The 72,089-nt window shown below is 35.3% G+C and overlaps 3 protein-coding genes across 4 annotated transcripts in view; 2 read left to right on the top strand and 1 right to left on the bottom strand.

Moving 5' to 3' along the window:
* Window positions 1-10,350: 10,350 nt before the first annotated feature.
* On the bottom strand, window positions 10,351-45,857 carry LOC117339430 (aryl hydrocarbon receptor-like). Of its 2 annotated transcripts, none has more exons than XM_033901003.1 (12): window positions 45,410-45,857; window positions 44,162-44,230; window positions 43,528-43,600; window positions 32,296-32,453; window positions 30,576-30,682; window positions 26,639-26,728; window positions 23,815-23,907; window positions 21,307-21,411; window positions 20,369-20,562; window positions 19,837-19,943; window positions 18,129-18,270; window positions 10,351-13,554 (listed from the first exon to the last, which is right to left on the bottom strand). In XM_033901003.1, the coding sequence occupies exons 2-12, from the start codon at window positions 44,178-44,180 to the stop codon at window positions 12,219-12,221; spliced, it is 2,424 nt and encodes an 807-aa protein (XP_033756894.1). In that variant the 5' UTR covers window positions 44,181-44,230; window positions 45,410-45,857; the 3' UTR covers window positions 10,351-12,218. The 2 variants fall into 2 exon arrangements, with proteins under 2 accessions (XP_033756894.1, XP_033756893.1); XM_033901002.1 differs by having other exon boundaries at window positions 45,414-45,856.
* On the top strand, window positions 27,838-29,851 carry LOC117339431 (AP-5 complex subunit sigma-1-like). Its single transcript, XM_033901004.1, has 2 exons — window positions 27,838-28,084; window positions 28,513-29,851. The coding sequence occupies exons 1-2, from the start codon at window positions 27,923-27,925 to the stop codon at window positions 28,918-28,920; spliced, it is 570 nt and encodes a 189-aa protein (XP_033756895.1). The 5' UTR covers window positions 27,838-27,922; the 3' UTR covers window positions 28,921-29,851.
* A 21,406-nt stretch (window positions 45,858-67,263) lies between the features above and the next one.
* The window catches only part of LOC117339492 (retinol dehydrogenase 12-like), a 6,423-nt gene continuing 1,597 nt past the window's right edge, over window positions 67,264-72,089 (top strand). The window contains exons 1-7 of the mRNA XM_033901110.1: window positions 67,264-67,725; window positions 68,979-69,119; window positions 69,381-69,572; window positions 69,875-70,033; window positions 70,394-70,513; window positions 71,001-71,205; window positions 71,772-72,089. The exon at window positions 71,772-72,089 is cut by the window's right edge and continues 1,597 nt beyond it. Coding sequence (XP_033757001.1) covers window positions 67,647-67,725; window positions 68,979-69,119; window positions 69,381-69,572; window positions 69,875-70,033; window positions 70,394-70,513; window positions 71,001-71,205; window positions 71,772-71,874 — 999 coding nt within the window. The 5' untranslated portion in view covers window positions 67,264-67,646 and the 3' untranslated portion in view covers window positions 71,875-72,089. The remainder of the gene's footprint in view (window positions 67,726-68,978; window positions 69,120-69,380; window positions 69,573-69,874; window positions 70,034-70,393; window positions 70,514-71,000; window positions 71,206-71,771) is intronic.

The following is a 72,089-nucleotide window of genomic DNA, read 5'->3' on the forward strand; positions in this document are numbered from 1 at the left end:
GGTCACGGTATATCTACTGGAACTCTAGCAAAAATGATCTGATCTACACCCTACTCAAAAAATCTGCGCCTACATTCTCACTACCCCTAATTGCTTGGATACGGAATCTGTGAGGTTGCAGCTGCAGGGCCCAGCGCATAAGTCGAGCATTGGTGCCCTTCGACTTGTTCAAGTAGAGTAAGGGCTGGTGATCTGTCTCCAGGACAAACTGTCTTCCATAGAGAGATCTCTCGAACTTGGAAATTCCCCAGACAACGGCGAGACACTCCTTCTCAATGACAGAGTACGACGTTTCTCCTCCCTTGAGCTTCCGGCTCGCGTAGGCTACCGGATGTGGGACACCATCCTCCTTCTGCAGAAGGATTGCCCCGATTCCGTAATCGGACGCATCTGTGCGTAGGATGAAAGGAGCATCTAAGTCAGGAAGCTTTAGAATTGGTTCCAAAGAAAGGAGTTTCTTCAACGTATTGAAGGCAATGTCCTGAGCGTCGTTCCAGATGACTCTGTTTGGCTGCCCTTTCCGGGTAAGATCAGTCAATGGTGCCGCGATTGTAGCAAAATCTGGTACAAACTTCCGGTAATAACCTGCCAACCCGATGAAAGATCACACTTGTTTCTTCGTTTCTGGGACTTCTGCTTCCAGAATTGCTTTGATTTTGCCAGGATGTGGTTGAAGACGCTGATCACCGACCATGTGACCGAAACACTCCAAACTGTAATAGCCAATGGCACATTTCGTTGGTCTTGCAGTAATTCCTGCGTTCCTCAGTTTGTCAAACAGCTCCCTCAGTATCTCTACATGACTCTCCCAGGTATCTGTGTAGATAAGTATGTCGTCGATGAAGCTCTCGATATTGCGCATTCCTTTGAGAAGTATCCTCATCAGACGACAGAATGTCGCAGGAGCGTTCACGAGACCGAAAGGCATGACAACGAATTGAAATAACCCAACCGGAGTTGTGAATGCAGTCTTCTGTTTAGACGACTCGGCTACAGGGACCTGCCAGTATCCCTTGCTTAGATCCAGTCTTGAAAAGTACCGACTGCCAGCTAACCGCGCAAATATTTCTTCAGCGTTGGGCATTGGCTCCGAGTCAAAAACTGTCACTCGATTCAGCTGTCTGTAGTCAATACAGAAGCGGTTGGTACCATCTTTTTACGAACTATCACCACTGGAGCTGAGTATGGCGAATCAGATGGTTCTATGACCCTCATCTACAACATTTTGTCGACTTCTTTCTGAATAGTTTCCTTCATATGATAGGGTAGAGGGTGGTTCTTTGCTTTGACCGGTTCGTTGGTCGTAGTCTTGATCTCATGCTGCACAAGATGTGTGGTTCCAGGAACATCAGATAGTACGTCGTCATATTGGTCCAAGAGGCATTTCACTTCATCTCGCTGCTCCGATGTAAGATCTTCAGAAACCATTACATCCTCAACAGTTTCAGACCTAATCGGACTCGGCAATTGGACGAGATCCTGTGGCGTTGTTTCGTCATCCACATCATCAGTATCATCCTCGACGATTCCAGCACAGGCGATCGTAAGTACACCCGTGTTTCCTGGCAAATGTTTCCTTTCGATGTATTGCCGTAGAAGATTAGCGTGAAGAACCTTGGACTTCCCATCGATACAAACGCTGTAATCCATGGGCCCTTTACGCTCAAGGACCTCATACGATCCTTTCCATTGCATGAGAAGCTTGTTCCGTTTGGTAGGTAACAGAACAAGAACCTTTTCTCCAGGCTTCATCTTCCTTTCCTTTGCCTTTTTGTTGTACCAGTGAGCCTGTTGAACTTTAGCTGTCTCCAGGTGCTCCCGTGCCAATTTGCAGGTCTCTTTAAGCCGTTCTCTAAGATCAACCACATACTGGTAGGTTGTTTTCACTTCTGGATCAGGAACATCCTTGGCACATAATTCGCGAAGAATTCTCATTGGCCCTCTAATCACTCTTCCATAGAGTAGCTCGAACGGGGAGAAACCTAGGCTTTCTTGTGGAACCTCTCGGTAAGAGAACAACAGCGCGTTGAGGTATTTGTCCCAGTCCTTCGGACGTTCACTGCATGTCCTCCTGAGCATCTGTTTAAGTGTCCCGTTATATCTTTCCACCAGGCCATTACACATCGGGTGGTAAGGGGTGGTTGTGAGCTGACGAATTGACAACAACCTGCTGACCTCCTTTATGACTTTCGACGTGAATTGGGACCCTTGGTCAGTCAATACTTCTCTCGGGACTCCTACCCTGCTATAGATGTCTACCAAAGCCTCAGCGACTCTCTCTGCTTCGATACCTTTTAAAGCGACCGCCTCCGGGTATCGTGTAGCGTAATCCACTAACGTAAGTATATATCGATTCCCACGGTCAGTGGCTGGCTGAAGTGGGCCAACTAAATCGATGGCGACGCGTTGGAAGGGTATATCAATAAGTGGCATCCTCCCAAGGGGAACTTTGGTTACTCTACCCTTAGGGAAAGTACGTTGACATACATCGCACGAACGGCAATAACGCGACACATCCGCGATGATCCCTGGCCAGTAAAATTCTAACAAAATCCGATCTGCGGTTCGCTTGGCCCCCAAATGTCCCGCCATGACTGAGTCATGAGCCAACCGAAGAACAATGTCTCTGTACTGTGATGGAACCACTAGTTGCTTGGATGTACGCCCTTGAAGCTTTGCAGAACCCTTGTATTCTCTGTATATCAGACCCTGTCGAACAGTAAATTTAGACGAACTCCCGTCTTGCCTCTCCTTTACTTGCCCGCTTTTTACAAATTCACGAATCTTTGCCAAAGTACCATCAGTCAGTTGTGCATCCTTAAACTTGCCCGGATCAATATCCCCCAGATCCTTCGGGACCTTCAGGGGACGATAAGTTGTATCCTGACGTGCTTGTGCTCTCGTCTGAACCGCGCTTGCCTCTTGAGTATGTTCCCATGCGCTATCGGGTTCCTCTGCTGGCCTGACATTAACCATGTTGCCCAACATAAGGTCATATATAGGCGTTTCCATAACCCAGGCTTCGACTCGGCCCGTATAATAAGGGGTGTTGACCATGATTCTAGCCGTAGGTAGATATAATACGGTACCATCAGCAAGTTTACACGCCTCAACCTTCCCAGTCATTTCCTCTGGAGACACTAAACTCTTCCTCACTACTGCCTTTCCACATCCTGAATCCCTTAACACAGAGATACGGTGATTGCCAACATACCCCATGACCACCGGCATCTTAACACCCGCCGCTCCACAGGAAACGGGTGCATGACCTGTCGAAGTCTCAACATCTACCACACCAACTTTGTTTGAATCCCTCTTTGGTCATCTGTTAGCCAAATGATCAGTCTTCTTGCAAATATAACAATGTCTGATATTGCTCCCAGAAACTTTGACATCTTTCTTGTCTGACGATTTACCATCTGCCACCTGCGCGCGATTTCCGCCACTGCTGTGCTTAGAACCAGTGAACTTGGGCTTAGCTAAATTCGTCGGATTTCCTCGGGCCTCTGCATACTGATCAGCCATCTCTGTCATCTCTGCCAGTGTCTTGGGAGCCCGTTCCTTGATGAAGAGTGTCAAATCATGCCCACAGGTTTGAAGAACCTGATCCTTGACAACGAAATCCTTCAATGCGTCAAAGGTTGATGCAGTACCTGACATTTCCAGCCAACGGGTGAAATAACTCTCCATCCGCACTCCAAACTGAGAAAATGTTTCTTCTGTCTCTGGTCTTCCTGTCCTAAAGCGCTTTCGAAATCCTTCTTCTGTCATTTCAAAACGTTTAAGAAGTGTGGCTTTCAAAACATCGTAGTCAAGGGACTTCTCGACGGGTAGACGTGAGAAAACATCTAAGGCGCGTCCCTTCAACAGCACACTTAGATTTGTCGCCCAATGCAGCTTCTTGTCCCATCTCTGCGTAGTAGCGTATCTCTCAAACCGCCTAAGATACGAGTCCATATTATCTCTATCTTCGTCGAACGAATTGAGTTTCAGTCCTTTAGCTACTGCACTAGACAAGGATGTATTCACTGCAGTTGGTTTTGGCTCATGCTTCGCCTCTTCCTGTAAAAGCTCCATTTTCCGCTTATGCTCCTGAGCGCTCCTTTCCTCTCTCTCCTTCTCCAACAGTAATTGAAGAGTAATCTTTCCGTGTTCATGGCCTTTCTCCTGTTTAAGCAATTCCAACTGATGAAGTCGTTCAGCCTCTTTCTCCCTTGTCTCTCGCTCCTTCTGTCGTTCATCCCTTTCCCTTGCTTGTTTATCTTTGACAAACGCCATCAGATCCGCCCCATCCAGACCCATATCCTTGCCTGAGTCTACTAAATCTTTTACTGAAGTCATGGCTTATTCTTACAAAAATGAAAATGTTGTTATAAAAATTGCTTTGGTAACAGCAAAAATACTTGACACACTTCAAAAATACAATAAAATCTCCCAACGATATCTGACAGTGATTTCTAAAAATTATAAGTATATATCAATATTCATTCCTCACCAAGCTTGCAAAGTCTCTCCATCCCACCGCTGCCACCAAAAATTGTAACTATGGACGAGCTTGACAGTGCGAGCATAGTGAAGAATGACGCAAAGCTGATATACAATATATACACTATTTTTTTTTTTTACAAAATATACATGTCATTTTGTTATTTTATCTAAATAAAACTAAATACACAATGTCACGCTAATTATTATATACAGCGTACTAGTATACTATACGATAAATCTAACTACAATCACAAGACACAAGACCCTAATAAAGTTTCTGATCACAGCCGCAAATAGTCACAAGTATGTATGTACATCGAACACTCGGTGAAGTTATGGGATCCGTGGTCTGTAGTCCGCGGTCACGCCGTCGCCGTCTGTTCCACCATGTCGATGTCTGCCACAGACACAATCTGTCCACAATCCGAAGTAAAGTACAGGCAGCAGGATAGCTCACACAGAAACCATCATCCAACTGCGTGCAACAAATAAGGCGTACGAAACCATAAGGTATGTTCACAAAGAACAGTTACAAATGTAAATGAGGCTCACACAGAACCCAGCATAATGCTCACAAAGAGCAGTTACAATACAAATTGGTTCACTCAGAACCCAGGACGCTGCCCACACAGGAACGTCAAGGAAGCCTCAAAGCCTTTACAACGATTGTTTGGCAGTGTCATCAGATAGTTCGCTCCACCGTCTGAATTTTGAGCTACAATATACGTATGTGAAATTTACTATTTGTATAAATGATTAATATTGTGATCTGAAACATATCTATCTGAACATTATATACACTACTGAACAATATCCATTAATTGAAGTAAAATACAAAAGTCGGCACAAGACGCCTTAATAGTTAGCGCGCATTCCAACAGGTGCGGCCTACTCAACCGTGACGAATACACTGATATAACACGTGACACAGTTAACTACTAAATAATGCCTATTTCATAACTGAGTTATCTAAAAGTACCCCGTTTTTATAAAACACTATATTACATATATTAATTAACAATTGACTTAAATATCACCATGTATTAATTATAGCAATAAACCTTTCTAAACCTCACACGTGTACGCGTATGTAAACAACACTCAGTCGTAACAATGCACAGGTGAGTAAATACATCAATTATATAAAAATAAGTAGCGATAATGTACCGTGGATAGCACCTATGAAGTATGTACATATAATAAAGATGTTAATGAAATAGTTTAATTAAAAACTCACCACAATCTGTCGTTTGTGCTCTGAAGTTTATCGAACATGGTCATCTACCTGTCGCTGATTGTAATCATAGTGGTTATACTAATGTCTAAAATCGAACCCGGACAACCGAATTCCGTATTTAAAATACTCAGATGATGAAAATATAAAAATATAGAAAAATACATACGTGACCGTAACTTTAATTCAATCAAAACTATTTGTGATTTTTGACCGTTACCTTATCATTGTAGTTACATTGTTAACGTCCCATTAACACGGAAAAAAGGTCATAATGGTAAAACAATAAAGAGGAAAAGTGGATATTGAACGAAACAACAGCAAACAAAAGAAATATATGTGAAAAATGTAAAAATGTATAGGCATACTCCGTATATACTTTAAAAAGATAAATGTGGCTAATACGAACCCTCAACTAGAAGCAAGAAAAACCATTAGCTATTTTAAAACTTCCATATGATACAGTGAAAAAAAATCAATACAAAATACACAACACATACTCGTATACACTCCTATTGTTTAATCAATTATAAAATAAAACAATTGTAGATGTTGGATATTTGTTAACACCAAGATTTATCAACTGAAGAATCTGATATTCAGACTTCTTGGGTTGAAAAATATTGGACAAAGATGGACAAACTACAGATGCGCTTAAGATTACAGATTAAAGAAAACTCTTTAAAGGAAAGTAATTCCAATGAATGCTACTGATAGATTTATTTATTGTATCTCGAATAGCTTATGGTGAACGTGGAATCGTATATGCAAAATACATAAGATATTGACTTCTCATCCACCTACACAGTCGTGTTATGTCCAGAGAGCAGGTGTTGCAACGTGACTAATTATATAAAGTCACAAACAAGGTGTAGGTCGTTCATAGTTTATTAACATTGACCTTCGTTTTTTCTTACCGAAATATCATCAATAATGATCAGTTAGTGTCATGGAAACCAATTTACGATAGAAACATGATAGAAGCTCTGCCATTGTAATTTAATGTTTTAGAGGTTTGATAATCAGAAATTGGTACTGAAATAAAGCAGCTGTATGATACAGATTTATTCATTGTTTGGCATGGATTATATAACGAATTCCATAAGTTTTTGTAATAAGATGTCTTATTCTCTCATATCTCGCCATGTTGGATAGAGTTTGCCCATGTAAGATAGCTATGTAAGATAAATCTATCTTACATAGCATTTCACGCGCGCGGATTAATCTGCGTTCAAGGGGGACAGCTCTCACAACGTCGTCTGCTTGTGTTCACATCCGACAGTCCTTATTAGACTATATCGTCGGTGTCGGTTTTGAAACGTTGGACTTAACTATAAAAATACATACATTCTTAGATAAATATATTTCTCTCATATCTCGCCATGTTGGATAGAGTTTGCCCATGTAAGATAGCTATGTAAGATAAATCTATCTTACATAGCATTTCACGCGCGCGGATTAATCTGCGTTCAAGGGGGACAACTCTCACAACGTCGTCTGCTTGTGTTCACATCCGACAGTCCTTATCGTCGGTGTCGGTTTTGAAACGTTGGACTTAACTATAAAAATACATACATTCTTAGATAAATATATATCATATCAGCAGTAAATCAATAGGGCTACACGGTTAAACGATTAGACATTTCATCTGAGCGAACATATAACTCCGTTACTGTAACAAACAGTTAGACTACGCCTAACGTTACAGGCCTGTTGTAACAGTTACAGTACAATACAGACTTGCCTACCCGACAGATTTGTCATTTGTCATTAAAAACATGTAAACACACACAATCACCTGGCAATGACAGGAAGTAAAATAAAAGCCATACATAAAAAAATATAAAAAAGAAAATGTCAATCGTCACAACCTATGAAATGGTTCCGTTTGCGTCAGCAGGGGGCCCTGGAATTTGTTTACTCTACGGTACTGTCAGTAACTGTTAGGCCTACTCAGTAACCTGTGTATTTGGAAGTTGGGAATTGGCTCTTAAATGAAAGAACATTCGGTAAAAATGACACCCCTCGATGTTCATATAAAAAATATTTATTTCAATTGTAACTCAGAGTCTATATTTGTGTAGAGTAACCATGAAAACTAACTGCCATCCTAACCTTTCAATATGATCATCGTTAGCCTATCGACTGACCTACCTTCGTCATTCCATCAAGACAACCGGTTAAACACATATAATCCTATGTCACAGAAAAGATCGAATACTCGTATAGAGTCACTGTTCGCTGGTTCACACACGAAGTTGCCAAAATCACAGTGAATTTAAAATTACCAGCCACGAAACATCGCCGCGTCATGGCGATCGAGATCGACATCACTCTCATTGAACTATGAATGGAATTCCAATGACAGTCGTGACGTCATGCAGTGACGTAGTATTTTATAAAAAAAAAATTGACTTGACATTTAAAAGTACAGTGTGTTCTGTGAAATGATTAAATATGTCGAGGTGCAAATCAAATTATATGTGAAGTTGGGAAACTCATTTCAGCGTTGGCTTTCAGTATTGTTGATAGAACTTCTTTTTCTCGGATGTTGACAATTTGATCACGGCCACGTAAAAGTCGGTCGAGTTACGGTAATTTTTATCGGCGAATTGTTCATTCGTTCATCACTTAACCACAAAATGAATGAAATTTGTGTGCAAACATTGTTTGCTAAAAATAGGGTATGATCTTTCAGAATATCACAAGTATATTTAGTAAAAACGTCAAATAAAGAAATTAAAAAATTGAAGAAAATGGATGGCTGAGGGACACTTTCGATAGAAATTCGGTAATGATATGAGAGAAAAAGACTCTTTCATTATGTGTGTATGTAGGATAGGGATATTCCACCCTCGGGATCACAAAATGTGGTAAAACCCTCGGCAAGCCTCGGGTTTCACCACATTTTGTGACCCCTCGGGTGGAATGTCCCTATCCTACATATACACATATGAAAGAGTCTTATAATCATATCAGCAGTAAATCAATAGGGCTACACGGTTAAACGATTAGATATTTCATCTGAGCGAACATATAACTCCGTTACTGTAAAAAACAGACTACGCCTACAGGCCTGTTGTAACAGTTACAGTACAATACAGACTTGCCTACCCGACAGATTTGTCATTTGTCATTAAAAACATGTAAACACACACAATCACCGGGCAATGACAGGAAGTAAAATAAAAGCCATACATAAAAAAAAATAAAAAATAAAATGTCAAACGTCAGAACCTATGAAACGGTTCCGTTTGCGTCAGCAGGGGGCCCTGGAATTTGTTTACTCTCCTACTCAGGCTACGGTACTGTCAGTAACTGTTAGGCCTACTCAGTAACCTGTGTATTTGGAAGTTGGGAATTGGCTCTTAAATGAACGAACATTCGATAAAAATGACACCCCTCGATGTTCATATCAACATATTTATTTTAATTGTAACTCAGAGTCTATATTTGTGTAGACTGTAGAGTAACCATGAAAACTAACTGCCATCCTAGCCTTTCAATATGATCATCGTTAGCCTATCGACTGACCTACCTTCGTCATTCCATCAAGACAACCGGTTAAACACATATAATCCTATGTCACAGAAAAGATCGAATACTCGTATAGAGTCACTGTTCGCTGGTTCACACACGAAGTTGCCAAAATCACAGTGAATTTAAAATTACCAGCCACGAAACATCGCCGCGTCATGGCGATCGAGATCGACATCACTCTAAATATCCTTGAACTATGAATGGAATTCCAATGACAGTCGTGACGTCATGCCGTGACGTAGTATTTTATAAAAAAAAAATTGACTTGACATTTAAAAGTACAGTGTGTTCTGTGAAATGATTGAATATGTCGAGGTGCAAATCAAATTATATGTGAAGTTGGGAAACTCATTTCAGCGTTGGCTTTCAGTATTGTTGATAGAACTTCTTTTTCTCGGATGTTGACAATTTGATCACGGCCACGTAAAAGTCGGTCAAGTTACGGTAATTTTTATCGGCGAATTGTTCATTCGTTCATCACTTAACCACAAAATGAATGAAATTTGTGTACAAACATTGTTTGTCAAAATAGGGTATGATCTTTCCGAATATCACAAGTATATTTAGTAAAAACGTCAAATAAAGAAATTAAAAAATTGAAGAAAATGGATGGCTGAGGGACACTTTCGCCAGAAATTCGGTAATGATATGAGAGAAAAAGACTCTTTCATTATGTGTGTATGTAGGATAGGGATATTCCACCCTCGGGATCACAAAATGTGGTAAAACCCTCGGCAAGCCTCGGGTTTCACCACATTTTGTGACCCCTCGGGTGGAATATCCCTATCCTACATATACACATATGAAAGAGTCTTATATTCTCTTGTTTATCTTTAAGTATTTCAGTTAAAAAAAATCCCACACCTACCAACTCGAACGAATAAACAAATGAAGAGTGACAAAGCTCCTGACCTGTGTCTTATCTAAAACATTCGAATGATGATTGGTTTGGTTTGTTTTTGCTTAACGTCATATTAACAGCCAGGGTCATTTAAGGACGTGCCTGGTTTTGAAGGTGGAGGATAGCCGGAGTACCCGGGGAGAAACCACCGGCCTACGGTCAGTACCTGGCGACTGCCCCACGTAGGTTTCGAACTCACAACCCAGATGTGGAGGGCTAGTGTTAAAGTGTCGGGACACCTTAACCACTCGGCCACCGCGGCCCCTCGAATGATGATATCATTACACAATGATATCATTACACATAAAGAAAGATTAAGAATGTGAGGGAAAAACCTTTTAGCACTAAACGATAATTTTTGCAAGAGAGAAATCTTAACAGTCAAAGTAAGAACATCTTCCTTTAGCTATTATGATATTAGCACATGAGTTTCCATTGCATCAATTCGTTGTACAAAATACATACAAGGTATTAATATAAAAAGCATAATGTAGCTTAATCCCAAATTGATTTTTTTTATAATTGAAAACTATTATTCCTATAGGAATGAAGGCCCTGTTATGACCAATTTATTTATTATTTGTGCAATATGATATTAAAATGCCAAAACCAGAACTTACACGGTCCGTGAAGTATGAATTGCTTATATACGGAATGTTGATAAACGTGGTATCCACATTAGTTTGTGCAATAGAGCAGTGACAGAGGTATAGAACTGACAATGGGCTTACGTCATCATTTCGAATAAGACCTTCTGGACATTATCGGACACTATATAAACTGAACATTATATCTTTTTTCAGAAAGGACTTATTTTCAAACAAGGACTATTTTCAAGTAAAGTTTGTTCCTAGGAAAATGTAGGCTTATTTTCAGGATAGGCTTCCTTTTTTAGGTAGACTCGTTTTGGAGATTTTAAGGTATATTAAGATGTCACTAGATAGGTTCTTCTTTTTTTTTTTAGGTCGGCTGGTTTCGGAGTTGTTAGGCTATCATCTATTTTCTTTTCTTATTATCATAAAGATATATGAATTTCTTATCGTGAGTCAATATCATTCGTACTGTCCACAAATGTTGATTCTATCAGGAAGATATATCGCTTTAACTACAAGAAATAATCGTGTTTTTCTCAAATACATAATGACTATTGACACCCAGCGAATGATAAAACTGAAAACAAAGTTTGTATTCCGTAGAATAAATATCAATTATTTTTTAATTGACAAAACATTCCGGCATATTGCACTTCTACTTTTTTTTTACAACGCGCATTGTTTCTAACAAAAGACCAAATGTTCACTATAACGACTTCATAAAGATATATGTATACGTTAGATTGTTATCGAGGGAAAGCAAATTGAAAATAGAAGCACTTTATTTCATCAAAATGTACTGAAATACACCATGTAAAACACACAATAACCAACAAAAAATATTATATATGTTACTGGCAGAATTTTAATATACATTTCCTGTAAACGGACAGCTGTATATGTTCAGGTGTAGCTTAAGGCACTGATCGAAATTAAAGGCACGACGCAATACAATGGATATTCCACAGTTACAAGTACTTCATGCAGCATACTGATAAGACGAGACATAATTAATTGACCATCAGAACACACAAGATCCCCTGGGTTCGTTGATGTTATTCCGAATACCCGATATGAATTATTCTTGAAATCTACATGGCAAAATACATGTATCAGTACCTTTCTTGAAGCATACATGGCAAAATACACGTATCACTTTCTTTCTTGACATCTACATGGCAACATACATTAATCACTTTCTTTCTTGACATCTTCATGGCAAAATAAATGTATCACTATCTGGTACCATTATACATGTTGATTTACAGCAAGAATCTATGCTTGAAAATGAAAAACAAACATGTCCGAAAGATGCTGATTTTACCACGGTTCACTTTTACGCGGTTTTACCCAAAATTTTAACGCAATAAAAGAAAATTGAAACCTAAACAGTGAAACTCCAGTTTTCAGCTGATCCAGGCTCACACAGTTCACAGACTCAAGCTTAAAAGGCAAAATGTCACTATCCGTCATTAAGATAATCTAGAAAACTGCCAATCGACGGTAAGTCAACCTCTGGTTTGGTGTCGGTACATTTTGGTACTGAATTGTCCACTATCTTCATATGTATAGATGCCTCGATATCGTATTCTATGCTCTCCCCTTCAACTTGGTTGATATACCCACAAGCTCCTTGCGGCTGGAGATGAGATTGCAGTCGTTGCCTTTTTGATGGCACGGAATGTAGATGGTGTTTAGACGAGGACGGACTGAATTTGATGTCGTTTGATTCCAATGTACCTTGTAATTTAGGCGTGGAGTAATCACAGTGCATGGAAAGTCTGATATTAGCGTGTGGTTTTGTATGAATGCGAGTAGTAGCACTATTATGATTTTGAACTGATTCGGAACTCTTTCCGACACTAGCAACGGCGCCAGCACCAGCCACGAACGACGAAATCGGCTGGCTATTGGTAGCACTAATCACATTGTGGTAAGCTGGTGGAAAGTGATATGAGCTATGGTCGATGCTGTACATGAAACGTTGGGAGGGAGGAGGAAACCGAGGGGGATAGTAAGCTGGTTGATGAGGTGAAAACATAGCATATCTATCTGGTAAGAACCTCCTTGGCGATACAGGTGGAGACGGTGGGAAATTAAATACTAAGTGGTCAGATGAAGGAAGTGAGCAAACAGGGGGCTCGTATGCCACACAAGGTCCGCAGTTTACAGGGCTTGTTCCAGGATACTGAAAAACAGGATATGAGTTGTAAGAACATGGTTGATATGGTGCATTGTATCCCGGCTCGGATTTTATCTTTTTTGCTTCACAAGTGTTCACTTCGGCACGAGGACGAATAGAGTACTGCTGATGGTGGGGATTTTCTTCTGATTGTTGTTGCTGTTGTTGTTGCTGGTGAGCGAAACTGGCGGGTTGTTGCATTTGCCAGAGATATGGGATAAATTCTGCCGGTTGATTGCCTGCGACCATGCGGTCTTGGTCAAACTCTTGCCGTCTTCTGAATTCCTGAAACTGGAGTTGTTTCTCCCGTTGAGTGATTTTATGTGCTACATGAGTGGACGGCAGGACAGGAGAATGTCGGTCGTTCATGGCATGCAGAGTGGACGGACAACTGACCAGCGCACTATAGAAGGACAAAGATGCATCCTCGGTGAAGCCTATGTGAGGTGTACATATTTGGCCATTAGTCTTTTGATTCCCGAGGCTGTCACTACGCCCAGTATTTGCTCGGGTAGTATTTGTGTAGTAGCCATATTGGATCAATTGTAGCAGATCGTTTATAGCGTATCGCTGCCGGAGTGTCGACTCTTGTTGCAAGAACGTGCTGTCTTCCTCTCTGAAATATGGAGAAAATGTAAATTAAAAAAAAAAACAAAAAAAAAAACAACAATTTATTAAGTAAGATAAAATGCCTGCACTTTTTTGGGGGGGGCTTATTTATTGTTGTTTTCAAACCGAATAACCTATTTGGCTAGAACACGGACATTTTGGTTAAGCTGTTTTTGCTTTCTTACACTTGCCACTCACTCGCACTCACATTTTTTGTTATTTTATAAAGACTAAGTTTCTTCAACAAGAGTAAGCAACGGATTTTATTTGCTTACACTTGCAACTGATTTACGAAGTCCAATAAAAACCGGTGACTTTATATTTGTTCATTGAATATGAGCTGAAGCTGCATTCGTTACGAAGTGCGGACGTAATTATACATATAATTATACAGTATGAAGTGCTGCCAGCTTATGATAAAAACCGAATACGTAAAACATTATATATGTATTAAATATTATATATTGTTTCGTAATTATCTAATCACTAAAAGGATTATCAAAGGAATTACGATCTAATGAATAAATGTGTATAACGGCCCAATGAGTTTCAATATTGACATGTACATGTACATGCTCGTGTTCCGTAAATCGCTCCATTGAACCTTATGACCCTAAATCAATCATTGCACGGTGGAAGCTGTATGAATTTTATAAAAGATGCAGAAAATTGAACGACACTTTTCATCTATAGCAAACGAAAATATTTATTTCAAAGTTATTGTGCAACGGGGAAAGATATTCAATTTGCCACAAAAGTCTGTATTACAGTCATGTTATTTGCTACAGAAATTGTATTCTTACACTCCGCCCCCGGACCTATAAACCAGATTTAATATTTACGCAGACACTTTTTGATCAAATATCAGCTATATTGAAGTGCAACAATTCCTTTGCTTGCATGACGGATATTGAATAATGTTCTTTTCTGCTTGCCTGTTTTAGTTATTAGAGCGGAATTTTACTTCCATTGTGTGTATCTGAAAGATTACTGCTTCAACTCTCCTTCCATCGAGACATAGGTCAGGTGACCAGACATCAAACGAAAACCAGATATATTTACACACGTAAACAATAGCAAGTTCGTCAGATTTGAGATTAATCCTTTGTACAAATACATATCGCTTTATGGAATTAGTCAGCCTCGTAGGAATCAATAAATTTTATATATTGCCTTGTTAAATTATTCCTTTCATTTCCTTTTAACGAGAACATATTTTAAGTCAGCTATTGTATATGAATACTTTCAAAAAAGAAATTATAAGCGCTGCATCATTGCGTCCGAACATTTCCATGGATGTGATTAGACTGATCTGCCTCTTCCATTCAAAATCTAATTCTAACTTACGTCATTTCAGCTGATACTAATCGCTAGCTTAAAGTTTACCCTGCATGGTTTTGGATATTTTAGTTTCAAATTTATTAGCTTTATTACTAAAAATTATCGAATCTAAACAATCCTTTCTGTCCCGAGGTGTCAGCCGTCAAAACTAACTATTTTTACCTGTCCGTCAATAGCCAATCAGCACTGAGAGTTGTCGTCGCTATAGGTCTTGCAAAACGTATTAATTTACTATAAGTTATAACCAGTGACTCCATTTCCTAAATTGCTCATTTGAAGATCAAATAATGCGGGTTTATTTTTTAAATATCATTTCAGATACACATAGGAAGTGTATTCTTCTTCTTCTTTTATATCTTAAATATTGATATTTACATTCAATAATAACAATTATTCGAAAGATGTAACGATGTTTATTTTGACGTTTTTGTGACCTGCTGCCCCGGCTCTGAAAGGCCTCAATACACCCCATAATGACAGGAACAGAAGAACCAGTGGATTTGTGGAATGGAAATTGAAAATGAAAAGTGTTTTTGACTTTGGATAGGTCTTGATTTCCGGATGACCGGGATATGTAGTCTTGTCCCATAACAATTTTGTATAAATGAATTGATTGGTATTTGTCTTTGTTTTTGTATACACAAATTTTCTCCAAAGTCTACGCAATGAAGTCTTGCTCGCAGTACAACCTGACGTACATACAATTGTCCAGTAATTCCCCGATCATCAACCCATTGGTTCGTATAAAGATATTTGACCCTACAACCCAGCTCTACGGTATTACCTATAGTTAAATGTCATAGCCTATATCAGAATATAGTGATATGGTATCATTATGTATAATATGGCAGATAGTACACACTTGTGACGTCACTGCTAGATAAGTCAATATGTAGGGTGAATGACATCTGCGTACAGGTGTACATTTCGCAAAATTGCGCACATTTCGAAAACGATACAATTTTCCCCATAATTTCTTCAGTTTTTTTTTGTTTTTTTTTTTTGCAACTTTATCTAGCAATAAGTAACCATGCTGCAAAATCATTCAGGGTACATTTAACCTAAGACGCTCGAGATTAATTGGAGTGTCTGAGATGTTAATACGACAAAATCTAATAATTTAATTTTGCTTGTAACAAGCATTTTCATTGGCTCAAAAAATTATGTTATCATCTCATAACATAAAAAAAAAAAACTGTGACGTCAGCGGAGTAATCGTTGTTCACGGGATTTTGTATTTATCGATGTGTTTTTAAATATCTGGAGCAAAATAAACATGTTAAACTTAATGAAATTTTTTCTTATCGTTGTTGATTAAATTCGCGGTTTATTCAGAGTACACCCCAGTTTTTTGTGTTATTGCTCAATAACGTAAAAAAAATATTACAGTTAACCCTTAAATAATATTTTAACAGCAATATAATAATGTGAAATATTACATCAGATACAGTAAAGTGTTAAATATGATAATGACAAGTGCTATTGTAAACCGGAAAACTTTTGCTATTTTTCCTCCAATCAGAAGAGAATGAATTTCAGAATGTAACGAAAGTGTCATTACTCCCTGCTACAACATGCATCCTATGATCTTCAGGCCGAATACCAATGGGGTGAGTAAACATAATAGTGAGAAGTGTATTATATAGATATAAATTATTGTTGATTATTACAGTGATACCTTTAAACCGGTAACTATAACAAAGCAAAATGTTAATCACGCAAGCCACTAGCTTCATTTACAATTCTATGAACAGTTAACCATCAGATAACTGAACACTTCTTTAATATACACAATATTGTGTAATAGTGTTATCTTCAAATGACTAAGAAGTACAAATGCATGAGTACAGCATGAGTAAAACAAAATTCTACGACAGCTTATCAACAAATGCAGTGTACAATTCCCTTGCAATGTGACAGCCGATCGATACAAACATTTTAATCAATAGCCATACGCCTACACATTATGCTTAAAGAACTAACTCAGCAGCAAGCATCGTTTCTGATTAAAATTTCAAAACTCAACAACAGCAAGATATTTGGGCACCCATGACAACTATATAGATATTGATTACAAATCGTGTCATTTCAGGATATTTCCTCGATAATTCTCAATCCAATGCTACTTTTGGATTTTGTCGTGACACGAAAATAGTGATAATAGGAAAACGTCCTTAATTTGTTTTGACAACAGGATCAAGAAAAACAGACTCTCTGGTAGTGATTATTCATTCTTCACCTAAATCTCCTTAGTATCGATGTGTCTGAGGTATTAAGATATTTAGGGAATGATCCAAGTCTGCTTGGAATTAATGGCGTTATATCCTAGTCGGATTACCATTGACAAAAGGTAGTGACATGGGAAGGGCTGTCTGAACGAGCGTAGAATATTTGTAAACAAATTTGTAGTAAGGATTTTCCATTCAGTTTTGTTACCTACTTTTTCCGCGACTAAACTTATTTCCTTAGTCTCCTAAATAAAATAACTTAATTGAATAGTACATATTCGTTATTTGTTCATTTTAAGTCCTGTGAACTAAAATCACATCATACCTGTGCGAGTCTCTTGTATTAAACGTCTTGTTCAATTTATACCGAACCCTTTATGAAGTAATCATGTCTAAAACATTTCGATAGAACAATTGGTTTTGGTTTTCTGTTGTTTAAAGTCCTATCAACAGCTATGGTCATTTAAAGACGGCCTTCCCTGTGTGACAAATGGAGGGTGTGTAATGTTTGTATCCTTGTGATAAAGCGAGACTGATTTCGACTTTATAGTGCTACCTCACTGAAGCATACTCACTGCCGATGACACCCAACGGGAAAACTCACCCGGTCACACTAGTATACTGACAACGAGCGAACCAGTCGTCTCAAAATCTCAAGCGTTCAGCAAAAGCAGCAACTACCATTTTATAGATTTTAGCATACAGCGGTCAGAGTCAAGGGAGACAATAGAAAGAAGAAAATTGTTGTGAAAAGAAGAAAGAAATTATAAGATCTCAAAATAAATTAGCCGATACGATTTTAATTCCTGCCTGCAAATGGGACGATCTTTTAAAAAATTACAATATTTCCTTAAACGTGAAGTCGAGTTACAAGAAACAGCTTAATTGGCAAATTTTGTTCATATAGATAACTATTTCATTTCTAACATTTTACTCACAAAGTAACACTCCCCCATATTTAATTTGGATTTTAATAATTCATTAAAATGACTGAATAGTGTATGTCCCTTACCTGACGGGACAATGGGTAAAGACTACAGAGAACTTCTTGGAATTCTTACTGATGACCTTTCCTCGTGAGTGCAGCCAGATCAAGTCATTGTCTTTTGTTATAAACCGGAAGTAGGAGGTTTGAACTTCTGTGCTCTCCACAACTGTAAAGAAAAATAAAGTATATGTAAACCAATTTTACTCACATTTTACAGCACGCGTGCGACATAGCGATGGCTTTTAAAAACACTACACGTTGATCTACTACGAACTATCGTACGTAAGGCGTTCTTCTCTGATTCCGTACTATATTACTACATCCCCTGTAATTACCTCCTCCCAGCGTTTATCTTGAGACAGAAGACAATGTTAACCGCCTCACATACATTCACTAATGTGATGACAGATTACACTTTTTTACAAAATGTGTAAATTGTTTTCTAATGAACTGTTACTGACAGACATACCATTTCACTAAAAGGAGCTAGTTGTCGGACGCCATCGATTGTTAGGGACTATTTTGTCCCGTGATGACGTTTTAGTTTTATGACACATCAACGAGACCCTTAAAGTTCAACTGTTGAAACCACCTTTATATCATCGCGGATGTAGCGAGGACATATATCCTCAAACAATTATAAAATCATTTAACGTTCTACCTGCGCGCATGTGTGTGGTGAGTGAGTATGTGTTTTGGAAGGCTATGGTGTGTTCCTGTTTGTCCCCTTGTGATAATGCTGAACAAAAGAAAGTATACTTTAATATATTGTATCTTTACTGGCAGTATTCATTCTTGTTGTCAGCTCCCCCATTTTATATCTCGATACATATATGAGCAACTTCTGAATATAACAAAGTTGGCAGCATTATCGATTACCAGGATAAAAGACATTTTTACCAATCATCTTTACACCAGGCGGTTGTTGTGACTTATGCAGGAAAATTAATGCTGAAATGACAATATATGTTTTTTTATCAATGACTTTGTCTGACTCCTGTCAAACAGAATTCTTTCATTCAATATCGATCGAGCCTAGTAAACATTGTATTCATAAACTTATTTAGGTTCATCTTGACAGCTATATTGTAGATAGGCGTACAGTCAATACATCTTATTTATTGTAAGGACCTTATTTTGAGGACCTATTTGTTGTTGATGTCAGGAAGTATCTGTTTCAAGTAAAAAGCAGAAACATTAACCACTGGCAATACCAGGGCTCAAGGTATCACCGTTAACACATCGTGAAAACTCGAGTTCCCTACTAAGGTTTTGTACAGCTTTCAAGTTCGCTTATTAGTTAATTGTATAACATGTCCATTTAAAGGTTTCCACATAAAAGAAAATCTGATGTCAAGTTTACTTGAAACATCATTATAACAAGTTGCACAGAAAAGTTGGATAGGTTTCCGATCCAATTAAAAGCATATATTTAAGTAAAAGTCTTAGACTTAATATGACGTTAACAACAGTGAGTTAAGACGTTCTTTTAAAGTGCGCCACGCCTGAACTTCCTGGGGTACTGTGATCAGGGTCGTGTTCAGATGAACCTACCCCCTTACTCTCTTTAGCGGACCGGAACTACATTGTATATCTATAGCGCCGATGAATGAAATCAAACCGACAATTTCTCTGATTAGTTAATGGCATTTGTCATCTGAGTGAGTGGTGATATGGTGATTGACAACAGACCAAAACTTTTATTTTGCTCTCGATTACATTTATTACTCACGTGATTTGTGACAAGATGCGAATGCAGCGACATCTTCTGGATGGACAAAATCATAAATAGAACGGCCATCCAACTCGTCTACGTCATATCCAGTCATGGCCGCCGCTCTAAAATGTATATTATTTTAATTTCTTTTGATTATTTGATACAAATTTAAGTGTAAAATACAGGAATCAATACATGAACATGTTCATATCAAAAGACACCGTTTCGTGCTATACGATTATTGCCTTTACTACAAAATTAGAAAAATCGTTTTGCCCTGAATCTGGACAAGCAGAGTGCCCGTATTTGTTGTTGTTTTTCTTTTTTCTTTTTATTCCCCCCCCCCCCCCCCCCCCCCCCCCCAACTTTTCATCCAAACTAATTACAAAGCACATTTTTTTCATTCAGTGTCGAGAGTAAAACGCAGTCTTTCTGGTAGAAAACCATGAAAGCACAGCGTATACAATGTATAAGATTCAATAATTTTGACTATATGCAATGCTCTGGTATCACATATAAAAAAATCATTTTGTAAATTATCACTTACTTTTTATCGAGTTCGTTTATCTTAAGATCCATATCGTGTTTACTCCAGAATACGTTCTGCTTGAGGTCATCGTTGATGTCATTTCCGGTTAGCATGAACGGCTGACAGTAGAGTCGAATGACTTGTAGAAAACTTCCTGTTGACTTTGATGCGAGTTCAGGAAAATTGTCAACTTTTCCAACGCAGTGTATTTTCTAAAATATATAACAAGTACAGCTCATATATAAATACCAAATATACTAATTGTTTTTATAATCAATGCATTGTTATTGATAATACAAACTTTTTGGAAATGTCACCTTTAGGACCTAGCTAGACAAAACCCTGTTCAGGGTCTGCACATGTTGGCACTGTGGAATAACCTCAACTCAATTTACTGGGTACGTCAATCTGATGATATCACAAGTGTTTTTGTTTATTTTGTAAGCGTGCGATAGTAAATATTTCATTTACCTAATTATACAAAACATACCGTGTCTCGTCGTGCACTATCTACTGTAAGCCGAGAATGAATACATTGTAGTTAACTCGTGTCAAGCGCCGAGGGAAAACGTTGTCTTAATGAAGTATTTTTTTTATAATACGTTATACTAATAAAAAACACATAAGGGGCAATAACTCTGGAAATACCTGGTCAATATGTCTGATGCACAGATAATGGAAGTAAAAAATAGCTGTTTTATATATCCAATATAAAGTTAATTACTGCTGGGACAGTAGCGTTTAATGATTAACTACGAGGCAATATGACGGTTAAAAGTACGGAGAGGGCAGCAACAACTCCGAATACAACTATGGGTCGATATGTCTGAAGAAAAATTATGGTGATAATGGATACATCTCAGTATTGTAAGAGAGTAACATTTATACTCTCATTAAGAAATGTGTTATATATACATGTATATGTATATAAATCGTAAACTTTTACAATTACTTACCAGATAGCCTGCTGCTGTCCCATTGAAGCATTTCATTCTGCAAATAAATGATGTTGGCCTAGCTGTTTCTTGGTTGTCTCCCCTTTGTTGATGACACCCGGAGTCCTGAAATAGTAACATAGCAACAGAAATTAGCACTTGTTATCATCATCATATCCAGTATGGTATATGGCATATGGTATACAGTATATAGTATATAGTATATAGTATACAGTATATGGTATATAGTATACAGTATATAGTATATAGTATATAGTATACAGTATATAGTATATAGTATACAGTATATAGTATATAGTATATAGTATACAGTATACAGTATACAGTATATAGTATATAGTATACAGTATACAGTATACAGTATACAGTATATAGTATACAGTATATAGTATATAGTATACAGTATATAGTATATAGTATATGGTATATGGTATATAGTATACAGTATATAGTATATAGTATATAGTATACAGTATACAGTATATAGTAAACAGTATATAGTATATGGTATATGGTATATAGTATACAGTATACAGTATACAGTATAAAGTATACATTATATGGTATATAGTATACAGTATACACTATACAGTATATAGTATACAGTATACAGTATACAGTATATAGTATACAGTATACAGTATATAGTATATAGTATACAGTATACAGTATATAGTATATAGTATACAGTATATAGTATACAGTATATAGTATATAGTATACAGTATATAGTATACAGTATACAGTATATAGTATACAGTATACAGTATATAGTATACAGTATACAGTATACAGTATATAGTATATAGTATATAATATATAGTATATAGTATATAGTATACAGTATATAGTATATAGTTTATGGTATATAGTATACAGTATATAGTATACAGTATATGGTATACAGTATATAGTATATAGTATACAGTATATAGTATACAGTATATGGTATACAGTATATAGTATATAGTATACAGTATATAGTATACAGTATACAGTATATAGTATATGATATACTAAATACTGAATACTGTAAACTGTATAGTACTATTTCACTTAAGCATAATCTGTGACAACGCATCCTTATGACGTTACGCTTGACAACGCCATTTTAAATGGGCTGATCAATGCAATCCCAGCGTTTTCTGTGGTAACAGTACCTGATAAGTTTTGCTTTCATTACTTTTTTAAATGATTATTTTATATAAAGAACTGCATCGTAAAATGCAGCGAAATAACCACTTATTCTACTTTCGCGTCGTTTTTGATCTGAATCTAAACATCAATGTGACGAATAGAAAGATTGGTCAAAAGAAGTAATATACAAATGGGTTTTTAATAAGTTGATATTTGTTTTATTATTTCATAGATAAAAATGTAACCTCAACGTTTGAGGTACATAGGGTACTTTATCGTGCGAATTGAACACTTTCAGCTGATGAGCTTGTATTTTATATCAACATGTTCACGTTCTTGATGATTTGTAAGAGAATGTTGTTACCAAAACATATTTCATTTGTCATCCTGAATATTGAAATTAGGTTAATCAGTTATTCAATTGTTCATGTAGTGAGTCAAAGAACTACCCCCAGATATTTGAGGGATCGATACAGGAAATACAAGAGTATCAATATCGTAGCATTTCATAAAATAAATGTTCTTATGCAATTTTGACATGGCTGAAAATGATATCTTCGGGAATTTCTGACGATAATGACCCAACGAGGCTTAATTATTCTCGTTATATGACTTCCGTCATGTCAATATTGCGAGTCGCTATTTTGTAATTACGAATTATTCTCTCGTAACTAACGACTGACCCTCTCGTAACTAACGATTTACCATCTTGTTACTAACGACTTACCCTCTCGTAACTAACGAGCTACCTTCTCGTAACTAATAACTTACCCTCTCGTAACTAACGAGCTACCTTCTCGTAACTAATAACTTATCCTCTCGTAACTAACGACTTACCCTCTCGTAACTAACGAGCTACCTTCTCGTAACTAACGACTGACCCTCTCGTAACTAACGACTGACCCTCTCGAAACTAACTAGCTACCTTCTCGTAACTAATAACTTACCCTCTCGTAACTAACGACTTACCCTCTCGTAACTAACGACTGACCCTCTCGTAACTAACGACTTACCCTCTCGTAACTAACGACTTACGCTCTCGTAACTAACGACTGACCCTCTCGTAACTAACGACTTACCCTATCGTAACTAACGACTGACCCTCTCGTAACTAACGAGCTACCTTCTCGTAACTAACGACTGACCCTCTCGTAACTAACGACTGACCATCTCGTAACTAACGAGCTACCTTCTCGTAACTAAAGAGTTACTATATTGTATTTATCTTTTACGACACTATCAATACATGTGTTTGCTATATCGTTATTTGGACGTTAATTATTGACAACCCTTATAGGACAATAGCCTGTAATATAGTCACAAGATCAATAACGCTGAGAAACAAACTGTCCTGTCAATTCATCATCTTACCCCAGGGACTGACGGCTGCTCAAAGACCAATTTCAGATCAAAATGGTCGTCGGGATGTATAACTCCGTAAATACATCTGTGCAGAAGGTCGACCTTAGAAAAAAAAGTGACTAATTAGCTCAATAGTCATAGCAGAGTATTAAACCATAATGGCAACCGAAGCACAGGAACCGACCTCCATTAGTATCATATATCAAATAGTCAGACAATGAGCAACTATATTTCGCAGGCTTCATTCCCTATATACCTGATCAAACACGACTTCCGAGAAAAAACCACTAACATGCATTGAAGAAGTGTAATGTTAGACGCCTCTTACACTTACATGTAGTGACGTATTGTAATGTTGGACCCCTCTTAAACTTACATGTAGTGACGTATTGTAATGTTGGACCCCTCTTAAACTTACATGTTGTGACGTAGTGTGACATATGACGCCTCTTACACTTACATGTTGTGACGTAGTGTGACGTATGACGCCTCTTACACTTACATGTTGTGACGTAGTGTAATGTCAGACGCCTCTTACACTTACATGTAGTGACGTAGTGTGACGTGTGACGCCTCTTACACTTACATGTAGTGACGTAGTGTAATGTCAGACGCCTCTTAAACTTACATGTTGTGACGTAGTGTAGTGTTAGACCCCTCTTAAACTTACATGTTGTGACGTTGTGTGACGTATGACGCCTCTTACACTTACATGTTGTGACGTAGTGTAATGTCAGACGCCTCTTAAACTTACATGTTGTGACGTAGTGTAGTGTTAGACCCCTCTTACACTTACATGTTGTGACGTAGTGTGACGTATGACGCCTCTTACACTTACATGTAGTGACGTAGTGTGATGTTAGACCCCTCTTACACTTACATGTTGTGACGTAGTGTGACGTATGACGCCTCTTACACTTACATGTAGTGACGTAGTGTGATGTTAGACCCCTCTTACACTTACATGTTGTGACGTTGTGTGACGTATGACGCCTCTTACACTTACATGTAGTGACGTAGTGTAATGTTAGACCCCTCTTACACTTACATGTAGTGACGTAGTGTAATGTTAGACCCCTCTTACACTTACATGTTGTGACGTAGTGTAATGTCAGACGCCTCTTACACTTACATGTAGTGACATAGTGTAATATTAGACGCCACTTACACTTACATGTAGTGACGTAGTGTAATGTCAGACGCCTCTTACACTTACATGTAGTGACATAGTGTAATATTAGACGCCACTTACACTTACATGTAGTGACGTAGTGTAATGTTAGACACCTCCTACACTTACATGTTGTGACGTAGTGTGACATATGACGCCTCTTACACTTACATGTTGTGACGTAATGTAATGTTAGACGCCTCCTACACTTACATGTTGTGACGTAGTGTGACATATGACGCCTCTTACACTTACATGTAGTGACGTAGTGTGATGTTAGACCCCTCTTACACTTACATGTTGTGACGTAGTGTGGCGTATGACGCCTCTTACACTTACATGTTGTGACGTAGTGTGACGTATGACGCCTCTTACACTTACATGTAGTGACGTAGTGTGACGTGTGACGCCTCTTACACTTACATGTAGTGACGTAGTGTGACGTGTGACGCCTCTTACACTTACATGTTGTGACGTAATGTAATGTTAGACCCCTCTTACACTTACATGTAGTGACGTAGTGTGATGTTAGACCCCTCTTACACTTACATGTTGTGACGTAGTGTGACGTATGATGCCTCTTACACTTACATGTTGTGACGTAGTGTGACTTATGACGCCTCTTACACTTACATGTAGTGACGTAGTGTAATGTTAGACGCCTCTTACACTTACATGTTGTGACGTAGTGTGATGTTAAACTTCTCTTACACTTACATGTATTGACGTTGTGCGATGTTAGAAAAACTAGTTTAATGAAAGCTGATGAAAATCAAATAGCCAATTTAATAGTTTGAGCACCTTTTTTCGGACGGGTTTCGTACCAATCGCGAAGTGTCATCATAGCTGTGAGTCTCGCCAAACAAATGCTTCAGATTTTCTTTTGCAGTATATGACAACTCTTGACATGTAATAAGATATAGCTGGCCTTTACCGCCTAATTAATGGAGGAATACCCTTTAATTAGGCGATACATTTTAGAAACAGCCCCGAACCTTCAGGGGATAACGTACAGGGTATTAGACGTCTGTTATGACAGTGTGATTCAGTAGACAAGTTTCTTTTAGACTCGGCTGGCTCGCGAACAACCGCCTCATTCATGGTCGAATGTGCAAATATGAACAGACAGTTATAAAAATATAATTGAAACTGGAAGTTTTTGCTTTGATCTTTAAAAATATTTCATTTGATTTTTTTAAAATTCAATTTCAATTTCCGTCTTAATTATTTATCGCAGAATCGGAAAGATTTTAACAATGCTACAAAATTTCTATGTTTTCTATGCAATATTCCGTTCAATAAGGTGGTATATATATGTCTGTGTGTATATATATATTCTAAGAGACGATGTCCAATTTAACGTGAAATGGAATGAACGCTTCCTGAATAGAGGTACAATTATATAAGATTTCCATCTATTGAGGCTGGGTATAATTTTATATAAATGGGAGAAATGATTACTCCCCAAAACTTTTAAAGAATGTTTCACGCTGAGTTGGGAAACATCATTATAAAAACAAGGCCTCCATCTCGATTTGCTTCTTTCGTGTTTGAAGATTAAACTTGAATGCGTTTCTTTGTTAAGAACAACAACAAAAGTATCTATTCCAGTTGATTAAATTTGGATATTTAAATGACCCTTGTTATCTGTTGGACACGTACCTGGTTGAACCCTAGATACTGCAGGACATTATCAGACGCGTACAGTATGGTACCATCAGTAGCAACTACCAGCAGAAATCCATCCAATATCTGTAAAGCAAAATCACATTTATTAGGTATGGTCCGACTTTCCTCATTTCTCTAACAAAAAAGTAGTCACGTTGGGTGAATATTTTGAGATAGTAACCTGATGTTCTTATTTTACTAACACGAAGTTAATGTTGTATTTATGATGTCACTGCCAATTAGTATAATGCAACCTCACCCTTTTGCACTCACTTGTCTAATGCAAAATGAAAATACAGGTAAGGACCTTTGACCTTGGTTAATATGGTGTTATATCAACCTGGAAGAGTCTAAAATAGTAATTCTAGCAGGTCGGTATGACACGTACCATATTAACCACAATAAATGACCATAATTAATGAATATGTAACAAGGTCAATACGTGTAGCACTCATTATCCCCGTCCTCCAGTCTCGTATACCAAGGTGTCTGCAAGTATTGTTAGAGAAGGGTATAAAGTGATGGCAAGTTATCAACCAGCGTTCATACAGTGTACATCCAAGAACGTAGAGCTAACATTCAGTTCTATACGCTACATGGTATATATACAGATCGAATGGCTCTACTACTGAACTATACTTGTCTCCATCTTGACAGCCTTGAATTTATAATTACAGACGAAATATAAAATGTAAGTCTTGACCTCTGAGATGTATACGAAGCTATGAGAGATAAGCTATGTCTATAAGGTAATGCATTGATGTTTGGCATTTCTTCATATCTTTTGAGGGGGAAGATGTGCAACATTATTAAAATCAGAAAAAAACTCATCTTTCCCAAAAGAAACTTTGTCTTTTTAAGATTCTATCAATAACAAATATTAATCTAATATATCCATACTTCCGAATATGTTACACACTCTAACGAAAGTGGTATTCATATACTTATAAATTCACGAGTTGCTTCCCTTTAGCCGTGTGGTAATTTATCATTGCGATCCAAACGCGATCCCTTGAATTTAATGGAATCGTTTCCGAATGACGTACGACTAACTTATCGACGTTTTTTTTTTATAACAAGACATATGACTCATGAAAGTGTATGTAGGTCGAATATGATTAGTACTCCAGATGATTCCACGTCCGGAATGATAATCAATTGCCGAGTTCAAATTTAGTGTACGACCAATCCGGAACTGATACGAAATACTGCTTTTAGTATTATAACAATTAGCATGTGTCCGGTAAGAACACAACAAACAGCAGTCGTATCAGAAAAATGGTGAATGCCTTTATCATCCACACTTTGTTACCGGGACCGTGTCGTGTCTTGTATCAACAGGTCTACGGTGTTGTAAAACGAGACACAACAGAGACGAGATCAGCCGATAGTGATTTGAGGACAGTTCGTAAACAAACGATACAGGAAGTGGCATCCGAGGTAAGCCACGCCCACTTTCCAAAGAGGGCCAAGAAGGGGATAGTTTGGTACATGAACGCGTCTGTGATTAAGTGTATAAGGCTTAGACAATTCGTTAAAATAATCAAGTAATTACATATGAGATTTAGTATTGTGTTGTGTATATCAATTTATCTATGAATTGTGTATTCAAACTCGAAAATGATACAAGATCACTTTCTCCTCTCCCCTCTCAAAAGTTCTCTGATAGTAGATATCTATAGATATTTTATACCCCCCCCCCCCCCCCCCCCCCCAAAAAAGGCAGTTCAAAACATATTGCCATATATCAAGAACTTGTGCTTGATCATGCTATAAGATGATAATTTGATATTTTTGATCGAAATTGAACATCATAACAAAATCTACAATGCTGTCATATTTAAACAAACACTTTTCTTCTTCAACAGGTACATTCGGAATACCAGTTCCGACGAGCTGTCAGTAACAGAACAGTAGAACAAGATATGCAGCGCCTCAGTAATGAGGACACTTTACCGGAAATGGAGCAGGGATTCTTACGTCTACCGGAAACTGACAATAAGATTGCCGTGTGGCAAGGTACCGGAAATACGTGCTGTACTCTCGTTTGTAACGAAACTGAGAACCGCATGTTAGCAGAAAACGTTTTGAAACTTTTGTTAAGATTTTTACAAGAACATTTGCGTCTAATACACCAACCGGTTGAAGTGGTAAACAAACCAGACAAGGTCGCCATTGTAATTAACAGATTTTTACCGAGTGGTCAACTTCTGTTTATGAACCACAGGATGGTTAGGCAATTAGAAAAAGAAATGGACACGATGATGAAACTATGACCCGTTCTGTTGGTTTTGTTAATGATAATTAAGTTATTGTTATTATTATTTTGTGAATCAATGACAGGATTGTATGTTATCCATAACAAAGTAAGTTGATGAAAAGCTTGATTGCTAGTTTAATTATGTAAAATGTAGAGTCCGTTCCCTAACTAATCTGACATTCTTTCAAAATTGACATAATATATTAAGGACACAAATGTATGTAAAACAAATCAAATAAAAAATAAACTTTATTTATTTCACAACAGTTGCCAAACCATTATATCAACTTATCAATCACAAATCGCAAATCGTGTCGTTTATATCCTACTGCAATGAATTCTGTTTAAGACTTGTTTACTGTGACGTATATGTTTAATTTAAGACTATTAAATAACTAACAGATGCCTTGTTGTTGTGGAATAATAAATATCATTTTCATCTCGTGTCAGTTTCGGACATAATAAATGTATCATTAATTTCGCAAACATTTGGGCTTCTGCGACAATCACAACTTCGATGTCGGAAATACCCGAAGATATCCAATTGCTTCCTCTTAAAGACGAGTAACTTGTTTCATTTTGAGATTCTGTAATTTTTCATAAGTTATAATTATACGATGCATAAAATGAAAAAGGACCGGGAAACAAAGCGTGAAATTTTATCATTTTATTATTTAAATACAAATGATACACTTGATTTTGATGGAACTGGATTTATGTCGCATTCTGTTGATACGAAAATTGGGAGACGCTTCAGCTTAATGTGATACACGATTTCCTTTTTAAGTAAGCATCATTGTGAGTATTCGGCTCAACTCGGCTGATTCCGGTACCCTTCATATGTTTGAGGTAGATACGGAATCTGCCGAGATGTGACGAGTGCACGTGAGAATTTGTTTGGTAGTTATCTGGTTTGTAGAAATAATCAATAAAACTAGTTCAATGGAGACGAGGTATCATTATGACGCGTGTTTTATGGAAAGAGATATTAATTTCATACTTATTTAAGAATATTTGATTCATATGTGGATAAAATGTAGCCGTTCTCTAAAATTACTCTCTCCGCTTGTCTATCATATTGAATGATTGTTCATCATTCACTTGAGTGATTGCTTCTGTTATTTGTGCCAAGCGTCACATACCGTTAATGCCATGCGTTCATATAATTCTAGTTATAGCACCATATCTGCTGGGTGTCTTCGAGAGTATGCTTCAGTGGGATAGCACTATAAAGTCGACATCAGTTGATGAGACATGCACACATTTCAAATAAACGGTGTCAAGATCTACAGAAATGTCTGAATTACCCAACGAATACTGTTCTAAGTTCTAACTCAATTCCTAACTGTTGGAGCATACTGTGCATTTCATTGTCGGAAAAATGACAATCAAAAAGTGAAATGCATTCCAACATGAATGTTCAAAAAAAGCAAACTGGATCTTCAACAAGATTCACACGATAAAGATCATATCTGAGGGATCTGCATTTGTGTCTCAGTTTAACATGCAATATGTTCAGTTTTCGTTCTCCAGTACTGAAGCAAATAAGAAGGAATGATTGTATATTCAAGGTGACAGAGTATTTAGATAAATGTATGTTCCTAAATGGCCATAGCTTTTGATATTGCATTAAACAAAACAAACCAAATCAATTATTAGACAAACATTTACCTGTGAAATGTTTTTACCCTCGAAGTACTTTTCGGCTATGTGTCGTTCTTCTTCTTCTTCTGCTGTTCCGTCCGTACTTTCGTCCGCCTCTCCAGGGAGACATATAGCTATGAAAGACGAGTAGACAGACAAAATAAAAATATGGTAGAAATAGCTCTGTGCAATGTGTCTCTTGATAAATACAAATTTGTTCAGCTCTGATAAAGAAATCTTGAATGTTGTACATGTTAGACAGTATATACCAATCTATGAAAAAAAATATATATATATATTTTGTTGCAAGTAGTTTAAGGTTAGGCCATAACATGACTGGACTATGAGAGCGAGGCCAAACGTTGCCAAACATATCGATAGTCATTCTTATTTTGACTGCTTACCCCCAGATATGACTTATCCTCAAATAGGACTTACCCTCAGATATGACTTACCCTTAAATAAGACTTGCCCTTAAATAGGACGTACCCTTAAATAGGACTTGCCCTTAAATAGGACGTACCCTTAAATATGACTTACCTTTAAATAGGACTTACCCTTAAATAGGACTTACCCTTAAATAGGACTTACCCTTAAATAGGACTTATCCTCAAATAGGACTTATCCTCAGATATGACTTACCCTTAAATAGGACTTACCTTTAAATAGGACTTGCCCTTAAATAGGACTTACCCTTAAATAGGACTTACCCTTAAATAGGACTTACCCTTAAATAGGACGTACCCTTAAATAGGACTTACCCTTAAATAGGACTTACCCTTAAATAGGACTTACCCTTAAATAGGACTTACCTTTAAATAGGACTTACCCTTAAATAGGACTTACCTTTAAATAGGACTTACCCTTAAATAGGACGTACCCTTAAATATGACTTGCCCTTAAATAGGACTTACCCTTAAATAGGACGTACCCTTAAATATGACTTACCCTTAAATAGGACTTACCCTCATATATGACTTACCCTGAAATAGGACTTACCTTTAAATAGGACTTACCCTTAAATAGGGCTTACCTTTAAATAGGACTTACCCTTAAATAGGACTTACCCTTAAATAGGACGTACCCTTAAATATGACTTGCCCTTAAATAGGACTTACCCTTAAATAGGACTTACCCTTAAATAAGACTTACCCTTAAATAGGACTTACCCTTAAATAAGACTTACCCTTAAATAGGACTTACCCTTAAATAGGACTTACCCTTAAATAAGACTTACCCTTAAATAGGACTTACCCTTAAATAAGACTTACCCTTAAATAGGACTTATCTTTAAATAGGACTTACCCTCAGATATGACTTGCCCTCAAATAAGACTTACCCTTAAATAGGACTTACCCTTAAATAGGACTTACCCTTAAATAGGACTTGCCCTTAAATAAGACTTACCCTTAAATAGGACGTACCTTTAAATAGGACTTACCTTTAAATAGGACTTACCCTCAAATAGGACTTACCTTTAAATAGGACTTACCCTTAAATAGGACTTACCCTTAAATAAGACGTACCCTTAAATATGACTTACCCTTAAATAGGACTTACCTTTAAATAGGACTTACCTTTAAATAGGACTTACCCTCAAATAGGACTTACCTTTAAATAGGACTTACCCTTAAATAGGACGTACCCTTAAATAAGACTTACCCTTAAATAGGACTTACCCTTAAATATGACTTACTTTTAAATAGGACGTACCCTTAAATAGGACTTACCCTTAAATAAGACTTACCCTTAAAGAGGACTTTCAAGCGGAAGTAAGATATCACCAATCGGAAGATGGTCTGACTGTCTAACTTTCGATGTAGTGTTGATCTATCGATCGGAATAAGCGTCTCCAAAGCCTTGATTTCAGTACGCAGTTTATCACGATAGCGCTTTGACTTAAAACTGAAATAGAACAACAATTAGTTCAAAAAACTGCTTTTTAACGACATTTGCAACAGCTAGGCCATTTTTCTATGAGAAAGAAACAACTTAAGAGTAGATGGACAAAAGACGAATTCTAAAGATCGCAACTGTTGAAATACCGACAGGACTTGTTTTAAGGGTCCGCAAGGGACGAAAAAAAACTCCTTGTCATGCGGGGTTAACTTCAGTCTCACCATACTATAAATAAACACGTAATGAGACACTTTCATATCTTATTTCCGTGTTCGTGATCAGGCTGAATAAGGTTTCGTTTTACTATAATATCTAATTAATAATTGACCAAGGTATGACGTTTGTGTATTGCTAAAATATCCACAACAACAACAAGAATGTCTATTTACATTGTTAATTATACATACGTACATATTTACACACTAAATGTACTCTCCCTGACCTCTGCCTTTAAAATTAACACGGTTTCACTGTGTTCAATTGTTATGTATAATGAGAAGCAGTCCAAATGGGTACATCAACCGGAAATAGAGGTAAATATGTTCCGGTCTCTTTTCCCCGGTCTTAGTTTTGAATGTACAGGAAATACGTTTTCGTACGCGCGAGGCTTCAACTCCTACGTCGTAAATAAAATTAATGATCTTTTGATGAGATTTGATATATCATCTTACATATGAAGGGCTAGATACATGCTATAATTATTATTTTCTTTTTCGGATCCAAGACCACATGTCAGTAATTTCAGGAAACACCTCTTGTAAGTATAACTGCGTTGTCGGAATATTTCCAATTATTCTGATGATTTCTGCGCCAATTATCCGCACGAACCATATAGGGAAACAAACAATGTTGCCTTCATTGTAAATGTGATTAAAACCCCGAGGTCAATATACATGTTATCCGGCTCCTAAAGTTAATAACCTGATCATGACTTCTCTCTGACTCTTAAATGTCTACGATAGAACAAACGACGTTAATGTTTTGTGTACGTTTTGCTTACGTATATTCAACTTCCGGTATAACACGTGTCGGAGTTCCGTAAACTGGTGTTTATTAACCCGCGGTTAGACGGAGGATCATTCTCTGCATAAGGGTAAAAAAGAGAAATCTTCACACGAAGATTTTAACTGTCATATTTAAGACCTTGCTTAGTAGATGTTGCCGATTTTGAATGCCGGTTACAGACCAAAATTTATTTCGCCATGAGAAGGAAAATAAGCTAAAAACAAGTTAGAAATGTTTAATCCAGTTTCTATTCATGTCCGAAAACTTATTCCCTTGAAAACTAAAATTGGTCAAAGTTATACACTATTTTTTCTTATTGAGATGGAAAAAACAAAAGTGATCTTCAAACAAAGCATACAAACAATGAACACATCTTCACGATCATCTATCGATGTTTTGAAAGGACGAAAAGACCTCCATTTTTTTCAGTTAGAATAAAAAGTCTATATCCCAATAACAAGAGACCCAACCTTTAACATAATACAACATATTAAAGCGTTTATAATGGTCTATCTATGTGAAGCTGAATTTAGTATTGTCAATTTAAGATATATCTTAACTTACATGTTGACGTATATTGGAATGAAGCTAACGGAAATATGGAGAATGTTAAATAAACATGTACATTTATATCACCCAGAAGAGTTCTGTCCATGAAAAAGTATTGTTGAATTTTAAAGGGAGGTAAATCTTGTAAAGATAGTGGAATGGATAATTGCCAAATATTGTCAAAAGTTGATTTTTTGTTCTTTTTTTTTTTTAAATAAAAGAACGAAACCCGGTACATGTACACACATACTTTGGGCTTTAACTAGAATATTTCGAAATTGAGGCATCATTAAAAAAACTCTCCAGATTTTTTCGGGATGATATCTAAAATTTGACGAGGAAAATGTGGCAGGATTAACGAAAATGCTGTAGAGTCCTATCTATTAAGTTTACACTGAAAAATCTATAGAGATGTTTGGAATAAACATCGATCTTCTATGTGATAACATTTTTGGTGGATTTTCGGTCTTTCTTGCCATAATACTAAACCGTAAAGTTATCCCCCTTTGTCCTTTCCTCGCAAATTTTGCGAATAAACGGCCCAAACAGTGTTCTGCTATCGGCATCGGAAAAGTTGAATTGTTTATTCAGTTGATATTCTATGATTTATATTATTATTTATATTCAAATAAAACCTCTCTCTCAAAAATATGTCATCTTGTAAAGATGTATGTTGTAAAATCATATAGGGAAAGGGCTTAATATAAGTTTGAAAACGTGCGGCCAATTCCCTTACATATAATAAGATGCTATAAAATATGTTTAAATCAAAAGAAGAAGGTCTATAATGTTTTTCTGAAGCTTAAAATAGTGAATGCTCACAAGCTTCAATATTTCGGCATTATCCCTCACCCCAATAGAAATTTAGTTGCATTTTTGAAGCTTTGTCAGTGAGGATTTCCGTTCCGTCAGTCTTTTATGTAACGACAGGACGATACATTGCCATTTTTGTCATTGTCCAAAAGAGCAGCTTTACCAGGTTAAAGATCTGCTTCCGGTCAGCAAAGAGTATCCAGTCAGAGAGTGCAGTCCTACCACAGTAGGAACCTCCGATCAGAGATACCCATTCACAGGACCAGTTACAAATGTAGCATGGACCTACATTTGTACCAGGGTAAGAATACGGGGAGGCCAGTTGGGACTTAGAGGACATTTGCTTACACGGCGATACATATTCGCACCTGTGTTTGGAAATAAATGTATATCATACCAAATAAAATCCATTTTCGGAGGTCTACATATTTTAGTACATATTTATATACCACTACTGCTGTTTCATATTTCACTTATTTAGTTAAAAACGTTTCAGACTATTCTAAACATTAACATATTTATTTAATTTCAAAGTTCAAGGTTAACTACAGAGTTTGATTAAATTTTAATTAATTCTCAGGTAAGTAGGTAGGAGGTAACTCTTGATTTGTCGATAGACTTAGTACAGTTTATCCGTCCACAAATTTTACTGACAAATCCAGAGACAATGTTGTAACCATTGTGAGAAGAGAAATGACGTGATTTCGTCCACCATTGGCTGTCACACTTTCCCTGGACTAATAGGTAAAGATACAAATAGTAGGAGAGATATTGATATCCTACCAAATCTTAACTACATTTCGAGAATCGGTCTGCTCAATTTCCGGGAAAACTTTTTGAAAAAATGTCGACATTTTCTGATTAACTGTATACGGGCGTATTTACTGGGTAATTTTCGGTAGGCAAAAAAAGACAAATGTCTATACATATTTTCATTATTTCACAAAAACTCCCATCCATTTCCCGATACCTAAGTGGCTCAGTTTTTTTTTTAATTTCTTTAGGGACATAACCTTAACACACTTCTTTAGTCATTTACATATTCAGACGGATTTTTCTTAATTACGTGGGGCAGTTGCCAGGTACTGACCATAGGCCGGTGGTTTTTCCCCGGGTACTCCGGCTTTCCTCCACCTTCAAAACCTGACACGTCCTTAAATGACCCTGGCTGTTAATAGGACGTTAAACCAAACCAAAGTCTTAATTGCTGATGTCCAGATATACGTTCTTATCAATATCTATAGCAATTTAGTGTTGGCATGTATGAAATGACGGGAAGAATATGCGTTCTGTTGAATAATTTCATATGATAGTTTAAACATAATATAATTCTTCTTTGACAAAACAACGGATTTTAAGTTAAGTTTTAAAGTGATTTATAAAGCATTTGATCACCATATGTGCTAAAAACAGCAAAGGAAATAAATTTAAAGCTCAGTAATATGGAAATAAAGAAAAGAACAAAATTATCAAAACAGTTCAATATCCATTTTATATATCTATATTTACTTTTATAGGGTACGTGAGAAATAAAATATTTCAACATTTTCGTTACTCCTGCTCCATTTTTTCGTCAAATTGGTCGTCATCTTGAAAAAAGTGAAAGTAGATTTTTGTTTGACGAGATGCCTCCCTATCTTAATATTCTAGCAAAGGCCCAAGGTACATTTGTTTCAAATTCCATGCTTTCATCAAAACACACAGCCTTTTTCAGTTTTAAACTCCACTAAGAAGCATATATTATGAAATAATAGCATTTATTGATTTATCATATGTGGTTTATGATTTTTTTTTAATAATTCAAAGTCCAACTGCAAGTTTTGATACAGTGATATACAACGCCAGAGCTACTGGCTTCGATAACAGAAAGTATACTGCACTCACACATGTAACAGAATGTCTCAACTTCGGTATGCGAGAGTTGTCTAGCTGTACAAACACGCGCCCCATCTCCCGTCGCGATGTCATCCTCCTATCGTAAACTTAAAAACCACAAACACTCGAAAGTCATATTTGTTGACAAGTTTGTGATTGTTTGTGTGAAATTGACCAACGCGTATGAAATCGACAACAATTTATAAACTTCGGCGAACATGCAAACATCGCTGCCTCCATATCAATCTTGTTTTAAGTGGTCCTCATTGATAGCTCCGCTCAGACAATGTCGAGACAAGGAAAACAGTCGATCCGAAATGCATTAAATTTGACTTTGATAAAATGTTTGAAATATCTGCTGGAGATTTGTTTTCCTTTGAATATCGTTTTGGCGTTTGTTAAGTTCACTCAGGTTATATAAACAAAACTTTTGCACTGTTTGATATTGAAGATATTAACAAAGAATGACTTGTGTAAAATTGGGAAATCATTTTAAAACATGTTTATACAGGTGCTTTATATGATGGGAAATACATGCACGGTATATAAACATTACCACAAGGCCTTATGGGGATTCTTATCATCAAAAACATTCTAAATTGCATCCTCCTGCTCAAAATTCAGTAGGTTCGATTTTTCTTTATAAGTTAAAATTGAAATGTTATGGCAAATGTATAATACCGTAAACAATTAAACATTGCTCTTAAGCTTAAAACTAAGGAATATCATCGTCGTTGTCATCGCCTCCGTCGTTGTCATCGTCCAGCAAAATATATTGTTTTGTGCAACAAGAATTGTGTAAGCACTATTAATATTTTTAGAATCAACATGCAACTTTTGTTTATGATCCCACTTCAATATAATTTCCATCCAAATTTTCATTGCCATTAGGTATTAAAATATTTCCATGATTTACATAGCGATCAATCACGAAATTCAACTTCGGGATCTCTTTCTGTGGACGATAACACGAGGATATTCCTTGCTGCGCAAACTTTCCTTGTAAATTCAAAAAGATTTTCCATGCTAACGTAGCATGTACATATCTTGTACGTCTATTATTTTAGATTAATACCACATTTAATATATATCTACAACCAGATGGAAGCAGCAAATCCCACTTTCACGCTTTTCTCCCTTTTTATTGTCATGATGATACGATGTTGTGTTTTATCATGTCTATATATAGGTGTCAGATTTATATAAGTGTTTGACACTTGTTTCTGATTCATTTTTATATAATTTATATGTTGTATATATATTGTTAAATGGAAATTGACAAATAAAACACAGTTTGAATTAACTTTAGGATATGTGTTGTTGAATGTTCATGAATTTTTTTACTTCTTTTCGGTTAATAGGTCTGTGTCGTGTTAAAATAATACACATGTTGACCTCAACAGAATATTGTTCCTTTATGTTAAGTTACAATGCTAACCGATAAAAGACGTATTGATTTCGAAGCTTGGAATTTATCCCTCACCCATAAAAATAATTCACTTCAATTTATATTACTAAGTATTTTTCTTATCGGAAAGAATCATTTTTGTATTTGGCACATTTCTGAAAAGTTTGATGATCTTTCACATTCACGAAGTATACATTTTCATTTTTCAATATGTTGTTCAATATATAGATATTGTATAACCATGTTTTCCTTTACTTTCCCTTCCTGTTTTCAATACTTTTGGTCCATATAATCACAGGCAGTTCCAAGGATGATGAAACAGCCTGCACATTTATATTAATGACTGGAAATCTACTTGTTTAATGTAAAATTGATATTGAAAGATGTTTTTGTTTTACCATTGTTCGATCAGCTTGGACTCCAGAAATATTTGTGATCTGCAACACAATGTTGCTTTAAACAGCGTATACTCAAAACATTGACACAACTTATGGCAATGATTTGTCCCAGTTGATTTGATATTCAATGATCTGTCTTGTTGATTTGATATTCAATGATTTGTCCCAGTTGATTTGATATTCAATGATTTGTCCCTGTTGATTTGATATTCAATGATTTGTCCCTGTTGATTTGATATTAAATGATGTGTCCCAGTTGATTTGATATTCAATTATTTGTCCCAGTTGATTTGATATTCAATGATTTGTCCCAGTTGATTTGATATTCAATGATTTGTCCCAGTTGATTTGATATTAAATGATTTGTCACAGTTGATTTGATATTCAATTATTTGTCCCAGATGATTTCATATTCAACTATTTGTCCCAGTTGATTTTATATTCAATAATTTGTCCAAGTTGATTTGATATTCAATTATTTGTCCAAGATGATTTTATATTCAATGATTCGATTCCCTTATTATGATTTCCTTGACAAATGAAGACGTCAGATGGAAATATTTCGAGACAAAGTTTCGAGAGATGCAGGTTGCTGGACAACAGTGGGGCGTTTTATGGAAATATTCTATCCGTTATCCAATATGACATCAGACGTGTTCGGTTCTTATTAACAGGACTTGTGGTTCCATTGTCACCTCCCAGGCTCCTATTTTGAGAATGATTGTATGTCGGTTGACGTCGATAAAGCAGGAGACGCTTACTCTAAAGGGATACCTGGTCTTATTCTCCTTGTACTTTTTCAGGAGGCTCCTTGAAACATTACTTTTGTTTATAGCTTGTCCTTGTTTTATCGATTTGGAGTTAGAAGTATGGTTTCTTTATTATGTCGATATTCTCTGGTGTTTTTACAAGACGTTGTGAGTCATTATCCCAAATCGATATGTAAATATTGTGGGTTGATCGTTACACTGCGTTCATTTTGTCTGTTTCCTGTCAAAATGACAATTACGTACTCTTGAATAGATAACTTTTAACACAAATAAAATTAAAATTGTTTGGAATCCAACTTCGTTTCGCTATTAAGTTCGTGAATCATATTAGACTTGAGTGCTCACGAATCAAATTCACGTCAACAGGAATCGGCACAACTTTGTTTGGAGATAGTCAACAAAATGGCGGCCATTTGTACGGTTCGTGCAGGATTCGGTTAGTTGAATGGTTTTGGAAACACGACCTGAGCAAACCAGGTCAACAAAACCAAGTGAGTCGTGTGGATTAAGTTACAAAATCTACACGATCTTAAACTTCCGTAAATTGCACTATAAACGTATACTCCCCAATATAACTTTCCATTTCATTGTACCGAGCCCTTACGAGACCATGTCTAATTTCACTCATTGTTAAATATGTGATATATACACGGGGAAATGTTCATTTCATGGTTTAGGATTCCCGGCAAAGATGTCAATTTCACTAACGTCACCTATGCGATTTTGTTCCAGGGGAAATTGTTAATTTGAACTGTGTTACCACATATTTTTGGAGAATTATTCCGTGAAATTGTTCTTCATTTGGGATTTAATCATCGACGTTCCGCTAACAGGCCTGGTACTTGTTGGCTTGATGTACTAAACGAGTGAGAGAGAGCAAACTTGGCTGGTATGATTATTCAACATTTTTCTTTTTCATGCTTTTGCCGCTACAGATTTCTAGATCAAATGAGCACTGACTGATTGGAACATTAATGACGATGATATTACAAAAAGAAGACGTTTATGTTTCAAATTGCATTCTTAACCTCCCAGTCAACAAACGTCATAATGACAAGTTTCGGAGATTTAATATTTAGATAAATAATTTTGATGCCTGTCTTTATTGTAAGACCAAAATATATTTTGCACCTCGTTCTTTTTATTTGCTATACCTGACATGGAGCATTTTTCCACAAGGGAGGGGAAACAGCGAAAAATTATCAAATGTATCGAATTACAATTGTATATTTAACCACTTCACAGGATCTTTTAAAGTTTTGAATTGAAAATCGAAGGAAACTATTATTATTCAGGATTTAAATACATGTCAATGTATCTGGTAATTTATGACTGAGTTAAGTACTTGTCAATTCACTTATCATTATCATTATCTAAAATTAAGATTGTAGTTGACAACTTAATTTGAAGCTTAGTAGCTATTCAATTAGTGTTTTTTTCTTGATTGATTAGATATTTATAAATTTATATGACGTTAATTTTTATCTCCAACCAAATTTGCATGGATACTTGACTCATATTCCCAACACACAGCCCACATATATATTTGTATATTAATCATAATACATTTTCTGGAAGAAGACTTATATAGGCTTAGCCTGTTGTCTGATTCTTTTAACAATGCTGTATTTGCATGCATAAATATTTGTATGTATTATATATGTTTTGTTAATAAAATATTTTGAAATGAAATAATATATTATATCTATATAGACTTTGGGTTGGGAAGTTATGTCAAGTCCCTGTGAGTAGGTACAATGTATATAAATAACGAGAGATATTCATATGCTATAACATTATCGATATGGCTTTTATTCTAACCATATCTATCCGTACATGTACTCTCTTCTTAACCATTGCTAACATTATTTTATACATAAGCATACATTCAATACAAATGATAAAGATTAGACTAATGTATCGTTTTTATATCAAATATACTTCTTAATTGTTGACGTGTAATTAGATGAAAATAAATCGAGCAGGAAAAGTTACCTTCTGTTAATTACACGATAATTCTATTCATTTCAGAATATTTTTTAAATTTTATTTTTCCCTTCTGAAAGATCTGTCAATACAAAAAAAATGTCTTGCGAATAATCTCCTCTATAATATCGTATATATTTTTCTGTGTGGTTTTAAAGTGAAGGGATTTCCATAAGTTAGAGCTAATGTTTAATCAACGTTACAGAATGTAAAAATATGAGAATGATTTAAATATGTCTCTTACTCATTCATCCCCATTACCGCAAAAGTTGTTAAATTTTCTTTTAAAGCTCCTTACCACGTATTGTCGTATATATAATCATCAATATCGGATGTTTATAAAAACGAGTGTATCCCTTTAAATCTGTGTAAAATCTGTCTGTGGTATTTTACTGATGCCACGTGTAAATATACATAAGAATTACTTTATGTACATAAGTGATTAGGGCCAAGTCAGCGATTATATCCGAACCACAAAACAAACGATAGAGAATATATATCTGTACTTTGTGTAAAACTTCCTGCTCGTGAAATATGTCTCTTTTAAATTTTATCGTTTATGTTAGAGTGGGTTTTTTCTAGCGTAATGTTTGGCTTCAAAAGGTTTAAGGAGAGGTGGATTGGGCAAAGTAGTGCGTCCTTATTTAGACCATATCAACAGCGCTAACAGGCATCTACAATTGTATACATGCATCATAAACAGAGAGATTAAAGAGGGTGTGCGGTGGGGGGAGAGGAGGGGTCAGGAACGGTAGAACTGAACCGAAGTGATATATGTAGTGGAACGATTTCTAATTGTACATTGTGATGTAGTGTAAGTTATTTATATATCCGTCATCACCACGATAAATTCTCTGTTGTACAGTCTAGCTTCATCTAGGTATCAATAACATTGTGTCAATCAAATTAAGACGGCATATAGAATCATTACCTATTATTTATTTATCTATTTATTTATTTATTTTCTTATTTCATTTCATTTATTTCATTACCATTTTTTGTACATGTAATAGTTATTTAGATACATTGCTACACCTCTGTTTAACGTTTACGTTAAATTAAAAAAATATATATATATCTACTCATGATTACAATGTATTTAACATCCATTTCCCCAATTTCCATTTCAAGTGTTCAAATTGCCACAATATTCACTTTGATATTCTAATCTTTAAAAGAAAATGAGTAAATATGCTTTCGAAATACTAAAGTGTACTTAAATTGTTTTACATTACTGTGAACTGTTTTATTTCTCCTTTCTCTTCTCGTACCATTTCTCGTCCTTCCTATAATTTCCTTACCTATTCAGTCTATCCTACTTGTTCATCATCGTCCCTTCTCGTTTATTATTCCTCTTAGATTAATTATTGGTCATTCACCCCGCCTCCTTTATTCATATTCCTGAAGCCCAGTTTTCGCCCATCACTGTCCTTTGTTCACTCGTGTTCTCCAATTTTCTAATCCGAAACCTCCTGATCTTGTTATGCTTTCCTTTTTTGTGTTGCCCATTTATTTAACCCAGGTGTGAATTTTCTATGAGTTAACTCAATCAATCTCTCTCTCTTATTCTTTCCTCTGTCCTTCTCAGACCCTCTCCTTGCCTAATAATGTATCCACCTACCTCTTTATATCTTATCCCATCCCTATACTCCCCATCTACAAACCTATAATCTTCGTTACCTACCAGATTTCCTATTACCATTCCACTAATTCTCATGGTCAGCATAGGGACTTTGGAAACTGTTACTATCTGTAATGAACACCGAGGTCGCCATTTTAATCTAGCCCCCAAAACACTGGAAAATCTGCTACATTGGAACAAACTAGGGTACAACCAAATACTTATAGACTGTAGCAAATTCTTAGGGGCCTGTTGTAACTTCCGCTCCTTTGTCTCTCATTTCTTCCTCCCGGTTCATCAGCCCTAGTTCTGGTTCGCCATCCCTACTCACCCGTATTCTATTCCCTTTTAACCCCCCCCCCCCCCCCCCCCCCCCCCCTCCCCCGGTATATGCGTCTCCGTATTTGTTCATACTCAAATCGTCCTCCTTTTCACCTCACATTATTCTGCTCCTCTTCATCCTATTTTTAGCCACAAATATTTCATTTTAAAATCATGAACCAGACCTATTTATTATAGAAGATGTCGTTGCACTAAATATAGTGGTGTTTACGTAGGATTTTCGAGGGGGATAATGTGGTGTGTTATATTTATCATGCTTTGCGTGTTACGGAGGGGGTAGAGGAGAGAGCAGGGTTAAGTGGGTATTACTGACCTTGGGTCAACTTTACTTGACCCTCGATCCTTTGATCCCTGACCGGTATTACGTGTCTCCTCCGGTATCTCACCTGTAATACAATAAAAATCATTTATATTGCAAATAAATTCATATTACATATTCATTAACATGTAATTTAATGACATTCTTTACTTTCACGTGTGATCTTCATACACCTTCATGTTGTCAAATATTCAGATTTTTTCCCGGGAGATACATCAATATAAGACATTTGAACTGTTTTTATTCTAATACAGCAAAATCTATTTCACAAACATTAAAACACGTTTATATTTTTCTGCTAATTCTATCCCGATGAGGAGCCATTTTATTCAGAATTATGAGTTGAGATTGTTATTTAGATATATTTTAATTACTGTATTAGTCTTAGCTGCAATAATATCCGTAACCATTTAAACTGTTTTAAATATATTCAACTTGGTATTTGCAAATAGCAATTTACAACAGAAATTTCGGAGAATTTTTACTTTTTCACTTATTATTAAATGTTTTTGAAATAGATTGCCTTTTCAGGTCGGAGCCACTAATTCACATCTTTGCATATTGTTTTGTTGTATAATATATGTTCTTTGTCGGAAGTGATATTATTTTACGATGAAGTAAAACTTACTCTCCGTTTCCATATTCATCCTTCTTATGTACTTTCTTCTGTCTTCAACACTTTAATTTGAGCAACACTCTGGAGTAATGAAACACAATGCGAGAATCACAAGATTAGTTCCTGGGACGAGAGGAAGGAGTGAAGAAAATAGGAACGATATATCTGGATAGACGTTTAATATTGGAAGATACTTGATTTTCATTAGACAAGCTAAGCCTGCAATACAATATTCAGTGTAGGATATATATAGTCCAGAAAATGTTTACTAATAATAAAACAAATAACATTCTAGTTCCTGAATTTATTTTTTCAACTTAATAATGCTGAATGTTTCTCGTAACCAATAAAATTTCGTTGAATGATAGTGCTTAAATTCTGACAATTCATTACTGTTACTTTCTTATTGGGCAATTGAATAGCTTTGTTATTGATAAATGAATTATATTTCCATGTTTAATACTAACCATTACAGTAAAGCGGAAAGTTTTGTTATACGATATCAGTGCTTAATTTTCAAGGTGAGAATTAGGAAATATTAACCGAAAATTGGATGAAAAAACAAAATAATTCGAATCTTAAAATTTGACTTATATGAAATATAATAAAATCAATATAGTATTTTTTTTTTTTTTTTTTTTAAATATTGAGCAACAAATTATACATGTATTAATCCAAATTATACATGCATTAATCCAAATTATACATGTATTTAATCATTTACATACTTGTTGACGTATCTGTTAAAACCAAACTTTACCGCATGATATCAGACTCAAACCCACATCCCTAGAGTCCTTTAATTCAAAATAACTTATATAAATAACTTATATATTACCTATATCACATTTTCCGTGTATATTACATGTACAACAGTTAAATGTATGTTCTAATGTTTTTATTTCTTTGCTTGTTCTTTATATTAGATTTTTCCTAAATAAATCATTGTCATAGGAAAACTTTGTTCTTCTTTAAGACAATACAATATAAACTAAAGCATTATGATATCATTAATATTCAAAATTAAGATCATTTACTGTTTACTTCAAAATAATTCAGGACAAAATTCTTTATCTGGATTATAGTACTTTGCCAATGGTAATTAAAAATTAAACCTTTTTACAAAACATCTGTATCTTTCTTGCTAAATTGTGTGATTTTTTGAAAATTACATGTGATCTTATTCCTTGATAAAAATATACATAAGTTGTAAATACAATTCAACTTAAAAGCACGAATAAAAAATAATGAGTAACTTACGTACACATTTCAGGTAAACCTCCATAAAAACATCTTTAAAAAGCTATTTTCCAAAGCACATTTCGACTGATAGCTTTCGGTAACAATATGAATCCTGTATCCCCCAGCCTGCTATACACACATACAGAGTAATCCGCGTTAAGTATGTGTTTGTACTCTCTGTTATCTCAAGCTCAAACACAGATATTCAATCAAACCCGACGTGTTTACATTTCTCCCCCACAGGTCCCAGTCCGGGTAGACCTTTCTCTTCCCGTAAAATGCCCGTACTCAGTAACTACACTCGACAGAAATCGACAAGCGTGTCGTCAGTCGGAGGGGACGTAAAATGTCGAACTCCGGCCCCCTTATCATTTTCCTCCTTTCTTTTATTTCCATATTATTTTTATATGTGTATATGTTGCTAGTCATATTCATGTTCACAAGTAACCGGTAAGGCAGGTCTCCCGTCTGAGGGGATGTAAAATGGCGGGCTCGTATCCATTAAACAAGAATAATTATATGCGTTCATAACATGCAAGGATATTTACTGCAAAAACTCCACAGTGATTTTAAGATTAATATTTTCTTTGTTTGTTATGCTAAAAGTTGTGATAATGTAAAAAAAAAAAGTTTGATAAAAATCAAACTGATGCCTACTGATGTTGAAGGTTAAATTGTTGAAACGCTAATATATCTTAGGTTTTATCTTTATTTTTTTATTCATTTTTTGTGACACGATACGGAATTGTAAGTTTGTAGGTCGAGGTCAAATTACCAGCTCATCAGCCTATTTTACAGGAATTTTGGAGCAAATTTCTGATGGTGTTCGGCAAGGATCTATTTTATCTCTTATGTCTTTACTTAGCATTGATGTCAATTTTTTTTAATTTCATCGGGGTATGAAAACAATTTTGTTTGCAAACTGTATGAATCCGCGTACAGAAGTTTGCAAACAAATTTTTGTTCGTACCCCTATGAAACTAAAAAATAATTGACATCAACACTTATAATTAATTTTTGAAAATAATTTTCTAATTTAAAACATATTTTATTTTATGTTTTTTTTTTCTAAAATCAATACGCAACGTCAATTATCTTATTGTGACTTCACATTTTTCGCGCAATTCTCGGATTTTTTTTTCATTTAAGAAATGAACAATGGTTTTAATATTGTTATAGCCGATATGGTGAAACCACTGTTCAATACTTATATTTACATTGTCTTATTATTTTTGTCAACTTTGAAAAAAAACTAAACCAAAATTAAAAAAAAAAAATCCCGCCTTTTTTAATGTCACATGACCCACTGGGTGTTATAACCTGAGGCACTGGGTGTTATAGGTGTATGGTGGCAACTGCCTCTTAGCATTGTGTCAATGGGGAAATGCGGAGCAAATGTAAATATAGTGGTATGAAAAAAAAATTTCAACTAATCAGAAAGCCGCATTCTGCATACAAACAATGGAAAATTAATCATTGTGTGTTAATGGAAAAAAATGACACAATTTTTGTATATTTATGAACCTGGCACAAAACTTAAAGACTTCAATACACTAATCACAATGAATATATCAATCTATTAAAAGAAACTTGTTTTTTGTTCAAAATTATTCATCAAAATAAACATCTAGTCACAAAGTCAACAAGACTGCCTGAAGGTAAAACAAACCGTGTGAAATGCACGCGTGCATTCGCCTACTATCGGAAAATGTAAAAAAAAAAAAAAACAACAAAAAACAAAAAACATCACACTCATTACTGGATCGTGAAGCCATTTATTTGAACATAAATTCAGGAACTTTTTATGATGGCACCCGGAATTTGGTTCATTATTACAGTAGTGTAGTAGCTAACGACAGGTAGACGAGAGAGAGAGGAATACTACTATGTGATGTAAACAGAAAGATTTCAACTTCGTCATAGCCTCGAGCTCAACTTGCTCTCGAGTTGAAATATCTCTCACAGGAGAGAGATATTCTGCTTTATTCTGTTCCTTATATTCGTTCTGCTGGACTAATTAATATCAGGAACAATTATGACATTCAACAGGTAATATTAGTCGAATAAAAAAAAGAAACAACAAAAAACAAAAACAAAAACAAAACAAAGAGAAAACAAAAAACACACAAGAACAAATCCCATCCTAAAAAGGTTGTGTTTTCAACCATGTTGACAATTTTTTACAATTATGTGAAATTAATTCTTCTCTTTGGTTCAAACCTCAACAAGTACCAGAAAGGAGCTCGCTTACAAAGTGCTACAAACACGATATCATTTTGTTGTACCAATACATGTTAATACTTTACGATATATCTTTTAATACACAAGAGGAAAGTAAATAATTGTAGTTTATCGGGGGAAACGTACCATGCTTAGGAATAATATCATATCAAACACAATCAATATTAGACCCGAATGTAAGTGGGTTTGGCACTGAAACACATATCTTTATTGTTACTAGTATCACATGTAACAATTATGTTAACAAAACTCTCCGATTGTATTCAATCTCATCTGCTGAGGGCTGAAGAATAAACTAATCACATGACTGGCTGACATGCATTTACATATTGTGTATATTAATGATGTTAGTTAATTGTGAAAATACTTCCTCCAATGTCCAAACTACCAACAAGGACACCGGTGTCTTCGGGGTCTTCCTCCAGATTAAGACATCAACATTTTTTTCGTTACTTAAAAGTTATCTTATTACAATCAGCATATGTCTGAGATTCCGTTCAAGATAATATAAAGGATTTTTGAAACTCTATCAAATACTTGTATCAATAAGCATCTCATGCAGCTTTATAGTATGACTTGCATCCAACACATTACGGCCATGTTTGCAGTGATGTAATTTATCAGCCATTGTTTTTTCGCCCGTTTTACACTTTACTTTTTCTGATACTCTTCAATAAGTAGTAATCTTTATTTATATCAACTTACAGTATTCACTCTTGTTCGCCTGGATTGTAGCGCGCGAGGGGTCTTATTGTGAAAACAGAGTTCCCGGAGACCCATATAGTCGGGCAGATGACCCCTTCCTTTTCACATCCTCTTCATTTCGATTTTATTCGAATTAATACGAGTACTGTGCTTCAAGTCTTTATCATAGATCAATTGTTCTACAGTTTATGCATTATATTTTTTGGGATTTCATTTCATTTCAAAATATTTTATGAAATCAAAATGATTTAATGGGAATTGACTGTGCCTATACAAACTATCTTCGTTGTAAGTTTAAAGCAATGAAATGATAATAATTTTATTATTAGAATATTAACACTGGCTTCGAACATTTGATACTACCTCTTTTTAAAAAAAATACTCAATGTTCGAATAGATGGCTGCTCAAAATACCAAATAGTATGTATAACTTTGTACTAACATCCTAATATCTTGGGAATCTTTTGTACAATCCATTTATCAACAAAGACAAACAATGATATTTTTTGCTTTGAATTAAATTTATTTTTATTTCATTTTATTTTTATCTTTTTTTTTTATGTCTTCAAGATGACGATGACACTGACTTTATACAGAATACAATGAATTGCATGATGATTAGTAAATTAGGTATGTATACATTTTATTAGGGACCTGAGTGCTTTCTATGTCATGAATTTAACAACTTGTATATGGGTTATGAGTGATATTGAATACAAATGATAGATCTGTGGGGTCGTTTGGGGGACATCTGTAATGGTTCCCATTACAATCAGTACTTGTTTTATTTTATTTTTATCTTTTTTTTATGTTTAAAATTAAAAGAATTTGCTACATAAAAATCATGTTAATTATGTGCATATCCATGAAAACATTGATCATATAGAATTACTGAAATAAAATTATTTACGTAATTTTTATACAGATATCTCAGAGTTGATGGAAATAATGATATAACACGTCATTTCTTTCCATAACTAAACCTTGTCATTCATTTGGATTAAAATGAAATTAAAAAGCATGCATGAAACCATTGGCATTAGAAAATCTTAGTTTTCTTGTATATTAATGTCCCCATTTGATCGAAATCAAAATGAATTGACATGTCTGAACTTGTACACCAGCCAATATATTATAGATATTTCACTATCAGCATGAGAAAGCTAAACAGTGAAAACGGTGTGTGGTATTGTTTAAACAATTGTTATGGTGTTTTTCGTAATGTTTGCACATTCCAACTAAGCGTCAAATATCCAAACTGACCCTCATCTCAGATAGGTAGCAGTAAAAAATGTCGTTTACTTTATATAATTAAATAATCGATAAAAAGAAAAATGTTTCCTAATGACGTCAGAATACAGATAAGCATATTGCAAAGACATTAAATGATGAATCGAGAACAAACGACGAAAAAAAAAGGTAAAAATTCACTATGTTTTAAATGCATCGAATTTGCTTAATACACAAAATACTTAAAATTTAATATCTGAAGATCAGTTTACTGTTTAATAATAAAATTTAATAGGATTGAAGGAAACATATATCTTCAGTCTGTTACTGATCTGGAAGACTCTAATGCATCCTTGCCTTATTTTAACATGCCAACAATCTCTAGTATTGGTGAGTTACATGTTACTGACCTAGATAACTAACGAATCCTTGCCTTATTTTAACATGCCAACAATCTCTAGTATTGGTGAGTTACATGTTACTGACCTAGATAACTAACGAATCCTTGCCTTATTTTAACATGCGAACACACTGTAGTATTGGTGAGTTACATGTCATTCCCCAAAATGTAATAGACATTATTCAAATTTTGGAGGTAAATTTTACTTCAGGCCCTGATAGAATAAGTTACAAAATGTAAAAACTTGCAGTAAATGAGATTGCTGTACCCCTTTCGATTTTATTTAAGGAGTCTTTTAATTTATGCTAATTTCCATCATGGAAGCTTGCTCATGTTATCCCACTTTACAAGAAAGGATATTCTGAGCTTCATGAAAATTACAGACCAATTTCGTTATTGAGCTGTATCCTAAAGGCTTTTGACCGTATTGTATAAGAGCATGTGTATAATGACTTTGTTGACAATAATTTGTTATATAAATTACAGTCTGGACTTCTTTCGAAACAATCTACTACTCATCAGCTACTAGAGGTTTATCATAAAATTTTAATAGCTCTTCAAAAAAAAAAAAACAACAACAACAAAAAAACAAAAAACACGGCTATTATATTTTGCTTTCGATCGTGTTTGGCACAGAGCATTGATTTTGAAACTGGAAAAATATGGAATTAAGGAAAATTTATTGAAATGGTTTAAACACTACCGCTCTGAAAGAAAATAATTTCAGTTGTCATGAAAAAATGTACTTTTTCTAAAAGAATTCTTTAAGCTGGAGTTCCTCAGGGTTTAGTTTTCAGTTATATATATAAATGATATTTCAGATACTTTACTGTCAGTTGCTCGATCATTTGCTGCTTTTACTGTATAAGCACATTCAACAGGAATTTTGGCAGATTTAGAGCAAGTTATAAATTTTGATTTGGAACAACGAAAACTTTGGTCCGAAAAATAGTTAATGGCTTTAAATCCACTTAAAACTGAATCATTATTAATCTCGTAGCTTACCCGGCATTATGTACCCGAATTTAACTTTAACGGAACCCCGACCCCGATAGTCAGTTCTCACAAGCACTTAGAAATTAATAGTAGTGAGGATGCTGAATGGAATGTCCATAACAGTATTGTAAGTAAAACTAAGAAATATCTATCAACTCTTTGAAAGCCTAGATTATTTTGAATAAGAATAATCTAGAGAAATCATTTTGGTGTAAGTTCGGCCACTTTTAGAATATTAATGTGAGATTTCGGATAATTGCAACGAAGGAGACAAAGACGCTATTGATAACATACAGTATGAAGCCACCAAAATTATTACAGGTTCGCCCATTTTACAAGTAAATTTAGACTATATCAGGAATTGAACTGGCAATCCTTAATATTAGAAAACCCAGTCTTTTATAGCATTCAGTCGTGTGATTCACCACACTATCTTGTGTCTCTTCTTCCCCAAAAAGTGTCTGATCTGTCTGCTTATAATCTCAGAAATAGATATAAATATAAAATTCCTCACTATCGCCTTAGTCTATCTATGTCTTCTTTTATACATAATACATGTAATGTATGGAATAACCTGCAATTAGAAAAACAATACACATGTAGTGACACTTTAAAACAGTTTAAAAGATCAATCAAACCTTCTAAATTACCCTTATATGAAAAAGTTGTTAAAGATTACGGTAAAAGGAGAGTGAACATTTTATATTGTCGTATTCGTAGTAGTGTTAGTAATCTTAATAATAATAACTTATTCCGTGTCAACCTAAATGACAGTCCGTCCTGTTGATGTGGACATAATATAGAGGACGGGAAACATTTTATTTTTCATTGCCCATTATATAATGTACAAAGAAATAAAATGCCTAGACATTTGTCATGGTGTAGAAATACTACATGTATACAAAAGCCTTATGGATGGTGATAATTCCTTAAATATAAAATCAAACTAAGCTATTTGTAAACATATTCAAAATGTTATTGTTGATAGCGAAAGATTTATACAAGTACGTGTACAATTCAATATACATGTTTAATACATGTATAAATAATGTCATCTGCATGCCCGCCATCTTTAAAATGTATTCTCGTTTTCTACAAGTAGCTTTCTCTCTCTCTCTCTCTTCCCCTATCCGTCCCTTTTCCTTTTCTTTTCCGTTCTGTTTGAGATACTTTATATTAGAATTATTATATGCTGTTTATCTATAGGCCATTGCTACGTTTTGCACATGTATACTTGTATTAAGGAGAGGACATTGATAAGTTGTGATAATTCGCGTCAAATCCTTTTGTGTATTTTTAGCATTCAAATTTATTTAAATCTAAAAAACAAATACGATATTAGTTAGACGTATGCATTGCTGTCTCTATATCCACATCAATATACGATGTGATTTGGAAAACAATGTGGATTGGAATTAGGAATACAATGTGGTAAACATCATATAAGCCTATATATCAGGTCGCTAAGTAATTAATTTATGCTCGTAGCAGCATAACAGGTTATATAGTTTTAATAGTTTTTTCTAATTCCTTCAGCATCCTTACGTTGGTTAAATTAGCTTTTTATCATTTGTTAAAATGTTAACGCACTCGGTGTGTAAGTTGTTACGCCTCCTGACAGCCCACACTACTTTCTTTTTATTGGCTGCTGATGGGCTCATCGGGGTTATGTTAGGGTTGGTCAACAGCAATTAGGGCACGCGTTCCCTTTCTCATTCAGCAGCCGTATAGGATGTACCAAAAAGTGAAAACAATTGTCAGTTTTTTAATTCCACCCTTTACCTACCCTTAAAGCTTATCTTAGCTAGTTGAGCCATTGGTGACAGTGTTACATATGATTGTCATGGAAGTAGCCTTTCAAGGGTAAGGCGATTTTTGACAACCCCACTTAGACTAGAGGATATTGTACATTTTATTTGTGTAGTAGTTGCCTCTATTGTTTATAGAAGGCAATTACAGTATGTTATATTTCATCATTGTCTGCATTTTTCATTGTTTTGTGGGTCATTGCTATGACTCAAGTGTATATAATAAACAATCTAGTTAAAATCTAGATGGTCATTCTCGCTACGTTACATGAACATCTAACAACATCCCATAAGGGGACACGTTCTGATGACCTCTGAGATGTGTGTATTTGACTTTCAGGGCGAATTGGCATTTTGTCGATGTATTCGAAGTAAAACATTTTGTCACAGCATGCTTCTGAAGCAAACCATTTCGGCACAGTATATAGCTATATGCTTTATGGGACGAAATGATTTGAAACAAATTGACAGATTATACAAGCTATGCACTCTAGTCATGCTAATTCGGACATATAAAATTCACTTCCAAGATTCTGAAAGTAGTCATTTGATTGGCTAATCCAAAAGTTCACCCTGACGTGACCCCTTATGGGATGTTGTTAGATGTTCATGTAACGTAGTGATAAGACCATCTAGATTTCAATTAGATTGTATAATAAATTTCCATTGTCACCATTTTGATCGTACTTCAACTCAGGATCCTTCCAGAATTCGTCTTATGCTTCAACTAACTAAACCGAGGATAATTCCAATTCTAAAACCTTTGCTAGTGCCATTTTATGCATGTTTGTGACAAATAGCCTCTTTGAAAAATATTTCAGTTTCTGTTCGCTGACGAGTTTAAAACACCTTTCTTTCTTAGATGAATTATTGATATAGAAGATGACATTTCTTGTGCGTGTATTTGTTTAAATATATGGACTGGGGGTTATAAACGAAATGAACTCAGATGTTTAGATAATAATTACTAGGTATGGTGAATCAACCCGTGTTTCTATCTTCAAGCGTATATAAGTGATAATCATAATGCCATCGAACATAGAACACAAGTCTAGAATTACTTCCGGTCGGAATGTTAATGCACTTGATGTTCGCGATTGACCCCAGAACGATAGAGATGCTAGCTTTTGCTCGAGGCATTCTGAAGCTCTTTAAGAAGAAGCCATGTTATGTGATTACTGTTATTAAGGTTAAGTTGCCTGTATTGAAGCCAAAGCTATTGCCCCTGCGGGAGGAATTGCTTTATTAAAATGCCACACAAAGCCAACAGTAAACAAAAGGCATATGGAGCCTGCTTCGTTCAAGTGCTCTTCGTTAACGATGGCATCTTTTAACTTTTCTTAAATACGTGTCTGGTAATGTTTTTTTTAACTTCTGGAGATATTACTACACACATAAGCTGAAATTGATCAATACTTTTAACAATTTCGTATCTGTCTTGTTTTTAAAGAAGAACAAATATTACAGTCAACAAGCCTTCAATTTTACTGTTTATTTGTGTTTCAAACTCGCACAGAACAATACTTGTATACAATGTACATTTAAGAAGACATTGACAATTTTTTTAGTTAAAATCAAGTTTCTCCTTCTAAATTCAATATTGTTTAAAGAAAATTCTGGCTTACTACGACTGACGCACGAGCTATGTTGTCGGTAGGGTCGAATGAATTAGGCGGATAAAAAATTATAACATAAAATGTCGTCAGTAATAAAATAGCAGTTTGACTGCAATTTTGGCAGAAACATGTCCAGTTTATGGCAATTTTGTATCATTAAATCTCCATTGGTAAATTAATTATATCACAAAGATCATGAAATTCTCTTTAAGGCATTTTACAACAAGGCAAAACAAAATCGGATGATATCTTACTCGGAACATGTATTTTAAATATTGCAGATTGTAATCATCATTTCACAATAACTCTTGGGGTGAAGAGCGAAGAGTGATTATTTTTTTACGCCGATGGTTCAATAATCATATTAAAGTGTCGTGAAAGTGAGAAGTCATGTCTTGTCACGTGACTCGAAAAATGTCACAAATTTACAAAATGAATCTGTCTAACTAGTCCATACTGTCATGAGATTCAGGACGACTATCAACCAAAAAATGGTGATTCCATGGAAACCAGCCGAAAAATGGTGATTCCATGGAAACCAGCCGAAAAATGTTGATTCCGTGGAAACCAGCCGAAACATGTTGATTCCATGGAAACCAGCCGAAACATGTTGATTCCATGGAAACCAGCCGAAAAATGTTGATTCCATGGAAACCAGCCGAAAGAGATTCTTCTTCCTTTATCATGATATCAACAATCAGGGGTGACAACAAAACCCCGAGATTTGCCATTATTAGATTTCCATACACATAAATCATAGTTCCTTTCTTAACAACAGCAACGACAACAACAAAATACCGACTTAATCATCCCCTACCGGGTTGTCATGATCATGTTGTCAAATTTCATGTAAAATTACTAATGAATACAAGAACGTCAATTCAACCATTTCTCCCAACGCCTGATTGTTATATATGAACTTCCCAATACAATTGCATAGATAGAATCCTATGGTAGGATGTATTTTAATGTGTAAACATGTAATAATTTCTGGAGAAAAGAAAATGTGTAAGTAAAAAGACCATAATCTGTTAATGAACACATAAGGACACAATATTTTGGCGTAAAACAAAGTATTTACCCGTAAAGCTAAACTATATAATTGGTTTGTATATTCGATCTTGAATGGGTCTTAATGTAAAATTGCGATACATTGCTTTTAAACCAATCTTAACGCAATACTGATATGAACATTTGTGGGGTCCCTTTTTTATTTCTTGATGATAATTTCTATTTGGTGATTCTATACTTCACACACATGATTCCATACTTCACACACGTGATTCCATACTTCACACACGTGATTCCATACATCACTTTCGAGATTTCATACTTCACACACGCAATTCCATACTTCACACATGCAATTCCATATTTCACACACGTAATTCCATACTTCACACACATGATTCCATACTTCACACACATGATTCCATACTTCACACACGTAATTCCATACTTAACACACGTGATCCTATATTTCACACACGTGATTCAATACTTCACACACGCAATTCTATACTTCACACACGTGATTCCATACTTCACACTAGTGATTCCATACATCACTTTCGAGATTTCATACTTCACACATGCGATTCCATACTTCACACATGCAATTCCATATTTCACACACGTAATTCCATACGTCACACACATGATTCCATACTTCACACACATGATTCCATACTTCACACACATGATTCCATACTTTATACACGTAATTCCATACTTCACACACGTAATTCCATACTTCACACACGTGATTCCATACTTAACACACGTGATTCCATAGTTCACACACATGATTCCATACTTCACACACATGATTCAATACTTCATACACGTGATCCTATATTTCACACGTGTGATTCTATATTCCACACACGTGATTCTATACTTCACACACGTGATTCCATAATTCACACACGTGATTCCATACTTCACACACCTAGTCATTATTCGCATGTATCTGGCATAAATGGAAGGCAGTTCTTAATTGACCATAACTGTTGATAGCATGTTAAACAATTCAAACCAAACTAATCGCTATTTTAGCACCAACTTAGCTGCAGTAGTGTTGTAATCATAGACAATACGCACTACGTGTCAAACATCCATTCTCTCTGTAATTGTGGCTAATGAAGAGCGACACTGTTGATTCCGTTACCGATAAGATATAGGCGTTATCAGAACAGTCATTGCCAGACAAATATTTGTCAATTGTACGCAGATAAAGACGCCACCATCACTAATCCACTTAGCTATATAGCGCTTGAAGTGTCGATCACCTAAAGAGAGAAATGATTCGAGTCTTTGACGGCAGTCGGTTGTTAAAGGGGCCTTCCTCATCACGAGGAAGCTATCATAGATATAATCATATTCTACCACGGTTATTTGCTTTTTTCAACAGCTAGTATTCCGTTAAACATGACTTGCAGTGCCATATCTCAACATCCTTCTGCAAACCTATCATTTCAAGGGATTTTATATATTTCTGTATATTTAAGGTTTACACAAAAATGGGGAAAATGATACATGAAACAAATCATATGAGAAATGTGTAGTCAGATTAATCATGTATGGACAATTCATCTTTTTACTTCAATTTTTTAAAGCAAAAACACACATAAAACACTCGCAAAATTGAGGCACCGAACATTATTTAAGCATCACTCAGTACTGGGTAACAATTGTTTGTGCCATGTTTACAGGAGGTTAATTCAGAAAAAATCAATAGCAGTGATTGGATTCCCAACGGTTGTCACAATTCTACATGGCTCATGGTTAATAGAGGACTCAATTTTGAAAGAAATAGAATGGCTGCGTCTGAAAGAAAATTTAGTGTCCTTAAACATACTGGTTAAGTAAACTCTCGTTATTATTTCTTAAAAATCATCACTGTTGTTTAAAGCATGAAATGATGTCATTTAATTCAGAAATAACAATCAGATACAAATCCATCGCAATCAGAGCTGTGAATCATATAAAATAAACAGATCTGCTATTTAAGATATTTAATCGAACGCACCGTTATTTTACTACATGGATCAGATGACAGCTGTAAGTGGTGACAAACAGTTAATAGCGGTATCTCAATATGACAGTCACTGGCGCCGGCTGAGTGATAAGTCAATCACTATTAAACCTTTAATAGGAAAACAAATACATCTCGGGATCAAATAATAGAGTCATACCAAACTTTAAACACCATATGACCGTGGACTCGCTAGTGTATTAAACTGTTTAGTGTATTTATGTTTAGTTTATTAAATGTTTAGTGTATTAAATGTTTGTGTATAAAAATGTTTAGTGTATTTCAATGTTAAGTTATAGCATATTAGTGTATTTAAATGGTAAGTGGATAACATTTTAGTGTATTAAAATGTAGAGTCATACCAAACTTTAGACATCGTATGACCGTGGACTCGCTAGTGTATTAAACTGTTAAGTTATAGCATATTAGTGTATTTAAATGGTAAGTGGATAACATTTTAGTATATTAAAATGTTTAAGTGTATAGCATATTAGTGTATTTAAATGGTAAGTGGATAACATTTTAGTATATTAAAATGTTAAGTGTATAGCATATTAGTGTATTTAAATGTTAAGTGGATAACATTTTAATGTATTAAAATGTTAAGTGTATTTAATGTTAATTGTGTTAAAATGTTAAGTTTGTTAAATGTTAAGTGTATAACGCGTTCAGTGTTCAATGCTAAGTATATGATATTTTTAGGATATTTAAATGTTCAGTGTATTAAATGTTTTTGTATTAAAAGTTTAACCTTATTAAATGTTTTGTGTATTGAAATGTTAAATGTATTAAAATGTTTAGTGTATTTAACTGTTTAATATGTTACACTGTTAAGTGTATTTAAAATGTCAACATTTTTAGTGTATTAAAATGCTAAGTGTATTTTAAATGTTAAGTGTATTAAATATTACGTTTATTAAATGCGTATGTGTAGGGTGTATAACATTGTTAGTATATTAAAATGTTTAGTGAATTAAAATGTTAAGTGTATCAAAATGCTTGGTGTATTTCTAATGTTTAGTGTATACAAATGTTCAGTGTACAATATCACTATAGATGGCCATGCAAGTAGGGCATACGAAATGTGCTTGCTGCAACCATTGTACTAATGTAACATGCAACTAAATTTGGGATATTATTATTTCTTTTTCTTCTAAACAGCTTTCTTCATCCTTATATCTCCCTTGACGCTGCCTCACTTTTGGCTTTATGTGAGATGAACGTTCTCCAAGCAAAGAAAGCTTGAGTTATGCCCGCTGGCCAAGTCTATAAAACTGGCAGTTACTAGTCCTGCTAAGTGCTCAGCATTTTAAAGATGAGACGACTAGTTAACCTGGTGTCAATGTGATGTGACTGATTATTTTGAGCTGCTTCTGTCTTCGTCAGTATGCTTCAGTGAGGCAGCACTATAACCCAGGCACCCAGGGGGGGGGGGGGGGACATAGCTGTAGAGGACGTTATACAATTATCATAACAAATCAAATTATTATAGACGGTTGTTGAAAATTTCAATTGTCCATCCGTTATCACCTAATATCAGCGGAGGTTCTTGTCAAATTTGTTGGTATCCTCGGGAGGCTCAGCTGAATCTAAATTACCCTAACATTTCAGGAACGACTCCAATGTTTGCAATCTTTGCAGAATTGGCGATTTTCTTTCATAATTTTATGCGTTTGGATTGAAAAGACTGCATTTATATCGCCCATTCGAACACTTTGATTCGAGTGTTATACTTTTATATGGAGAATGTAGCATCTCATTTAAATTAGTCTCCAGCACTACCGTCAGGTTTTGGAATTATTAATCAAAAGTCTGATCAACGGCCACCTAAATGTCTTATAAAGAGAGTGTCCGTGGACAATGAAGCGATTCGGTAACGTGTGGAGCAGATCTGTGATGTTTGGTCATGTCCCTTCCCATGTGTTGTCGAAAGCCATTGATGTATTCTCCCTTCCAACCTGTGTTAGTTTATAACCTGCTTAGCGTCAATATCTTGTGGATCATTCTCATTTAGTAGGTAAAAAATAACACTGCATTTATACTGCGAACTTCGTTTTACCTCAAAGGCAGATAGTTGATTTACAGATGGGATATGGCATGTTGCTTTCAACATTCCTACGATTTAAAATTTTAGACCACATGCGTGTTTTTTCATATATAGTGAATCACGATCTTAATAATTTAAATATTGCTAAAAGGAAGACAAAATGATAAAACCTTTCCACTGAAATAGCTTTTGATGTTCAGTGCAATACATTTTACAAAAAAAAAACTGTACTGAGATCAAACGAACCATAGTTAGCGAACCTGATTATACTGAAGGGTACAAACGATGAAAAAGCTGTGTTATGTTCAACCCAACGTGGACCTAAAATACCTAAAATAGAGCATATTGCGCATTGACCATACATATATCACACAGTTATATTAATTGGAAGGAAGATCCTCACATTTGTCAAAGATACAATCAGCATTTTACTGTCAATCATTTTATGACTGAATGTTCCGATTACGTCTATAAAATGCTTATTCATTTCCGCATCGCTTATATTGGATTATTCACGTGCAATAGAACTCTTCCAGAAAATATAATGTACCTTGGAACTAATTCGTTTATTTAATAGTTATTTATATATTCTTACCGTATAACATTTTAGTTTGAGTTTGAGATGTTCATTTTTGTGAACGTCCTGGCATGGTGTTGTTTTACCCTTAATGACCCAAATTGGCAATGGACGGAAACGATACACAAACAAAAACAAATTTTACAAACGTCCGAAATCTTGCAAGCTATATTCTACCATCAATTTTGTCAACTGATATCAGTTCTGTTAGAATAGATATTTCACGATCTTCAATCTATATTTATTACCATAATCTAATCATATGAGTTTATCCGAGTCGAGTATTGTTACAAAATAATAGTCTATTTGGTCATTTGCCTTTCACCCATATTAATGTTATTCTCCATTGATTATTTTAGTAATTTCAATATGCACGTATTTTTCCTGTTCCATAAACTAACCATTCCAAACGCATTACGGCAGGAAAAATAATATTAATATATCGAAGCACATAATAGTTTTTTTAGTGCATTACGCGGAAATATTAATGCTACCTTTCTCTTCCTGTGATGAATTCAGTAAAAAGTGTACTTTTAATCTAACTTGCCAAGATTAAAAATACGAACCAGGGCCCAGTTGTTCAAAAGGTGACTAAACTAATAACATTTTAACATTTTTCAAATATTGGTATAATGATTTCTGATAGAACAAGTTTGTCAAAATTTTATGAAATTCTGTAATTCTTAATTATCTTCCAACTGGCATAATTTAAAGATGATATACTCGCAGGTTTTCAGAAATGAATTGTTCACTATTCAAGTGATTAAGCTAGTCACCTTTTGAACAACTGGGCCTTTTGAACAACTGGGCCCTGAACAACTGGGCCCTGAACAACTGGGCCCTGAAGACACTCTCTCTTCGAACCACCCGGTCCTAGTAGTCCCATGAGGACAACCCGGGGGCCATTTATGTTTCCTTTTCGTCCGTCTCGTAGGTATTAACGTATGCACGTAACGCCAAAGTTTGTCAGCGTTATTGCATGTGCACCGTATTGTGTGTGAAACTATGTTCACAGATCAGCTTAGATAATGTAATATTAAAAGAATTTCGACCAAACCATATTGGTCGGTATCCTATATCACTTAATAAGGTAAAATTGATGCATTGTCCATTTCTTAAGAAACAATGAAATATATGATATGTGGACGTGCTTCAGGTATTGTTGTCTTATAGACAAATTAAAACACTTCATGCACATTAATCATCGAATAGAAAAGGCGTTTTAAAAATGCAGTTGTCATTTATATCAGCTATGGATGACATGGTAAACACCATCATAGATTTTCTTTTTAAAGTGGCTTCCGGTTTGGTAGTTGGAATGAGAGAGAACAAATCTACCTTCATTTGTAACCTTAGATATAAGGATTATCAGCTGAAAGCATTTAACGTTTATAATATAAACAATGTTGTTATGTCAATATTAACTCACTGTAGGAATAGGGACATACTGACTGGATTTTTACTATGACATACATATGATTTATGACATGATGCTTGTTTGTTTCGAACAAATTTATTTTGCCAGTATTTTTGAAATTTCGTAGTTGATCTTTAAATAATAATTCCGGAAATGTAATTTCGTCTTTAAAAAAGGAAAAGGAGGAGAAAAAGTGTGCCGATCTGTTACTTTACTACACATTTGTGAAGTATATTTTACCCCAGCCATTTCTATCCGTTTTCTTTGTTTATAACCAGAACGATATATCCAGATGTGTTGTATGAGACAAAAGCATATACTATCCACCGTTCTACCAAACTATTACATCGTTATACCAACACACCATTATTTCATGATTTTACATGTCCGACAAATAGTAAGCATGGTCGACTTGAAAACTGGAATAGGTTGTATATCTTAAACAATTCCAAATGCTACATAATTTACGATGTTTCCTCCTCAATTTATGTTTTGAATTTAAAGCAGTTAAATAATTGATTACATCCCGACATCCTATCTTGCTCCACCTCTAGTAATGCTATGTAAATGTTGGTCTTATAAGCAATCTTTCCTCGGACGTTGTTGTTATTTTCTGATTTTGTCCTTTTGATTAGATATATATCTTTACCGTGGTTACCTTTTATGCACTTTTGTGATAGCAGTGTTTACATTGTCGGCAATGTAACATTTTTTCTGTCCTTTTTGAACACAGGAGATATTTTCCTGAAGTCATTGCCCGCCTGGCCCGCAGAACCTTTTGCCATCTCCTGATTGCTGAACATGTCCAATTCGACATTCATACCAGACAAAACTGCCATATGGTGCAAAATTTACATTGACAGGCTCGCTCCCGGAGGTGGCTTGTGGTGAAGCGTTCGTACAATCTAAAAGTAAAAACAAAAACAAAAACAACAAATTGTATAAAGAAATAAAGAATAAGCCTTTTCCGTTATTGGGGTGCAATTCGATTCCATGGTGCGTTGATCAAGCCTTACTTGAACGAACATCTATTCACATAGCAAATAAATATTCAAGACATTGATAAACAATTACCACACATGAATATTCAACAAACAATTACCACACATGAATATTCAACAAACAATTACCACACATGAATATTCAACAACATGTATCAAAAAAGTATGTTACATTAATTTGATCTGTGGTACCAATCGACTTTGTAGACAATTATTTGTTATATAAATATTGATGTTCTTTTCATTATTTGATGCCGCTTTCGAAACCAACAATTAAATATTAACATTGATTTTAAAACCTACAAAATTCCGCTTATGCTGGTTTGCAATATTTTTTTGCTATTGTTATGAATTAATTTACTTTAAGAAAAAAGTATTTTGGAAATTAACATTAACTTCAACACTTAAGACATAGAGGTTAAGCAGTAACTATCAATTATTATTATTCAATGTTGTTATGAATTAGATCACTAAGTATAGATGCAAGATTTAAAATCTAAGCAACATCCTTATGGAAAAAATGAGAAATTCGGATAGTGTCCCCGGGATAGGAATGGTTTGTTGATGTATGATCAAATGCTGAATTTAATGTCTTGGATAATGGCAATATTCCTTCAACAAATGTTCCAGGATAGATAACTCTTATAAAACTGTTATAAAGTACATTATCTCGTACTTTAATTTGATCACAAGCTTGAAGGAGTTATCTTCCATTAATCATACTATCGTTATCCATCCGTACCACATTTCGAGCATGGGTAAAATGTAAATCAGAAAGCAGTAATATAGTTGCTTTTTAGTTGAACATGAAAACGTGGTCTGTGCTGTTTACATTTCTTTAAGTGTGGTTTGTAGAACTAAGACGCTGCCTCGAAGACCAAGTCTGAGAAAAAAATTGTTATACATGTACCTTATTAGATAAACTTTTTAAGATATTATGTGCAATATCTTATATCAAAGAGTAATATTTCTCATAGAAAAAATACCTCCTGACGCGACCTACGAAATAGCTTATCGAATGACTAAGAACAGTTGTAGGAATTAGATATTATTTATTAAATAATCTGTTTACGGATCATCTAAATAACAAATCCAATCATACAGTGATATTTTACAAGCCCATAAACCCCTACTATGGTGAAATTTAACATGTATCATGACAAACCATTGGCCTTACTGTTAACATGTAATTTGCTACGGTGTTTGTAGATTTCAACAAAACAAGCGAAAAATGCATGTTTCAGGGGAACGCTCATTTGTATCACATATATTGTACAAAATAGCTATGTCGTTTTGTTCACAAGTTTCTTTAGCCCAAAAGCATTGCTTTGACAAGTCTTGACTCTTTAATATACATATGAAAACTGATTCTATTTTAACCTTGAAGTGCAAATGGCGGTAATGAATATTATCACACAAATATGGAGGTATTTTAAACATCAAAAACGCTCTTACTAGATATTATCAAGAACTCTAGACATGGCAAGAAAAAATGTTTTAGGGAAAATGTTCAACCGCAGAGTTTGGGGTAAAAGATGCATATTTCTAGAAAAAAAACTCACCAGTTAAACAATTTGTCATCCTTCTAACTATGATCAGATCTTTTGAAAATTCGAAATTGGAGCATTTTACTTGATTGAAATGCCTCCCTTTATGCATGCCTTATTTGTGTAATATTCACAGCCGCCATTTGCATTTCAAGGTCATAGAATCTGTTAGCATCTGCACCAACTTATTTGTGATTTTAGGAAATATCCAAACATTTTGGTATAGCACACGACTAGTTTTGTGGAAATTTGTAAATATTAATTCATGTTAAAAATCAGCATATTCTCCTATATAGATGATCCTTAAAGTGGAGTAAACCTGACAATGGATTACACAAAGGACAATCACTTGCAGGGCACATTTAACTATACCGTTAAACTTGTTACAAATATCAATATAATACATATTACTGTGTGGCTGACCATGAAATGATTTGAAAAGCTCCAAACCAGGAAAGGAAGTGCATATGTACATTTCATGTTATACAGTAAACCAATTATGCATATAGAACTGTACCATGCAGATGTTTCGTCTTTCTAAGACTTGTCAGTGATGCCTTAGACCAAAATGATAAAAATCTAGATTGGAAGCTTAAAAATTTAACAGGGTAGATGTAAATATACAGAGTAGGGTCATTTACACTATAATTCAATACACGTCGTCTTTTTTCTAGTTATTAGATCAATTTGTAAGGATCTTGAGAAACGTTCGTGTTTGACCTGAATCCACTATTCATTAGAATTTCAACGTTATATGCAAGGTATTTAAGAACGTGTTCAACCTGTTGATATGATAATACGTTCCATTACCAGGCCCACACACTAATGAGGGGGTTGACCATACCCCCACTTTCCAGACACGTGATTACCACTTCGCCGTGGACAGTACTTCCAGGATCACATACGTATGTCGTATTGTCTCCAACCCTTATTCTGACTCCGACAGCGGTTGCGTTTGAAATCATATGTGGGACAGGACACTCTTCAACTTGAAAAATAGATTTGATCTGTTAAATCTAATGCGAAATTGAGATGATCTTTTACGCTAAATATAAATTATCTACTTTGCAATTATAAAATCAGTTACACTATAACATTTGCTGAAAACATTATAAGTATGAATGCATGTTCGCTTTATGCATCTGTGGTATGTTAAAAATGTCCATACTTAATTTCCGCCCTGCAAGTATTCTGTAAGAATTGTACCTTCTGCCCCATACATATTTTCAATATGAATAATTATTTAAATAATGGAACACATATATTTAAGGTAGTAACAACATGATACGTCTACCTGAACATTGAATGCCAGGTTCGGTCCAATTACCATTCGGCAAACACGTGATCGATAGGCCCACTGACTGGAAGTCAGGTCTGCAAATGTAAGTATAATGATATGCTACTGGGTAGGGGGCAGCGTCAGTAACTGTCCCAGTAAGACTTGGCGGTGGTCCACAACCTTCAACAGTAATGGAATACAGTGAATACATGTAAATTACGCTCCTTAACTTTCATTCACTTTTGTTTCGAGAGATACAAGTGATGAAGATTAAGACTAATTTAATGTTCGACAGCCTGAAATCCACAAGAATTATATATCTTGTTTGATGTGAATATGTACTCGATATTCGTTGATATGCTCATGGTAGGTGTCATCGATAAAGCAGAAGACGCGGACTCTTCCGGAACATCTGGTTTCCAAGTACGCCTTCAAGGTAAATACGTAGATGTCGTATTCATAATTTTGCCTCGTTCTATTGTTTCTGAGTTAAAGAAATAGTTTCGTTTACACGTGGTATATTTGATACAAAGACCGGAGGAAAATTCAAATATAAAGAAAGTCATCCACTGCATGTATGACGTAATCATCGGACTGAAAGTGGGTCCCACAAATAGCTTTTCTCAGTTTTGGAAATAGATGAAAGTCTGTTGCAGCGATATCAGGTGATTAAGGAGGAAGCTCAATCAATATAAAGCCAAAATCGGGAATGTCAGCCATGACAATGGCAGACCTGTGAACAGGAGCATTGTCCTGATGAAAAAAAACGCACCTTTAGTGAGCTTTTCACGGCGCACAAGTTTAATATTTTCCCGTAACTGCCTCAGAAGTGAAGCATAGTATGTGTCATTGATTGTTTGTCCCCTTTGGAGATAACCTATCAACCGAATACCATCTGCATCCCAGAAAACCAAGGCCATAATCTTACAAGTTGATGGAACAGTTTTTGCCTTTTTTGGCGGGGGAGAATATATGGAATGTACTCTCTCCTTCGAAATGCTAAATCTACTGGCAATATATCTTTCTATGACTCGTCTGTCAGTCATAATAATATATCATGAACTTTATTGACCATTTCTGGGGTTGCAACATTGACAGGCCTTCTAGGACGGGGGTCATCCTCAGGGCTCTGTCGGCCTCGCTTATATTCCGCCACTCACCTTTTCACTGTAGCATATGAAGGGGCATCTTTCCCTTGTGTTGCTACCAGAGCATTATGGATACCTTTAGGTGTTAACCTTTTTTATGCAAATGTTGGATCACTGCTCTTTCGCCGATTTTGTCCATTTTGCCGCTTGTCTTGTTTACTATAGAGTGCTACCTCGTCGATATAAACAAACCGAATGAGACCAGCCCTTGGGTACACGGCCCTATATAGTCAGAGAATAGTAGGACTTAAAAAGAACATCATTGAATACCTCCTTCAATACAAGGCTCACAACAAATCAATCAACCATCGTGATATTGTGTAGTACTGTCTACAATATATATTAGAAAAATCAAAAATCCAAACTATACTATTAATATACCCGAGCTTATCCGAATTTGGACCTAACGACTTGAAATATTAGAAAAAAATACGTATTTGACCTTTGATATACATTGGAATAACGAGGAGCACCACATTTGTGTAAGCCCGCCCTAAGAATGCTAATACCTGACAGAGTATGGCTCTATGTACCCTTAGGCTTGTAAATAATTTAGAGGTTTGACTCTTTCAGGAATAGAATTAATGTGCATCTGTCCTTAACAGGGATACTATGCCTTGCTTAAACTTGTTTATAGGAACGATTTTGTTTCACTTACGAGTAATCAATTTCACCTTCTTTGTTATTTAAATCACTGGTGATTTGCTTTTAAAACATTCCTCGAATTTCTTATGTTAATATGCAATAGCCTAAGTCTTTTGTTTATGACAACTGAAATGTACAGTTCCCTGCCAGACAGAAATCCAAATCAAAACAAAAATGCGTAAGTAATTTGTCTGGACCTTATATTGACATTGATTATATTCTGGATTCCTTGTGGTAGAAATAGAAACGAATCAAACATAAACTTGAAATTTATAATTTGTTTTCCTCCATCAGCATACGCCTATGTACTAGAATATATAAGAAGATTTGTGAAATATAGGAAACGTCTGAACAATTCCAATTGTGATGAACATATGGACTAGACCTACCAGCTCGAAGCAAAACAATATATTATAAATCAGTTAGGCCTTCGTCAATTTAAGCTAAGGAACGTTCCTGAGACATGAGTATAGTAATTATCTACTGTATGTATTTTCGTTTTGAGACGACCCCTCAATAGAAAGGACTGAATCCATGATGTTTACACCGTGAGCAGCCTTGATGGATTCCCACGTAATAGAAGCTGCTTCAGTTATTATCTCGGATAACCACTGGCTTATTACGTCTGTTGTTGGATCAGGTAAGCGTTGTTTGCATGTCTTTTAAACACTATAATATAGTGATACGTCATGATTTGATCATAAATCAAGTATGCCCAAGTACGGCCTGGTAACATGCTATAACTACAAACGCTTATACTGTAGTATTTCTTTTGTGTGGGGGTTGGCAATCATTTTGACTGTTAAGATAATATGATGAAAAGGACACAAAACAAAAGCATGAATGTTCACAGGAATATTTATAATGTTAATATTGTATATATAACACGACTGATAAAGTTATTCTCGAATGTTTATTACTTAACCAGTTATGTTACCAGTGCATTGTCAGCTTAATAGGATAACACATAACCAACAAAATATGTATCGCACCCCTTGTGATTAACTGCTTACATCAATCGTAAGCATGATAAACTCAAATATCATTAAACACTCATTCAAAAAAAAATATCATGGACATATAACATCGTAATAGATAGCAATATCGGAAATCAAAGCTGACTGTAGTATTCAATCGTATTCATTTCACTGTATGCACAGGGGACATGGTGGTCAGGTGGTGGGGCGCAGAGCTACGTGACCGAAGGGTCCCTAGTTCCTGTCACTGGAACTGTGTTGTATGTGAATTAGACACTTTACTCAGTTGTGTTACAAGTCTCCTATTCTCCCAGTCTGAACATTAGTCTGTTATGTATATCGTAATACAAGGCTAACACGACAGGTTATTCTGGTCGACGTATAATAAGACAAATATACGGACGAAATTTCACAGTCGGTCACTGAAACTGTTCCTAAAATGCATTGAACAACATTTGTATGTGACAGCACATATGGTCAGATGAGTCAACTGACTGACATTTATATTGTTTGAATTGATGTTCCACCGTACATTAATGAAAATAATGTTTATAAAGCAAAAGCAGACCACATCTTGCTCGTCTCGATTAAATAATCTCGTTCCTTGTGTAATTATGTCGTTAATTTATGCACTAGACTCTCTCTGATATCAATATCGGTATATTTCGACATGAAAAACTACAATGGACATAGTGTTGGAAAGAGATGAGTTCTCCAAACTGGGCAAAAACACTGCCCAAGCGTTTCACACATGGTCCGTTTTAGTTTCTGTCAAAATAAAGATGTTATACGACATTAGTGTAAAAAAAGACCCTTGTACATGGAAGATTATCCTTTTTCTATATAACAACATCAAATATACTAGTTTTGTAGTAAATATCTGCCCAATTGAATAAACTGTTACCTTGATCTTCAGTTCTTGCCTTCATCCTACTGCGACGAATCGTGGCGGGTGGTGTTTGTGTCTCAAACAAACGTCTGGATGGGAAGACTGTCATCATCACTGGCTGTAACACGGGCATTGGTCTGGAGACAGCCAAGGAGTTGTCTGCTAGAGGTAAATCGGTAGAAATTGTACGACCAGGGAACTGTCAACAACGAATTGTAATAGTAACTTGCAACAATTTCTGCACTTCTGTGAATATCATTCTCAGTGTGGAATATTATAGTTACTGTGGTTATTTCTAAGGAATTGTCTTCTAGGATTAATTTCTTGTCATTATTCAGCAAAGGCCTACAACTGAAATGAGCGTCTAGTAGACACTTATTTTGTTTAAAAGAAACAGCCTCCGGTACTTATAACAGGTTTCCCTTTCAGGCGCTCGGGTGATAATGGCATGTCGCGATATGGCAAAAGCCAACAAAGCATCGGACATCGTGAAAAAGTTCTCGGGAAACACTGATGTCAGCGTACAACGACTAGATCTGGCTTCACTGGATTCTGTGAGGAAATTCGCAGATACAATTAACGACAATGAGGAAAGAGTTGATATTCTCATCAACAATGCTGGTTGGTTACTTAGCTTTCAAAAGGGTATACAAACACCACATATATAAAGAGTTGACGTCATAATAAGGGCATCTCCTTCAGTGTTATACGCATTGATGATTGGGGTAGTACCGGCTAGCATTGCTCTCCTCTCTAGATTACCTTTGCTAAATACTGCATTTTTGTCAAAAGTGTATACCGTTAATAGCTGTTTAATCATGGCTGATATTTTCCTTTGCCGATATATTCCTAGAAAACGTGGATGCTATTAAGCCATTCATATCTACAAATTCTGTGAACTATATTACGTTCTTCTTTTCTAGGATTGATGTTGTTCTCAAGGTTGGAATCTGACGATGGATATGAAATGCAGTTTGCAGTGAACCACCTCGGGCATTTCTTGTTGACTTATCTTTTATTAAGCAAAATCAAGAAATCCGCTCCTGCGAGAATCATCAACGTCTCATCGAATGCACACTCCAGTATATATCGAATTTCTGAATATTTCTAATATTATCAATAAGTCTCAACATTTCCCCCATAATTAACTTCATTATCAAGCTTACAGGAATAGAAACTATTTTCCAAAATCAACATGCAGGATTGTACATTGTTTTCAATAGAAAAATCTGTATATCTTTATTCTAATTATTTTGTAATCGCCTTTTTTCCATCGCCTTATTTTTCGTTGTCTAGGTCGTTTTCGGTTTCCGTAACTTCCACAGAACTTCCATCACTGATGAATAGTTCAGAAAAATATAACAATATTTTACGTTTAATCTACTTAAAATCGGTATCAATTACAGTAAGATGTAGTGTTTAAAGTAACATTTTGTCATTAGAAGGGAAGATCAACTTTGATGATATCAACAGCAAGAAGGATTATTCCATTTTAACTGCCTACCCTCAGAGCAAACTGGCCAACATACTTTTCACTAAAGAACTCAGCAGGCGTCTTCATGGTAATTACTGTTTCATATCAAACAATCTGCAAGGAATAATTATTTCACATCAAACAATCTACAAGGCATACTTATTTCTCATCAAACAATTTGAAAGGATTAAGTATTATCCATCAAACAATTTGCAAGGCATAACTATTTTGCATCGAACAATTTGCAAGAAATCATTATTTCACATCAAACAATCTACAAGGCATACTTATTTCTCATTAAACTGTTAGCAAGGAATTATTATTTCACAATCAATCAATCTGCAAAGAATAATCTTTTACATCAGATAATATGTAAGGAATAATCATTTCACGTCAAATGCTATAATTCTAAGTAAGGTAGAATTCAAGTTCATCCGATGGACCCTTTTACCATTAACCTAGAGGTTCGATTCTTGATTCCTTGCGAGAACATGAGAAACGTAATGCCGCGAATTATATAACGAAAGAGTTGCTGTGTGAAGAAATTAAAAAGTTTGTTTATATTAACTGAATAGGTACAGGTGTGACAACATACACACTCCACCCCGGAGTAATCAACACGGAAATATCGAGATACGTGAAGGCCTGGATGACACCCCCTCTGTTTCTGTTTATGCGTCCATTTTTTATCTTCTTGAAGACACCAGTACAAGGTGCCCAAACAACTCTGCACTGCGCTTTAGATGAAAACTTAGATAATGTTTCTGGAAAATACTTCAGGTATGTATATACTATGGCATTATAAATATTAAAGTGCCTAACTCTATATACATCTTGTAATATACATATAATATATACATTCATATCATAGTATACAATCATATCATGGGTCGGCCTCGTGCAATACAACATCGGTCGATTACCAGAACCTCGTATCAAATATTCTGGACTATTGCACACACAGACATTGCTTTATTACACAATCACTAAAACACACTTAAAATCACTTAAGTCTCGACATTACTGTAGGCTTAGAAGTCGCCATGACTGTCGTCTGGTAGTGTTGACACATGAGTGACATAAACCCTTGAAAGGGTAGGACTAATTTCCAAAACGTCACTGGTGTTCAATAGTTTGCACGTGGCCAAATCCTGAAACGTCATAGATGTTCAATAGTTCCCACGTGACCATGCAATAGTCATTTTAGCCGTGCTATAGTTCAAAATATAGCTTATGCGTATAGTTAAGGCATATCAAACGCATTATGTAATGATATATAATATGCAATGCGATACATGTACCTACTTGATGAAAATATTGTCTATCGATCCAATCTCATTGATCAGTGACTGTGTACAAAAACAGCCGTCCAAGGCAGCATTGGATATGGAGAATGCTGAACGACTGTGGCGGATCTCGGAGGAAATGGTGGCCAGTACAGTAAGATAAAACAGACGTATATATTATCAGTGTTATTTGCTTTGTCATAATCACAAATAGCATTTTTCATTACAACAAAATATGCAAAATATTTCTGAAGAAATCAGCAATAAGAGTCATTCAATGTGAAACACCGTGATTGTAATGTGTTCTAACTAGTGCACATTTTTTTTAGATCAAGTTTTATTGATATGTCCTTTTTTTACGTTTTTATAACAATACAC

The sequence above is a fragment of the Pecten maximus genome, chromosome 12 (assembly GCF_902652985.1).
Source record: "Pecten maximus chromosome 12, xPecMax1.1, whole genome shotgun sequence".
NCBI lineage: Eukaryota > Metazoa > Mollusca > Bivalvia > Pectinida > Pectinidae > Pecten > Pecten maximus.

What these genes read in the sequence shown, in the direction of transcription:
- LOC117339431 (XM_033901004.1), top strand. Translation starts at nt 27,923, where the DNA reads ATGGTGAATGCCTTTATCATCCACACTTTGTTACCGGGACCGTGTCGT. An exon ending in TACAGGAAGTGGCATCCGAG is followed by an intron (nt 28,085 to 28,512) that starts GTAAGCCACGCC and finishes CTTCTTCAACAG; the next exon opens with GTACATTCGGAATACCAGTT.
- LOC117339430 (XM_033901003.1), bottom strand. An exon ending in AGGGTAAAAACATTTCACAG is followed by an intron (nt 26,729 to 30,575) that starts GTAAATGTTTGT and finishes TTTGCTTTACAG; the next exon opens with ATATTGGATGGATTTCTGCT. An exon ending in AGCAGCCGTCAGTCCCTGGG is followed by an intron (nt 21,412 to 23,814) that starts GTAAGATGATGA and finishes TTACTATTTCAG; the next exon opens with GACTCCGGGTGTCATCAACA.